Raw genomic sequence first — 72,089 nt, 5'->3', positions numbered from 1 at the left:
TGCTGGTTATTTGTTATCTCAAACGAAATATGCCTTTGATCTATTGGCCCGCGTAAGCTTCACTGACTCCACCGTAGCACCAACACCACTCGATCCTAATGTTCACCTAACTCCATTTGATGGAGTTTTTCTTGAAGATGTCAGTCTCTATTGTCAACTGGTTGGTAGCCTTATTTATCTGACAGTAACTCGTCCAGACATTGTATGTATTGTTCATATTGCTAACTAGTTCATGGCTGCTCCACGAACCATTCATTTTACTGTTGTTCTCCGTATTCTTCGCTGTGTTAATGGCACTCTGGGGTATGGAATTTAGTTCCTTTCGCAATCATCCCTGGTGTTATCAGGCTACTCTAATGTTGATTGGGTTGCTAAGCTTACTGATAGGTGCTCTACCTTAGGTTACTATTTCTACCTGGGTGACTCTCTCATTTCTTGGCAGAGTAAGAAACAAAATGTTGTCTCTCATTTTAGTATTGAATTTGAATATCATGCTCTAGCAGATGCTATGTAAGAATTATTATGGCTCCGCTGGCTTCTTGCTAATATGGGAGTCCTTAGCAGTCTGCGACTATTCTTCATTATGATAATCATAGTGCCATCCAGATTGCTCACAATGATGTCTTTCAGGAAAATACCAAATATATTGAAAATGACTACCACTTTTTCCGTCATCATCTCCTTAGCAAAACTCTTCTTTTACGATCTATCTCCATTACTGAGCAACCAACTGATATTTTCACCAAAGTTTTGTCATCCAAATGCTTCCATTAGTTGCTTAACAAACTCAAGTTGTTTCCTACTCTGCCATCTTGAGTTTAAGGGAGGGTGTGAATGTATATTTTGGTCAACGTATTTTGTGGGCAATTAGTTAAGTTAGAGAGAGTTTTTAGGTGTTTTTAGGTCCTATTTATAGTTTGTACTTTGTATTTAAACCTCTTTACACTTCTTTACATAATACACTTCTCATTGAATACATCGTAACAGTAGGCATTAAAGATCTTCCCAAAGTCACTTTCTATAATTGAAAACGTAATTTTAACCGGAGCTTAAATAAAAGACATGTGTTCAATAAAAGGCTAAGACAAAATTAGTTCAATTCTGAGTAACCACCTACCTAAGATTTAGTATTCAACAAGTTTTCTTAACACTCAAATATTGTAGAATCATGTAAGTAATCCCATAAAATTAGTCGAAGTGTGTATTAACTTCCTCGAACACTTACGAATATCATGTACACATATATATACTCTAGATCCCACCATTTAATTTGAACAAAAAGATGCAAGAATCTCTCAAAACTTACTATTTTCAACCAAAATAAAGTATTGGACAAAATTAAACTTGAACTAAGGCACAAAATTGACTCTTGACAAATTAAACAAAAAGTTTCAAAAGATGGAGGAGAAAGGAAAAAAAACAAACAAACATATCAAATCTCACAAAGTTCTGGCTCATGGATTCCACAGAAAAATACTTATATGCATTTCGAGGAGTACTTATTTTTTACATCCCACCAAATTGTCCTATCATAATGTGACATGTGACAAATTATTCTTATTTATTTTTTGAAATATTATAATTATTTTTTATGTGAATGATAGAGGGGGAAATATATAGATGGGTACATCCCAATTACCCAATTTTGTATTGCAAATATATTTTATAATACTTTATTAATTTTTTTAGCATATGTAATATAATTCTTTAACAAACACAGAAACTTTTTTTTTCCAATGGTTTTTTTAAATAGAAGCTTATCAAATGTCGGATTATCAAATATAATAATGTAACATTTATTTAAATTTCAAAGTATATGATAAAATGTGAATCAATTTGTCAGATCATTTTCTTAATAAGGGCTTCAGGTTCAAATCCTCACCCTCTCTAATATTTGGACTATAATATACACACAATATGAAAATAAATAAAATTACGTTAAAAAAATACTTTTGGTCTCTATACTTTTACTTGGTAAAAAATGTAGTCCATTAACTTTTGTATTGTACTGATATTTAGTCATTAAATTTTTAAATTTGTAAAGACATTGTAGTCCTTGAACTTTAAGTACGTGACAACTTAATCATTATGTTTAATATTTCTAATTAAGTTTCTAGCATGTAAAATCTTGTTAAATTTTAATTGGCTTGCACATGAAATATCGATAAAGCATTGCAAAATGGATTAAATAGGCTAATTATGAACAATTTGGGATATAAAGAAAAGTCCAACTTTACTTTTACGAAGATATTCATCTTTTCTGTATAATAGAAAGTGAGAGGATTCGAACTACAAAACTCTTGGTCGCTAACACATTTATGTATGAGTTGAGTTACGTTACCGAAAATATTCATGATATGGACCAAGTTTCTATATGAACTAAATTGTTACATATCAAATTTCAGGCGCTTAGTAAAAATATATATATAGAGAGAGAGAAATTATATGGTTTATATTAAAAATCTAGATTACCAAGTATATGTGGAACAAAGTGTATTTTTAAACTTCAAGAAATCATGTCTTAATCCAACTTCCATACCTTATCTAGGTTCAAATATTATGTTTGCTTTAAACTCTCAAATATTTGATTTTATTAAATTTAGCTTTAAAAACTATTTTTAACCTTATTATGTTGAAGCAAGTTGTTGAACAATCTATAAAAGAATATACCATATATCACAAGAGAGAGTTATAGTAGGTTGGACCATGTGATCTACATCCACTATCAAATAGGCAAGAAAAAGAGTTGGGTTGAGTTTGGTTTAACTATACAAAATAGTTTAAGTAAAAATGATTGTTCTTTAAAAAAAATAAAATAAAATAAAATATTACAATCAATCTAAAGAAACCCTTAATCTTTATTGTGATCTTCATGAAAAGTGAGATTATTAGAGAGAGCTAAAGCACTTTAACTAATAGTATATAGTCACTTCAACCTTTACCTCAAACATTTCAAAAATACTCCCCTTCAACCAAACAACTACTTTAATTGACTCTACTTAGTAATATATTCATCATTTGTAGAAGATAATTTAACGTCAATATCGAAAACTAAAAATGAACATTAAGAAAAATTGAGAGATAAAAGTGTAAAACCTAAGACTTTATGAACTAAATAAAAATTAAACCCAAACTGAATGATAAAAAGTAACCATTTGAATAGTATTGAGTCGAACCTAAACTCAAAGTTTAAGAGTAAAAATGTGACATTTTGAAATTTAAAAATCAAATGAAAATTATACTAAATAATAATTTTGTTCCTTATATATTTAAAACAAAATTTTTGAAAGGACGTAATTGACCAAAAGAAAACATATAAAATGAGTAGGAAAGAATGATCTTTTTATTAAAAGAAAAAATCAAATGATTTGGCTAAGAATTTAAAATTTGAGGGAATGTGAATTTGAAAAGAATGTAAATAGGCCATGGTCTTGTAAATTTGTCTCTACTTGTAGAATAATTGATGGGGCCAATTGGCCAAAGATTTAATGTTATAAAAAACTTTGAAAAGAAACCACTTATTTTTATCATTCTTTTGGATCTTCCAACTTGCAAACCCACTCAACTTAACCCCTTGGTCCCCTATTACACAATTTATTGTCTCCTACTTTCCCAAGTACAAGCTTTCTCACTTTCTTCAAGAATCACTATTTGAATAACAGAAGAGGCAACAACATTTCATGGGCCACTCTTAACTTATTGACATATTATTCTTTTTTTAGTTTTATTGGTTGAGGTTATCCAAGGTAAGGTCCAAATTTAAAAGATATCGAGAAAATAGTATAAAGAAAAGTGTGCATCCTAAAAGGAAAATGTCAATGCTTCGGGATTTGGACCAACCAGCTGAGACGATAAATATATATCGATTAGGAAACTAATGAGTCGAGTAAACTAGCACCTTACAACCTTGAACACCTGAAATGTCCCTAATACCTCATGTCGTTACATGCAACCATGGGCATGTGTCAAAAGACAGGCTTTTATAGCTCATCTGTCACCCAAAGGGAAAGGTAAGTGATCTCAAAAGAAGAGGCCCAACCTTACTTCTTTTAGTACTTAGATGAATTATTCACTCCCTGTACTAACTTAGACATTAGAATGCAGTAGGTGTTCGGTAGTATGTCCTAAAACTCGCAATTTGTAATATTAAATATATTTTATTTGCAATATAGAGTTTAATGAGGTTTGTTGAATATATAAATTGTATTTGTAAAGCCTAAATCCAATAAACTAAGATCTAAGGCTATTACATGAATACTTGGACTTTATGTGGAGACATAGGAATGGATCAAGTTCGAATATATAGCTAGAAAGGTCTATAGTATACAAATAAGGTTGGATACCTTATTCTGATAACACTATTGGACGCGGTCCACTTTGTATTTAGTACAAATGATGTGATCCTGAATCATTTATGTGGTGACATGTGAGTGGGGCATCCTATTCAAAGAGTTTGTATAATACCAAACCAAGAAACAAGTCACTCTTACTTTATAACGTTGTTTACTGTTTAAGACTGATTATTTCAGAGCGATGACCTAGGTAACTCGACCTTAATCCTGAGCTAACTATGAACTCCTGTCTATTCGGGATTATCCTTAGATTTGCATAGGTGAGGATTGGCTCAACGGCGCTGGCTCAAAATACCTTCCATTTTAGGGGTAAGACTGGGTAGATAGCTGGGGACATAGGGTGAAGACAGAATTCACACCTACCCGCTTTTAGGGTTAGTAGAGAGGTTGTTCTCTTAAGTATTGAGTTCAAGTCTTGAACAAGAGGCCCTACCCTCTCATTAGTCCGAGAGGGACTCAGTTTGATGATTGGATCACAAACCAATTGTTCATCATAGGATCAGTGGAACTTAAGGAGCAAGATGTAATCTCGAGGGTAAAACAGTATTTGACCCAGCCATTATTACGAACAACCTGTGAAGGGCCAACTTACCGATTCAGGTTAAATTAAGTGGACAGAAATATATCTACAGTGAGGGGAATGCAACTACTGGCTTTAATGGAGTAACCTTATAGTTAACAAATGTTGATAAATTTGGTTTAGAGAGTGTAGCCAATTAATCTCAAATCGTTGGAGCTCATCATCTGTAGGTCCATTAGGTCCCCCTACTAGCTCATAAATGGATTAAACCTTAGAATAGAGTGATAAGTAAATTTGAAACGTTCAAATTGGAATTAAGAGAATTAGTAATTATATACAATATAATTACATGTTTTATTTTTGAGTTAAACGAAATTGGAGAATTGAATAATATTTGAATACGATTTAAATATTGATCTTGTGAATAGAGATTCATGATTATGGAATTGATGTTTAATTAATTTAATATTTCATATTAAATTAATTTTATTAATTAAATAGTTTAATTAATTTTTTAGAACTAATTTTATTAAAATTAATTTTGGTTAAAATTAATGTTACAAATTTTTTTTTTTCAAAATTGATTTGATTTCATATTATGTTATTATTAAAAAATTAATTTAAAATGAAATTAGAAAATTCAATTTTTAAGTATTTATTTTTAATTAAATAAAAATGGAAAATGGTGAAAATGGGTTTATCCCACATTTGACTTGCAAACTCAAAATTCCACTTAGTTTCTCAAGGAGGTGGTGTCACTCTTGGATGGATTGGGAATGAATGCTTGAGCTGAATAAAATCCAATTCTAATTGCTGAAATGAGTCTCATGCAATTCTGATAGTTGGCTAGTTTTGAAGAAGAAAGGTTCTTCAATAAATCCAGAAAATTCTGACCTCTTCTCTCCAATAATTCCTCGATTCAAACCCATTTTGGATCCCACAATCCAATCTAAGGTCCTAAAGAATAGTAAGGAAGACCAAATTGTGGTCTACAAGAGATTGCTGAGAAGATTCAAGCTAATTTCGTGGATTGAACAAGTTCTTCAAAGTTAGTTTCTAAAACCCTATATTTTTGTTATGAACATGTTTAATTAGATGCTAAAATTGATGAATTAAAGTGATTAATGATCCTGATTTCTTCCGCTAATTACATCTAACTCTAACTATTGGTATCAGAGCATGATTTAAGTACTCAATTCGTGGTAATTGTAGCTTGGTGGGTGTTTTTCGTAGGTAGTATGAAAATGGTTGCTGATATGGGTAATTTCAGTTTTCGCATTAAAAAACTCTTCAATTAAGTGTTACTTGTTGTAATTGGCTCTTTGTTTATGGGCTTTAATGTGTGATTAAGAGTTTGTAAATTTGTCAGAGTCAATTGAGTTGCAATTAAGTTGTAATTGAAGAAAGAAGCAAGAGAGGTCAGTTGCAAAAAACTGAGTTTTAAGCTATTGCAAGATAGTGTAGCATTGCAACGCTGCTCATCAATCAGCTCAAAAAATGAAGAACAACCTGAAACATTGCAACGCTATGCTTGATCCTTTCCAGAGACGCAAGTAACTCAGTCGGTTCGAGGGTGAACCGTTTTGACTGGTTTAGTTCATGAAGGACCAATTCAACCCGTTTTGATGTTTTAAAGGTCCGATTTGGGCAATTCGGGTCTAGTTCGGATTGGTTCGAGCAGTTCATAAGTTTTTTTTAGCCGGTTTATTATTATTGTAATAATTTAGGCTGTTTACTTGCTTAAAATGCCAAAAGTGGTCCATATCAATGCGTGTTTGATTATTTATGCATTATGAATGTATGTTATAATTAAATAAATCTTGTATGTGCATATAGTATGTCATGTAGATTTAAAATCCCACAATCGGAAGCATGTTGCATGCATTGAAAGTATGTTATAAAGAGTTATAATATATAATATGCATGTTTAGAGTTTCAAGTATTTAATATAAAGTGTTATATTAAATCCTGAAATACTTGATGAATGTTATGGATGATCAGCATGTCTATTATTTTATAATTGTTATAAAAACCATATTAGACATTTAAAGTCCATAGCAAAGATAAGATGCATGCTCACCTAGGGTTAACAAAGAACAACTTGTCTTAATAGTTAAAATAGGTCGTTATCTTGTAAAATTTGGTTACAAACTCAACTGGTCTATGATCTTGTCTAAGGCTAGAGGTATTTAAGTTGACGATTTATGAAACCCCTCCTACCTGGGATTATAACCAAATAATTGAGTGTTGTTAACTTGATTTTATGGACATGCGTGAGTGATGTAAGATTTTAAAACTAGTTTATCAACTAGGCATCGTAGGTCAAAATCCAAATATAAAATTTATATTTAAAAGATCACCTAGACTTAGGTTGTTTATCAGCCGGAATAAACCTGAGTAAATATTTACCCAAAACTTATAGAACACTTCAGTGGGAGATTAATAATATATACGATATATCATTCCTAACTCTGACGTCCCTAAGAGTTGACACCGTAAAATTCATGCTCGGTTTCGTGTTACCTTGGAAGTGACCTCCATTCGGAAAGTGTTTTCATGGATCAATAGCAATGTGAATAGGGGAATAGTTCATAGTAAGTGGGTGAAAGATGTGTGTCAACATGTCCTGCAGTCTCTTCCATTAGTTTGGACCGTGAGATTCCTATGTTGTGCCTACTTGTCGACTTTGTGTGACATACGCTAGTCATTTTACGACGGCTATCCCCTCGGAAGGTTGTAACATGGGATTCGGAACAACTCAAACTCCAGATATGGATAGGATTTCTTAGGTTAATTTTCAACCTTGACTCTATAATTTGATAGCATCGTTGGAGCCACCTCTGAGGTCAGAAAATGGAAGGTTACACTTACCAAGTGTTAGTAAGTTCTTGACCGAAAACAGTAACTAAATGACTATAGGAATAAGAGTTATTATGGAGATAGTATTTAGTCAAGATTGTCTTGCTTCAGTGAAAGAGTATTTGACTACCACTTGGTAGCATCTATTCTGACTCACTAAAGTATGGTTGCAAATAAATAATGAAATTTGGGTATATTATTAATTTTATTAAAATTAAAATTGGATTTAAAAGTAATTTACTAATTAGACTTTGTTTATATTTTCAGCATGTGAATTCTTCAATATTACAAGCTTCCAATATGGTCTTAATTATTTAACATGAAAATCAAACATAGACGTAATACTAGCAAATAATGATCTAAATTTTGTTTTAACAGAGGAATGTCCTCAATCTCCCAATTCATCAGTAAACAAAAAAATTTGGAATCGGTATGACAGATGGATTAAGGCCAATGAAAATACCCGAATCCTTATCGTAGCAAATATACCTGATATACTGGCTAAGAAATTCGAGAACATGGCTTATGTTAAAGAAATCATAGATTCGTTACAGATATTGTTTGGACAATCTATCAAGAATGATATTCTCGAAGGAGTTTATAACTATGACATGAAGGATAGAACCTCTGTTAATGAACTAGTTCTTGATGTGTTAGAAGTAATAAACACGAATGTCATAGATGAAGAAACACAGAAAGCACAACAAAGTAAATATGATTTACTTGTCATTGAAATATGTTTAGTGGAAAATGATGAATTAACCTGGATATTAGATTCAGGTGCCGCTAATCATATTTGTGCTTTCGCTCAGGAAACTAGTTCCTAGAGATAGCTTACAGAAGGCGAAATAACCTTTAAGGTAGGGACAAGGGAGGTTGTTTCAGCTAAAGCAATGGGAGATATAAAGTTATTTATTGAAGATAGATTCATTTTACTTGAAAATGTTTATTACATTCCTTCCATGAGAAGAAATTTAATATCTATCTCATGTTTGCTAGAATAGAAATATAAAGTCACTTTTGAATATAATGAAGTGTTTGTTATTTCAAAAGGTATTAAAATATGTTCTGCAAAACTGGAAAATAACTTATATGTGTTAAAACCGACTGAGGTAAAAGTTGTTTTGAATATAGAGATGTTTAAAATAATTAAAACTCAAAATAAGAAATGAAAATTTTCTCCTAATGCCTATCTTTAGTACTTAAGACTGGGTCACATTAATCTCAACCAGATTGGGAGGTTAGTTTAGAGTGGACTCCTAAATCAATTAGAAGATAACTCTTTACCATCATGTGAGTCTTATCTTAAAGGTAAAATGACTAAAAGATCTTTTACAGGAAAAGATCTTAGAGCCAAAGAACCCTTAGAGCTAGTACATTCAGACCTTTGTGGTCCAATGAATGTTAAAGCCCGAAGAGAGTATGAATATTTCATCAGCTTTATCGGTGATTATTCAAGATATGGCTATATTTAACTAATGCATCATAGTCCGAAACACTTGAAAATTTCAAGGAATATAAGGCAGAGGTTGAGAACCAATTAGGTAAAATGATTAAAGCACTTCGATCAAATCGAGGTGGTGAGTATATGGACTTAAAATTCTAGGACTATATGATGGAACACGGAATTCAGTCTCAACTCACAGCACCTGGTACACCTCAACAGAATGATGTAGCAGAAAGGAGAAATAGAACCATGTTGGATATGGTTCATTAGATGATGAGTTATGCTCAATTACCTAGTTCTTTTTGGGGACATGCAGTACAGACTGTTGTGTATATTTTGAACATAGTTTCCTTGAAAAGTGTTTCAGAAATACCTTACGAGTTAGGGAGAGGATGTAAAGGTAGTTTACATCACTTCATAATTTAGGAATGTCTAGCACATGTACTGGTGCAAAATACAAAGAAATTGGAACGTCGTTCTAAAACATGTATATTTATAGGCTATCATAAAAAGACAAAACAAGACAAAAGGTGGTTATTTTATGATCCTCAGGAAGATAAAATATTTTTATCGACAAATGCAACATTTCTCGAGGATGACCACATAAAGAATCATCAACCTCACAGTAAGCTAACATCAAGTAAGATGTCTAGAGAAACTACAGATAGATCAACAAGAGTTGTTGATCAGGCTGGTTCTTCAACAAGATTTGTTGATGAAACTGGTACTTCACATTCTTCTCAAGAGTTGAGAATGCCTCGACGTAGTAGGAGGGTCTTTCAACAGCCTGACCGTTACATGGGTTTAATGAAAACTCAGGTCGTCAAACCTGATGATGGCTTAGAGGATCTATTGACTTTTAAACAAGAAGTAGAAGATGTGGAAAAAGACCAATGGATAAAAGTCATGGACCTCGAGATAGAGTCGATGTACTTCAATTCAGTCTAAGAACTTATAGATCAACCAAAAGGGGTAAAACATATTGGTTGCAAATGGATCTACTAGAGAAAACGAGACCAAGCTGGTAAGGTACAGATCTACAAAGCTAGACTCGTGGCAAAAGGGTTTATTCAAAGAGAGAGAGTGGACTACAAAGAAACCTTCTCTCCAGTTGCCATGATCAACTCTATTGAATACTCTTATCCATCGCTCCCGTTTATGACTATGAAATCTGACAGATGGACGTCAAGGTAGCCTTTCTGGATGGCTATCTTGAAGAGAGTATCTATATGTCTCAACCAGAGGGGTTTATAGAACAGGGTCAAGAGCAAAAAGTTTGCAAGCTTAAAAGATTCATTTATGGGTTGAAACAAGCGTCTTAATCATGGAACATGAGAAGTGACACTGTGATCAAATTTTATGGATTTGAACAGAATGTTGACAAACCTTGTGTTTGCAAGAAAATTGTCAACAAAGCTGTAGCTTTTTGGGTTTTATATGCTAATGATATTTTACTCATTGGAAATGAAGTAGAATTCTTAGCTGACGTTAAGAAATGACTGGCATCGCAATTCCAAATGAAGGATTTGGGAGATGCACGGTATGTTCTTGGGATCCAAATAATTTGAAATCGCAAGAAAAGAACGCTAAAATTATCTCAGGCATCTTATATAGACAAGATGTTGTCAAGATATAAAATGAAAAATTTCAAGAAAGGAATGTTACCTTTCGGGCATGGAATTTATTTGTCTAAGGAATAATGTCCTTGGACACCTCAAGAGATTGAGGTTATGAAACGAATTCCCTATGCATCAGCAGTTGGAAGTTTGATATATGTCAAGTTGTGTACACGCCCCAACATATGCTATACAATTAGAATTATCAACAAGTATCAGTCCAAACCTGGATATGATTATTGGACTACCATTACAAACATCCTCAAGTATCTTCGGAGAACGAGGGACTATATGCTTGTGTATGGTGCTAAGGATCTGATCCTTACTAGATACATTGATTCTAACTTCCAAACCGATGTGGATTCAAGGAAATCAACTTCAGAGTCAATATTCACTCTGAATGAAGGAGCTATAGTATGGAGAAGTATAAAGCAAAATTGTATTGCTGACTCCACCATGGAAGTTGAGTATGTAGCTGCAAGTGAAGTAGCCAAGGAAGTAGTATGGCTTTGAAAGTTCTTGACCGATTTAGAAGTGGTTCCAATATGCACCTGCCAATCACCCTTTATTGTGATAACAGTGGAACAGTTGCAAATTCCAAAGAATCAAGAAGCCATAAGCGCAGAAAATACATCGAGTGCAAGTAGCATCTCATCAGGGAGATAGTACACCGAGAAGACATGATCGTCAAGCAGATAGCCTCAAAAGACAACTTAGCTGATTCATTTACAAAGGCTCTCCTGGCTAAAATGTTCAAGGGTCACCTAGTAGGACTAGGACTACGAGATAGTTAAATCTAGGGAAAGTGGGAGAATTATTGAGTATTTGATGCCCTAGTTTATTGTATTTATTCTCTCATACTCAACATCGTATATTTGTATATATGTAAATCCACTGGAGTTCTAGTCCAAGTGGGAGTTCGTTGGATAGTATGTCCTAAAACTCGCAGTTTGTAATATTAAAAATATTATATTTGCAATAAAGATGTTATTGAGGTTTATTGAATATGTAAATTACACTTGTAAAGCCTAAATCCAATAAACTAAGATCCATGGATATTACATGAGTACTTGGATTTTATGTGGAGACATAGGAATGGATCAAGTTCGAGTACACGAATAAGTTAGATACCTTATTCTGGTAAAACTGTTGGATGCGGTCCACTTTGTATTTAGTATAAACGATGTGATCCTGAATCGTTTATGTGGAGACATGCGAGTGGGGCGTCCTATGCAAAGAGCTTGTATAAGACCGGACCAAGAAACAAGTCACTCTTACTTTATAACGTTGTTTACTGTTTAGGACTGACTATTTCAAAGCGATAACCTAGGTAACTTGACCTTAACCCTAAGCTAACTATGAGCTCCTTTCTATTCGGGATTGTCCTTAGATTTGCATAAGTGAGGGTTGGTTCAACAGCGCCGGCTCAAAATACCTCCCATTTCAGGGGTAAAACTGGGTAGATAGCTAGAGACATAGGGTGCTTCACGGAATTCACTTCTACCCGCTTTTAGGGTTAGTAGAGAGGTTGCTCTCTTAAGTACTAATTTCATGTCTTGAACAAGGGATCCCACCCTCTCATTGGCCTGTGAGGGACTCGGTTTAGTGCTTGGATCACAAATCAATTGTTCATTAGATGATCAGTGGAACTTAAGGAGCAAGATGTAATCTCGAAGGTAAAATAGTATTTGACCCAGCCGTTATTACAAACAATCTGCGAAGGGTCAACTTACCGATTATGGTTAAATTGAATGGACAGAAATATATCCACAGTGAGGGGAGTGCAACTACTGGCTTTAATGGAGTAACCTGGTAGTTAACGAATGTTGATTAATTCGGTTTAAAGAGTGCAGCCAATTAATCTTGGATCGTTGGAGCCCCTGTAGGTTCATTAGGTCCCCTACTAGCTCTTAAATTGGTTAAACCTTCTAATAAAGTGATAAGTAAATTTGAATTAAGGGAATTAGTAATTATATATGATATAATTACACGTTTATTTTTTAGTAAACGAAATTGGAGAATTGAATAATATTTGAATACGATTTAAATATTGATTTCATGAATAGAGATTCATTATTATGGGATTGGTGTTTAATTAATTTAATATTTCATATTAAATTAATTTTATAATTAAATAGTTTAATTAATTTTTTAGAATTTTATTAAAATTAATTACTAGAATTAATTTTGGTTAAAATTAATTTTGAAATTCTTTTTTCCAAAATTGAAATTTGATTTCATATTATTTTATTATTTAAAAATTAATTTAAATTGAAATTAAAAAATTCATTTTTTAAAATTCATTTTTAATTAAATAAAAATAGAAAATGATGAAAATGGGTTTATCCCACATTTGACTTGCAAACTCAAAATTCCACTTAGTTTCTCAAGGAGGTGGTGTCACTCTGGGATGGATTAAGAATGCATGCTTGAGCTGAACAAAATCTAACTCCAATTGCTGAGATGAGTCTCATGCAATTCTGATAGTTGGCTAGTTTTGAAGAAGAAAAGTTCTTCAACAAATCCAAAAAATTCTAACCTCTTCTCTCTAATCATTCCCTCAATTCAAACCCATTTTGGATCCCACAATCCAATCTAAGATTCTAGAGAATAGTAGGGAAGAACAAGTGGTGGTCTACAAGAGATTGTTGAGAAGATTCAAGTTAATTTCATGGATTGGAGAAGTTCTTCAAAGTTAATTTCTAAAACCCTATATTTTTGTTATGAATATGTTTAATTAGATGCTAAAATTGATGAATTAGAGTGTTTAATGATCCTGATTTCTTCTGCTAATTGCATGCTAACTCTAACAGTAGGCTCGACACCACAACTATGCGAGGATCTCTTACGCAAGTTAGCTCGGATAACTTCAAAACCAAACCAGAGGGAAGTGGTCCGAAGGTCGTCCAAGCCATTGGGAACCTGTGGAGGAACTCAAAGCGGATGAGATCCGAGTGCTAACATCTTTATTACTGGATAAGCATTGAACCATCGGTTTTTTAGATAGTTATATGTGACTTATCTGCTAAGTTATATTTAGAGTGACTAATTAAATATTTATTTCAATTTTGATTTTTTCTTTTATAATATAATAACGAAAAATTGTTAAATATATATATATACATATAACCACCAGTGGATTTAGTATAGGCCTAAGGGGGCTTAAGCCCCCCTTAATTTTATGCTCTTTATATAATATATATATAAACTAACATAGTACCAATACTAGTAGCTACAGTGCTAAATATGGCTTCCAACCCTCTTTAAACTTAGGTTCAAGCTCCATTCCTTACATTTATTTTTCCAAATTTTCCTTCCTTAACAACTCTTCGATTATAAAGCCACATATCAATAAAATTTCTGGATATAGTCAACATGAAAGGGCTCTTTGAAATTAAAGGATTCTTTTAAAGGTGTCATTAAAGAACGAGGGTAATGTCTCTTTTGCCTTTAAAAATCATATCGAAATTTTAGGTTTTAACTCTAAGCATGAGAATTAACAAAGCAATAATCTTCTTAATGATACTCGAACACAATCACTATTTTAAAATTAGACATTGCACATAAGTATGCAATTTTCAACCGGATAAAAAAAGCATGAACCATTTTTACCTTCAAAAAGTATGAATGTTGCACCTATCTTTGTACATATCCATTCAAATCCTCAATCACAAATTTTTACATGACAAAGAAATTTTTAAAAAAATATATATTATTATTATTATTATTATTATTATTATTATTATTATTATTATTATTATTATTATTGTGAGTGAAGGAGCTGCACCCAAATATTAATCTTTATTAAATAGAAAATTTTGTCTTATAAAAGAATTCTCAATCATAACCCAAAATCTAATATACTTTCTTTTGTCTCCCATATTATATAACTCCCAAAAATGGAAGAAACAACCTTTTCTGGTTAATGCTTGAGACAAATAAGCAACAATACACCACAAAGCTTCCGTACTGTCCAAGAATTAATTAATCAAATAGTTATATTATGATTATAATTAATAATATTATTACTTAGTGTATATTAAAATACTCTTTTTTTTATTATTATTAGAATAAAATAATGTTGATATGTTGAAGAATGGGAAACATTTTTTAAGTTTTAATTCCGTAATATGAGGAAATATTTGTCATTAGATTTACACAGTGAGAAGAAATTATATTTTTTTTTTAAAAGCCTTTGGAAGTCAAGAGAATTCATTAACTGTCTTTATTAAATTGCATTTTAGTCCCTACATTTTAATCATAATTTTGATTTAGTCTCTATAATCAAGGTTGAATTAAGTTTATATTAACTTATACTAAAGTAAATTAATAAACATTAATGAAAAATTAAGATTTTTTTATTATTTAGACATATTTAGAATTTTAAATTTTTTAACATTTGAAATGTAAAATCTTACTACTCATCTCATCCCAAACATATTTATTAGAAAAAACAAAACAAAACAAAAAAGGCAAAAGAAAGATATATATCAATTAGTGGATGCTGATGTTGGCCAAATATATCAAATTAGTGCCCTTACAACTTTACTCAAATGCATATGTTTAAATATTTTTAAAAAAATTACCAATTAAATGTTAATCATGTAGGAGCTTAAGTTTCATGAATAGTGTATTTTTAAAAAGAAATTGACAAACATAGAATATAGAGTTGTACAACAAATCCTTTTGGATAAATGGTAAAAATCACCGTTAAATTATGGTAGTAGTTACAATCATACTTTTAAACTTTCAGTTTTAAAAAGTAAGCCCTCTAATAATAAAATTGGATTAAATTGGACCCTTAAACGTACATAATTGTATTAAACTGTAATATTTGTATAAGTTTGAGAAATCAATTTTTATCATTTCTGGGTCCAATTTCTACAATTATTGTAAATTTGAGAGTCCAAATTTAACACTAGTAGAAGTTTAGGGTCCAATTTTTACAATCAAATGTATACTTCAGATTTGGCTTTTGTAACTTATCTAATTAATTTTAATAATGTAAAAGAAAATTTTGTCATTTGGGATATAAAGAAGAAAATTATTGACAAATCATTTAGGATAGGAAACTCGTGTCCCATATACATGAGTTTACACCTCTTCCACATTGATGATATGTGGCTAACTTCATTGAACTCATATACCATGTACATAAGTTCTTCTTCTTTTTTATTATTGCATTAATTACTTAACTTTTTTTTCTAATTAATTTTGTTTTTGGAATAATAGAACATTATTAACAAAGTCCATTGAAAAAAAAACATTTGTATTAATACTTAAATTATATCAAATAATATGAAAAATACTTAAAAAGTAGTATTTAACTAAAATTACATACAACATCATTTTTATGAATAAGTTACATAGAAAGTTGAAAATATGGTAATATATATATATAATAATTAAAAGTGTAGAAACTTTTCAAAAAAAACTATCCCATCTCAAAGTTCATCAATATGTATATTTAACAATTGATTTCTAAAAAGAGATATTTGAATTGGTTATCATGATTATAATATTTATAAAATGTAATCTCTTTCATTTAAGAATAAAGTCTAGCAAAGCAATACTTAGGCTAGGAATTTAATCACGAAAAAGAATGTAAATAAAGCATATATATGGTCGTGGAAATTTGTCTGAATTTGTAGAATAATTGATGGGGCCAAATGTTTAATGTTATAAAATTCAAAAAGAAAGCACTTCTTTTTATCATTCTCTTGGATCTTCCAATTTGCAAAGCCCTACTCAACTTTACCATATACTTTACTTCATCCCTATTACATACTTTCTTGTTTCTCTCCTATTTTTCAAGCACAAACTTTTTTCACATTTTCCCACCATCACTATTTCAATAATTAAAAGGGAAGATACATAGGTGATGTCTAAGTTGTACCTATTTTGTGCGGTCTAGGCAGCTATCCAATAAAAAATTGTCATGTGGTAATTTTAAAAAAATGATTTTTTTTTTTTTTTTTTTTTTGCTTTTTTGTGTAAAAGGAAGGGGAAAAAGAGATTAGACTGCACCTAATTATTGCTCTTAAAAAGGCTATGAAATTTTGGAAAGTGGTTACTCGCACTCAATACACTTGTCTCACACAATATCCTAATAATTTCAGAAACAACAGTAAAATAACTGAGAGTAAACAAAAAATAAACACATCGAGATTGGTAACCCAGTTCGTTGATAAATCATCTACGTTTGGGGGCAATGTGCCCGAAAAATATATTCCACTAATATATATATATATATAAGTCAAGCGATTACAAAATTGTACTTATTTGTAAATAACAATTACATTGATACTCGTACAGTCTGAATTAGTTGATCACCTAAGCTCCCCTTAGATGTGAGACTCTCTCTCTTTTGAACTTAGGCTCTCTAAGTATGTGAATATTAGTGTTGAAACACTTTGGCTCCCCCTAAGTCTTGAGAACTCCATTTTCAATGAATAACACCTTAGGCTCCCCCTAAGACTTGAGAAATCCTTCTCAATCAACAAAGTCTTAGGCTTCCCCTATGATCGAGCAACCTTCGTTGTTGTGTTATACTTACTGTAAAAGTAAATGAAGAATACACCGCCACAAACACAATACAAAACTTATTAAAATCAAAGCAATGCAATATGTGTTCGATAGAATTTTCACAATGATCTTTTCAAATAATATGTGTGGCAACCCTAGCATGAGAACGTCTTGAACTTAAATAGCATGGCAGAATGATGGAAAATATCCCACATAAAATTGTCAACTTCACCAACAAGGAAAATATCTCAAATAAAATATTATGCAGAATAAGTTAAATAAGGAAAGAAATATCCTGCAAATTTGACATCTAGAAGAACATTCTCTAAGACAAGATCTACCAGAGACAAAAATAGAGACAAATCCTACAAGCTCAAGGAGAACGCCAGAAATCTTAAACAAATATATTTAGCCAATATCGCATTTCTAACATATTACAACATTTAGTTGTATACTATTGGTTAAATTATGGGTTTAGTCTTCAACTTTTAAGTTTGTATTAAAAGTGTTGAATAAATCTCCAAGACTTTCGATTTTGGATCTATAAGATCTTCAAATTTTTAATTTTGTGTCGAATATGTCCTTTGACATTTTATAAGATTGATGAAACTATTGAACACAAAATTTGAAAGCTTAATATTATATTCCATAGAACGTATAAATTTAGTTTTATATGTATGTAATAGAATTGTTTATTTTATAAAAAAAAATAATGTTGAAAATGTTAGGAATCAATTAATCACAAATTTGAAAGTTGGCAGGACTTTTTTGACACTTTTGAATTAAGATACAAAGTTTAAAGTTTAGAGATGAATTAGATACCTTTAAGAGTTCAAAAACTTATCAGACACAAGTATGGAAGTTCAAGGACTAAATCTATAAGAGGCGTTTAGCACGCAAATTTGGAATCTTAAGCGTGGAAATGTTAAGCCCTGGGATTAGGCTGGGAGATTTAGGTAGCCTGAGTTTAAGAAAACTGTGTTTTAAGCTCAGGTTTTGGAATTCTGGGTTTAAGAAGTATGTGTTTGGAATGCAAGCTTAAATAATCTGGAAATGAAGTGCAGATTTATAAATTTTTTTGTAAAATATTTTCTTGTATTTAATCACTGGTTAGATCTTAGATTAGTTTTAAATTTTTCATCTTAATTATTTTAATATAGTTAAGATTAAAATAAACTAAAAAATTTAGAATAATATTTTTAAAAAAAAGATTGAAATAGAAATTTTGACTAAGATTATAATTTTAGTTAATCTATTGTTTTAATAATTTTATATTTTAATTTTACTAGATTTTGAAATAAAATTTCATAGAGTTTTGTCACTTTAACTAATTTGAAAATTATCAAATTTTTTTACCATAATACGCTAACTGAAAATTGAAATAAACTAGTATTTTAATATTAAATTTAATTATTGAAAAACTATATTTTTTTATCAAATTACATTTGAGGAATAAAAAATCATAAATTTTGAGTTTTAATTTTTATTTGGTTGTTAAGTTGTTTTAAACCTTTTAAATCTTTATGTTTTATATTATAATTTTACTAGATTTTGAAATAAAATTTCATAGAGTTTTGTCACTTTAACTAATTTGAAAATTATCAAATTTTTTTACCATAATACGCTAGCTAACTGAAAATTGAAACAAACTAGTATTTTAATATTAAATCCAATTATTGAAAAACTATATTTTTTTTATCAAATTACATTTGAGGAATAAAAAATCATAAATTTTAAGTTTTAGTTTTATTTGGTTGTTAAGTTGTTTTAAACCTTTTAAATTGACCAACGAAAAAAATGAAAACGATACTAAATTAAATTAGGGCTTTCTACACATATAGTCTAAATAAATATACCTAAACAATTGCAATCTAATGATGTGTTTGGAATGACTTAGAAAAAAAATATCCTTCAAAAATTCATTTATATTTAAACACTTTTGATAAAAACTCCTTAAAATAAAAAACAAGCATGTATTGCAATTCTTTCTTAAAAGTATTTTTATATACAAATTTGTCTAGTTTGCTATATAATAAGAGTGTTTTTAATGTTTTTCAAGGTTGCCTGGTGGTGGTCGCCGTAGGTGGTAGCCTGAGGTTGGCCGACAGAGTTGGTGGCCGGAATTTCGCCAGTGTGAGAGGAAAGGAGGTTGCCAAAGGTTGGTTGATGGTGGTCGGAGTTGGCCGGTGGCGACCAGAGGTTGACCAACAACGGTCACCGAAGTGGCGGCCAAAGGTTAGGTGGCGGCCGGAATTGGTCGGCAGCAATCGCCCGAGGTGGCAATCGAAGTTGGCCGACGATGGTCGCCAAAGGTGGTATTCAGAGGATGGCCGACGTACTTCCTAAATTAAATTAGGGAAAAAAAAAGGAGGAGAGGTAATCCATGGGTTTGAATAGTGTTTACTATCAAACCCATAGAAAAAGATGTAGGAAGCTAAGGCTTCCTAGGTACATGCCCAAACAAGTGTTGGGCTTAGAATGTCCAACTCATCCAATCTCAACCCTTGAAACAAACACCTAGTTACCTTACTAATTAGTTGAGATACTTTGTTTTAGGGTGTGTTTGGAATACATTTTCAAGTGTTTAATTAAAAATAAGTTATTTTGGAAGAAATTTGAGTGTTTGTCAATCATTCAAAATAGTTTTTCAAGTGTATTTTAATCAGGTTTTATCAAAAGTGTTTAAATAAAAATGAGTTAGAAATGAGTTTTTTGAAAAATAACTTTTTTTCAAATCAATTCAAACGGGTCATTAGTTTTTTTTTATATTCTTTTTATAATTTAACTATATGTGGGCATGAGGAGATTCGAACATCTAATCTAACTTATATATTGTACTTTTTACTCGTACGACTATACTATTCTTTCTAAAACATATCTAGGGGTTATTCTCTCTTAAGGAGCGTCAAGAATATTTTTATCTCTAAAGCATCTGCCTTTTTAAAATTTTAGCTAATGAACCCTCATGATTTCTAATGATCCTCCAACATTGCTTAACTAGCCTAACTTGGTTAAGAAATCTTAGCTCTTTCAAGCCCAGGTCCTCTTACTCCTTACTTGTAATCAGCTTCTTCTAACTAGCCAGTGGAGTTGGAGTTGGGAACAATGAGGTAGAAGAGATATGGAATAGATGAAGGAGAGAGAAATTCATTTTATAAAGTTTTTTTATCACATTACCTATCGATAAAAGCAATGCTAAATCTTAAAAAGTATTCTTGAACTTTCTACCTTCTTTGGATATTATATAACTTTCAAAAGTTGCAATAATATCATATCTTTTTTAGAAAGAATTCAAAAATACTTTTAATATATGGATGAAAATTGATGTGAATCAAGAGACCTCTATTGTTATGCTTCAAGGTTTAATCTCAAATAAAAGGTTAAGAAACGTAACCAAACTTTGATTCTTCATGTTTAATCATTGGAGAACTTCAAACGATTTGAAGGAAGATCTTGGTATTGTTCCCAACAAGTGTATGTAAGTAAAGCTTCAAGAAAGAGTTATGTTATATGTACTCGAACTTCATGTACGAAATTGCGATGAACTCATCTTAAAGTTAAGTTGTATTGAAGGAACTCAACTGCATCACAAGTTTCATTTAATGCAAGTCATACATCAATCAATAAAACTATACTTCAAACTACTTTAAGTGGAGCTTCATTGATACTAAAAAGTTTCGTTCTTTTTAGTTGTTCTAATGTTTCTTAGGTTAATTTGTGAATGGGTCATAAAGCATTAAAATGTGGGATGTTAGCACTTACACTTTAGTGGATAAATTTAGATTATGGTTTTTGAAGGCTATATAAAGTCAATTTGATTATATCACAAAAGTCTATCTTGTTTTTTTTAATTAAAGTCGCATATTTGTATTCAAAGTTGTGCGAGCAAGTTTTCTTCATAATTTTTGTGTTTAGATTTGCATGTTAGAATCATTCAAATAGTCTTGATCAAACTATCTTGTCAAGTACTTCAAATCATGAGTCTAGAAACAAGTTATCTTCAGTATCAAGGTAAATCCATTCTATTTTTTCTTTGGGCTAATACAATCTAAATTTGAGATTTTAGTGTGTAGTATTTATAAGAGTTCAATTTATAAGTTCTTATGGTTACTCGTACTAAGGTTTCATATCATTTGGTATCAAAAATTTCAATAGTTGAAGAAATTGTTTATAAATTCTTAAGAAATTTAAGAAATTGTTTATAAATTTCAATAGTTGAACTATTGAAATTTATAAACAATTTCTATAATACTCTTGAAATTTCAATAGTTGCTTTGAATATATCTCTAACATTTAGTTTCTTAAAATTCAATAATTACTCAATTTTACCCATATTTGAAGTTTGAATCATTTAGTTTTTAAACTTTCATAATTACAAATTTAGTTTCCTGAAATTCAAATTTTTAAAAGAAAAGTAATCTCATAAATACAAAATTAAAAGTTAAGGATTCTATTGTACATGAAATTTAAATTTACATCTAATGTTCAATTTGACATAAAACTTGCACTACCGACCTCGAGACTACATATTCAATTTTTCCATCCCATTTATTGTCAAAAGAAAAAATAACCAATTAATTTTTAAATTTTATGAATGAGTGAAAACTACATGGAGAAACTAGGATACACACGACCAACGGGGTTAACAAAAAGGCTCTCCGAATGGCAAAAAAAGAAAGGAAAAAAAAAACATCCTCCCTTCTCATGTATTTGTTCTCTTTGTGTTACTATTTTGAATTGTATTACTATATTTTCAAGTGGTATGAGAAAATACCTTCATTGCTGGCTGCATGATGGTAGGCCTTTAAGTACATCCCTCAAAGCATAGTAGTGGCTATCACATGTATGATCCGAAATGAGGATGCTTGAGAGCACTATTTGCTGGAAATGTTCATCGGGATACCGCTTCCACAGAGTGAAGTATTCTGGAGTACTATCCGTATGCCTCTTCAGATAATATACTGTCCCTGGCACAAATAGTTCGTCCGGAATTTTACATCTTGCAGCTTCGTTTTGAGTAGCGGTAGCACTCTGCAGCGCAGCGGTAGGGTGTGGAGGAGATCCAGAGGCCACATCTGACTTTTTTCTATTGCTATCATCTGTTGTTAAAAAGGGAAGAAAGTAACTGGTTAAATGTATAGTAAACGTTTACGTTTACGTTTGCAAGCAATGTACAGTCTTGTTTGAAACAATTTGGTGCAGATTCAATCAAGAAAGAAAAGATATTATGCATACAAAGTTTCATCACATGACTGCTCGGTTAATCTTGCCCAATCTAAGACCAAAACTAACAGAAACCCATTAAAAAGACAATATTGAACTAATTTATGCCTGGGAAAACATTAAAGTTAGACTTGAGAAAGTTGGGATTGGCAAAATTATCACAGAACAATATTTGGAGATGAAACAAAAGATTAACTTACCAGAGGATCTTTTCTTGCTTGGGAACTTTGCAAAATCCGCAAGTTTTCGAGCAACATCTTGTACTGATGTAACTACCTGCTTTGCATTTGTGACCAAACCAATGACACTTTTCCAGTCTTCTTTATCTATCAAACTCATCCTGAATCAGATGGAACATGAAATTTGAGATTACCTTCCCCTCGAGCTCGTTCAATAACAATAAATCACCTTATGTTCATTTCCTCTTTTTAATTAGATTCCTAAATCTTTTGTTTTTCATCCCTCAAAATAGCTCTGCAAATTTGATTGACGCCTATTTATGGTACAGGTGTAACATATTCAAAATCTCGTCATCCTCGAAGCAAATTGAGTATAAGTTTCAAAAAGCAGCACTGACCGTATCTCTAAATAGTAAATAGAAGTTCTGCAATTGAATTGCAAACTTTGACATCACAAACATAGAATGAGAATAACCGAACCTGGAATTTGGGATTGAGGAGAGGGCTTTTCTATAGAGAATTACATAGCTGGGTTGCTCTGGTGGAAATTGAGCTCAGTGCAGATGGGAGAGGCAGCTGGCCGAATTTTGTAATCTCTTGAAGGTTCCGGATTTTACATATGTGAGTCTGCCTTCTTGAGCCTTGCTGCTAAGGCTACTGAGGTGGATTAACTGTAACTAGATCGATTTCAAGTTGTAGAATGTGCTTAAAAGTTTGTTTGGTCATTGGCCTATAAAAGTTTGAATACTGGTTGGTGGTGGTCTTCCTCACCTTCAAGTTGTAGAATGTGCTTAAAAGAGGCGGAAGACTCGGATCACCTTTGGTCACTGGCCTATGATTTCACTTACAGATCGTGGAACTTCTTAGATGAAAGCTTGGGCCTTTTTGTCTCCCTAAACAGATTGATGACTGGTTGATGTTAGGCCTTTTTGTGTGGAATTTTACAAATAAATCTAAGGGGTGGATAGCTGCTCCTTTGCGCCACATCTAGAAGGAAAGGAACACTAGGTCCTTTGAAGATAGTCCGCTAATTCCTCTAGTTTTTTACTTTTTGTAATCTTGTACAAAATAGAACATCTTGGAGGGTATCTTTACACAAGAAATTCTTTGAATCCAAGTAAATTCTACCTTGTCCACTATCCAATTAATACAAAATTCCATAAAGATACATACGCACAAGAAATTGAAATCTCTTTTCACAAACAAACTCATAACTAGATTTAACAGCTGTAATATTTTGTATAAACTAATTAGTAATATGCTTTAGATAATAGATATTATGACAAAACGGTGTTTTATTTGTTTGCTTGTTTTCCTCAAAAGAAAATATTCAGCTGCAGTATTTATGATAAAAATGTTCTCATACTTAGTAATATGCTTTAGATAATAGATATTCATATTATGATAGAAATGATTACGTGATCCCTTAATTTGGAGCCTCAGACTCCAAAGATTTCCAGGGACAGTTTTTAATCCCAGTTAATCACTAGAAATGTGCTTTGAATATGTCTCCTCACACCTTCTCACCATCTATATTTATGTTCAGCACATCCATAGAAGAAAATTAGCTTTACCCTTTCAAACAGAGCATAATAACTTACCAATCAGTTTGTAGAATTTCAATCCTTAGCCTTGTTAGAGAAGCTACACTTAATCTAGGGATAACATCACCCTGCCCAAAGTAAAGTTGGAGACTTTAAGTAAAGCAACAGAACGAAATAAGAACAATCAAAATAAAACTCTAGGAAATTTTTACTTAGAAGAAGCTTTTGCTAGAATACGTATGAGGACTGTGTGGCAAACCTGCATCACAACAGTGGTAACATAATCGGCACAACTCTCAGCAAGTTTCCTTGAAACACAAGGAGGCGTTGCATATCCAATGGCAGAAACAATATCAGGGCTAAATCCAAGTTCCTTATTTGACATTTTACGAAGCATTACAGCTAGTAACGAAGCTATAGCTCCACCAAGAGAATGACCCACCAGCTTTAACCTAAAACCCTGTTAATGAATTAGATACAGCCACAACAATGTGATGGAAGAACGTAAAGAATAAGCTTAAAAAAACTTTAGTAAACATAAATACCACCTGATATTTCTCCAAGCATCTTCTTATCATTCCAATCTCATGCTGAAGAAACCAGCGAGCAGATTCAGACGTGCCAAAGTGCATAGAATATCCTTCAAAAGTCACATCTCCATCGCTTGTTGTAATAATATCAGTGATGAGATCATATACTGTGTAAGTTCCTCGAATTCCAAAGATTACAAGTTTCTTTCTTGTATCAACCCCTATATAATAACCAGGCCTCATAACACTCGAATTTTTAACAAATTTTAATATGTTGCACTCTCGAAGCATGGTGGTTTTGGCAAGCATAGCTGCAGAATTCTTATAAGAACCTTTAGCTAGTTCAACGAAGTAGATGAGATCTTCGACCTGGTTCACAAAATCACTACCAATAAGATTCAATTCAGATTTACGTTTATAAGGGTTTGAAAATTCTTAAATAGAAGACAAAAGGGACACACAAGAACATAATTTCAATGGGTATATATTGTATAACAGATTACCATCGCATCTGAAGAAATCTGGACACCCTTAAGGTCCTCCAATGGATTTGTTGAAGCCTGGCGGAGATATATAAGGCATAATCCAATTGTAAGATCACTCAAGCTCCAATCCTGGATTCCTGTCTTACTCCGCTGGATACTTGCAATGATTTCTGAAACAGAACGAGTTCTAGGTGGAATTCCGTCCCCTATAAGTCACAAAAATTTAATTAAACCTCCACAATTATAACTTAAATGCATCCTGGAACTTCAAAAAGATCATGAGAAAAGTAAAAAATAAATTGCAGATAGTATAGGCTACCATCTGCCTTGAACAAACAGAAGTACATCAACAGAAAATTACAAAACAGTAAATTGTCTGTTGAGCAAGTAATAAATTTAAAGAAATAAAGATTGAATCTGTACATTTTTTTCTTGGAAGCAAGTAATAATCAAATTAAAGAAATAAAGATTGTCTACAAAGAGAGATGAGAAATCCTACAAATATAAACAGACCTGATGACAGTGCCCACCTATACAATTGCAAAGCTGGTTCAATTGCTTTTGTCCACCATGCAAGCTCTAACATCCGGTTACTATCAGTTGTATCTTCAGCTTCAGAAACGGACTTGGTACGTTTAGAACCTTTTTTGCTATTCTTCCCCATTTCTGACCTTCCAGAAACTTCTTGTAAAACTTCACCTTCTTTATGCACACCTTTTTCCACCTTATCTACTTTTGTCCTCTGAAAATGCATAAGAACATTATTCACAGTTACAGATCTTGCCTGCCACTGCTGTTTCCTGAGAAAATTTCTAGCATAATCTGCAAGGTTGACGAGGGGAAAAAATCACGTAAATACCATACCACCTATGAATTACGAAACACATCTAAATTGTGGCCATGAAACCTTAAATTGATACCCGAGAAACTCACTGAAAATTTATGATCAAAGATAGAAGTGTGACCAGAATCATTCATCGACTCAATGTAAATCACAAGAACTAAGACCCTTGATTTTCCATACTAGCTCATAATTGGGAAAGGGAAAAGTTCATTTACATCCTCCTCATTAGCTAGTTGAATAATATAGATATAAAATCAGAAATTCATAATAGCATTCTTTACAAGTTAGACATACTGACTTTTCCGAGTTAATTTATAGTTATGCATGGAACAAACCAACGCAAGACACAAATATAGCAGAAGGTTAATTCACATTCAAATCCATTAATTGGAGTAATTAAAAAATCCACAGTAATCATCACATTTTCATAGAGTATCAAGATTCTCCAAGAATCATACAAAGAAACCGCCAAAGACGCAATATAACAAACAAAATCAAACAGGTATTAAACTCGCACTAATTCACAATCAAGAAACAAATGCAAGATTTCAAATATTGATGAGGTAGTACCAATTCGGCAAAGAACTAAAGAGGAAATTTCACTTACGGAAGTTGTGAAGAAGGCGTCTTGCAGTTCCATTAGCCATAACGGCGGTGGAGGGACTGGTAGGAAAATTTCGTCGGCAAAATTTTCGTCGGCGGCGGAGGGATTGCGGCAAATCGTTGGCGGTTTTGGTTCAGAACGGAGGAGAGTGGAGGCGGAATTGTTTACTGTTTAGAGCTGATTATTTATAACCCGAAAATGCGCCAACTATTTGGGTTTCAAATATTTTTTTAGCTTCATTAAATTGGAGTTTTTTTCTTTTTTTCTTAAAAAAAAAGTAATAAATTGGAGGTGAAAATGGGAAATTTCAAATCTTTTTAATATTATTACTTTTAACTTTTTTATATAAAAAAAAGGTTTTTTTCACCATTTCTATATTCCACTAAAACGACGTCGTGATATGCATGTACAAGCTATTCCAAGTCAACACAAATCTTCTCTACCCAATTCAAGTCTAAGTACTTCCCAATTTCCATCTCATTCATTCAAAGGGGTCAAAATTTGTTTTCTTCAAAAAGGGGGGAAAATCATTAAAAATTATTAAAAAAAAAAAAAAAAAAAAATCTACGACTGCAATTAGGCCTTATTTGGTAACCATTTGATTTTTTTATTTTTATTTTTGAAATTTAAATCTATTTCATTTACATTTCTTACCATGATTTGTTAAAAATATTCTAGAACTCGCAGTTCATGTTAAACATTCTATTTTATCAATAACAATGACTTGTTGATTTTGCATCTTATTATGAAAATCCAATAAACGCATCATTGGCTATAGTCTGAATACTGTTTTATGTAATGACATAAACAGGATCAAGTTGACAGTATATAGCCTAAATGTTTTAATAAGTATATGGATGAAATTGGGTATCTCATCCTGATAACATTATTGGATGTGGCCCACTCTATAGTTGTTTCAAGAAGTTGTAAGGTGCTACAAACGATGTGATCCACAAATCGTTCATGTTGAGACATGAGAGTGGGGGCATCCTATGCAATGAGTTTACATATAGATTGGACCGCGAAAATAGTCACTTTTCTTTATAACGACCGTTTACTGTTAAAACTGACTATTTCATTTATTATATAACCTAGGTTAACTCGATCTTAATCCTGAGCTAGCTATGAACTCCTGTTTGTTTGGGATTATCCTTTGATCTGCAAACGGTGAGAGTAGTCCAATAGCACTGCTCAATAAGCTTACCATTTTGGGGATAAGACCGGATGAATAGCTGGGGACATAGCCTTGCAAAATGGAATTCACTCCTACCCTATTTAGGGTTAACATATAGGTTGTTCTCTTAAGTACTAACTCCAGGTCTTGAACAATCGGGGTTCTGCCTTCTCGTGATAGAGAAAGGATTTGATCCATAAAGATTATGAATCAAAATTGTTCATTAGAGGATCAGTAGGAACTTAAGGAACGAGATGTAGTCACAAGGGTAAAATGGTATTTTTTATTTAGCTATGATTACGAACAACTTGTGAAGGATCGACTTACTGATTATGGTTATTAAGTGGACATAATATATCTACAGTGAGGGGAGTTCAACTATGGGCTATAATGGAGTGTCTCATTAGTTAACGAATGGGGGTTAGATCGAACTAATGAGTTCGGCTGATTAATCTCGAATCGTTGGAGCCCATGATCTGTAGGTTCACGAGGTCCCTCTACTAGCTCGTAAATGGATAAGCTTTAGAGTAGCTTGAGAAATTAATTTGAAACGTTCAAATTAAACGGAACAAGAGAATATATATTTAAATATTATTTATATGAAGATGATTATTGTGCAAAAAATAATTTAATATTTGATATTAAATTAATTATTATTTTTAATTAATTTATGAAATTAATTATAGAAAATCATTTTTCAAATCAAAATAGTTTTGAAATCATTTTGTGATTTAAAAAAAATGAAAATTGATTTTTGCATGTTGCACAAAATGGAGAATGAATTTTTTCCATTACCTTCATCTTCATGCTCACACAAAGGCCATTATCTTCTCTTCATTAATTCTCCAAGCATGAGCTGCAAGTCATGCACTTCACCTCTTTGCATGTTCATCTGAAATATATAGAGAAGTTTGGAGTCATTTGAGAAGAATTAATGCATAATTTTTTTAGAGAAAAATTACTTTGAGAAGAAATTGTTCTTCTTGTCCGGCTGCTGTGAGTTCTTCATTGTTCTTCACCTTTTCAAGCTATTCTTGAGTCCCACAACTCTGCCAAAAGCTCCAAGAGAATAATAGGGAAAGCTTTGAGGTGGTTCACGGTGATTTCTAGTGAAGACTGCTGTTGTACACTCGGTTACTTGGAGAGTTCTTCAAAGGTAAGATCTTAAAACCTTCTTTTTAAAAAAGCATCTTTTAGTTTCTGTCAAAATTAGTGAATTTGAATGTTTATGGATCCTTGACACTTCCGTTGCATGTTATTTAACTCTTCAATTGGTATCAGAGTATCTTTTAAGCATTCAATTCAGTCTAATTTTGGTGTGGTGGGTGTTTTTCATGAGATATATGAAACTGATGCACTACTATGGTTTTCTAAGTTTTGACATCTTAATTCTCTTTAATTTCTCAATTAAATTTGTAATTGGCTCTTGTTTAATGAGCATTTATGTGTTAGCAAGAGTCTATAATTTATTTAGAGTCATTAAAGTTGAAATTAAGATGTAATTGAAGAAAGAAGCGAAGGAGGTTGAGCTGTTGTTCCAGTTTTTTCAGCTTCTGCTCAAATTTGTTGCTGAGGTCCAGTTGCTAAGCGATCGTTTAGCTCTAGATATTACACGATGAGAAGAAAAGCTAGACGATCGTTTAGCAATAGGCGCTGGTCGTTGTGATGTTTAACGCTAAGCGATCGTGTACCTGCGGGAGCTAAGCGATGCGTGGATCTGCTATACGATAGCACTATGCGATCGTTTAGCTTTGTCGTGGGAACTAAACGATACGTTGAATTTACTAAACAATGGCGCTATAGAATCGTTTAGCTACGATGCACGCTAAGCGATGCGATGAAGTGCTACGCGATAGCACTGAGCGATCGTTTAGTCGCGGAGCTAAGCGATCGTGTAGATAAATGCTAAGTGACGCGATGATGTTCTATACGATGGAGCTAAGCGATCATTTAGCTACGGCGGATACTAAACGATGACATGAATGCATTAGGCGATGGTGTTAAGCGATCGTTTAGTACTATGCGATGGAGTTAAGCGATTGCACGGCAATGGAACTAAGCGATCTTCTAGTCCTATGCGATAGAGCTAAACGATCGTTTAGCTTTCAGAAAACACTAAGCGATCATGTACTTCCTCTTAACATAAGGCGATGACACTAGATGATTACCTTCAGCGTTACACAATCGACCTTAGCAATACTGTGAGGTTGGACCGAGAACAACCGGTTCGACCGGTTTTCTCAAGGTTCAATCCGGTTCAGCCTCAAATGGTTTTGGTTGGTCCGGTTCAGGCTTTGTTGGTCCTGTTCAGACTCATCCAGCCCAGTTCAAGTTATGGTTCGATTTGGAGCGGTTCAAAGACGGTTATAAAGTTGTTTGTAATTAGCCATCTGTTTGCTTGTTTATGCCAAAACGAAAACCATAACAGTTAGTATTTAATTATTTATGCATGAGATATATGTGATAATTAAATAATTCATGTATATGCATACAGTATGCCATGTAGGTTTAAAACCCCATCGTAGGAAGCATGTTACATGCATTGAAAGTATGTTATAATTGTTATAATATATAGTATGCATGTTAGGGTTGTGTTTAATATAATAGTTATATTAGATACCTTTGTTGAATGTTGTGGATGTTAAGCATGTCTAAATTTTGTAAGTTGTTATAAAATTGATTAGACGTTTAAAATCCATAACAAAGAACAACTGCATGCTCACTTAGGTTAACAACTAATTTTAAATGTTAAAATAGATTGTTACCTTATAAAATACGGTTACAAACTCATATCGATTCATAAACCTGTCTAAGGCTGGGGGTACTTAAGTTGACGGTTTACGGAATACCTCCTACCTGGGGATTATGACCGAACTATTGAGAATTATGAACTGACTTTATGAGCTTGCGTGAGCGATGTGAGGTAATAAAATGGTTTATCACCTAGACATTGTAGGTTAAATCCAATTATAAGAGTTATATTTGGATAAACCACTTAGACTTAGGTTGTATGAAATTAGCCATCAAGCCTAAGTAAATTACCCAAACATTTAGAATACTTCAGTGAGAGATTAACAATATATTTGATATATAGTTATTAACCCTCACATCCTCAAGAGTTCACACCGTGAGATCCATGCTTGACTTCTTGTCGATTTTACCTCGACTGCTCCATACGGAAAGTGTTTGCATGGGTCAATAACAAGGTGAATGAGGGAAGTGGTTCATAGTAAGTGGGTGAAGGAAATGTGTCAACATTGTCCTACGGTCTCCTCCATTAGTTTGAATCGTGAGATTTCTATGTTGCGTCTGCTGTCGTTTTTATTCGGCACTAGCTAGTCGTTAACCGCGGCGATCCCTACGGAGGGTTGTAACATAGGATTCGGAACAACCCAAGCTTCAATAAAATGGATAGGGTCTTATAGTTTCGTCTTGGATATTGTCTTCTATCTCGAAGGCATATTCATACCGTTCTATAAGATCTGAAAATGGCGGGTCACACTTACAAGAATTACTAAGTGTTAGTAAAAATCTTGACCGAAAACGATAACCAAAAGAACTATTGGAATTTGAGTTATTCTAGATAATAGTATTTGATCAAGAATTGTCTTGTTTTTGTGAAGGAATTCTTGATTGCCCCATGGTAGGACTTGTTCTAAATCACTTAAGTATCGTTGCAAAAAAATAATAATTTATTGGGTACTTTATTAGTTTTGCTAAAATGGATTTAGATGTATAAAATAGAGTTTGGTATTGTTGAACTCGAACATACAATTGCTTGCTTCTGACAAATTTAATGGAGAGGGTTACTCGAATTGGAAATCAAATATAATACAATATTAGTAGTAGATGATTTGAGGTTTGTGTTGATGGAGGAGCATCCTCCAGTTCCCAGTTCAACAGCTACCCGAAATGTTCGGGATGTCTATGATAGGTGGGTGAGGGCGAACGAAAAAGCTCGGGCCTATATCTTGCCGAGTATATCTGATGTACTCAACAAGAAACATGAGGTTATGCCCACAACTCGTGAGATCATGGCATCATTACAGGAGATGTTCGAGCAACCGTCATCGTCTATTAGACATGAAGCCATCAAATATGTGTATGTGACACATATGAAGGATGGGACCAATGTAAGAGAACATGTTCTCGACATGATGGTCCATTTTAACATTGTAGAGGCTCACAGGGCTATGATAGATGAGACAAGTCAAGTGAGCATGATACTGGAATCTCTTCCTGAGAGCTATTTGCCATTCAGGACAAATGTTGTCATGAACAAAATCACTTATAACTTAACGACATTATTGAATGAATTGCAAACTTATCAATCGATGATGAAACTCAAGGAAAAAGAAATAAATGTTATTTCCAAACCGAAAAAGTTTTACAAATGGTCCACGTCTGGTACGAAACCTATTGATGATAAGAAATTTGGTCTTTCTTCTTATAAGGATAAAGTCGTTCAAATGAAGAAGAAAGGAAAAAGAAAAAAGAAAACCACTGCAAAGAAAAACAAAAACAAAACTCCCAAGGGAAAATGTTTCCATTGTAGAGAGGTTGGGCATTGGAAGCGTAATTGTCCAAAATATCTGGTTGAAAAGAAAGCAGAAAAGACTAAACAAGGTAAATATGATTTATTAGTTGTTGAAACATGTATAATGGAAAATTCTCACCTTACCTAGAAATTAGATTCAGGCGCCGCTAATCATGTTTGTATTTTTTTACAGGAAACTAGTTCTTGGAGAAGACTTTCTGAATATGAGATGACTTTCAAGGTGGGCACAGGTGAAGTCATTTCAGCTGAAGCAGTGGGAGATGTGAAGTTGTTTTTTTGGACATTCTTTTATCTTGCTCAAGAATGTGTTCTTTGTACCTAAGATGAAAAGAAATTTGATCTCCATTTTCTGTCTTTTAGAGAATATGTACAGTGTATCTTTTAAATGTAATGAAGTGTTTGTTTATTTAAGAGGTATATTTGTTCTACTAGACTTGCAAATAACTTATACATAATACAACCAACGGAAGCAAAAGTCATCTTAAATATAGAGATATTTAAAACGGCTTAAACTCATAATAAAAAGCAGAAAATTTCTCCTAACGCCTATCTTGGCACTTAAGGCTTGGTCACATTAATCTCAACAGGATTGAGAGATTGGTAAAAAACGATCATCTAAATCAGGTTTCCTACCCCAAGTGAATCATGTCTTGAGGGAAAAATGACGAAAAGATCTTTTTCTAACAAAGGTCTTCGTGCCAAAGAACCTCTTGAACTTATACATTCAGACCTTTGTGATCCGATGAATGTTAAAGCACGAGGAGGATATCAGTACTTCGTCAATTTTATTGACGATTACTCTCGATATGGCTATATTTACTTAATCAGTCACAAGTCTGAAACTCTTAAAAAGTTCAAAGAATTTAAGGCTGAGACTGAAAATTAGTTAAGTAAAAGAATTAAAACACTTCGATCTGATCGAGGTGGTGAGTATATGGATTTGTAATTCCAGAACTATTTAGTAGATCATAGAATTTAATCCCAACTCACAGCACCTGGAACACCACAACAAAACGGTGTTTTATAAAGGAGAAATCGAACCTTATTGGACATGGTTCGGTTTATTATGAGTTATGCTCAATTACCTCAATCCTTTTGGGGATATGCAGTACAGACTGCAGTTTATATTCTGAACGTTATTCCATCCAAAAGTATTTCAGAAACACCATATCAATTGTGGAAGGACGCAAAGCGAGTTCATTTTCGTATCTGGGGTTGTCCAGCACATGTGTGGGTACATAATCCTAAAAAATTGGAAACACGTTCGAAATTATGCCTATTTGTAGGATATCCCATGGAAACAAAAAGAGGATACTTTTATGATCCCCAAGAAGATAAAGTGTTTGTATCGAAAAATGCAACATTCTTAGAAGATGATCATATTAAAAATCATCTACCTCGCAGTAAACTAATATTGCAAGAACTGTATAAAGATACTACAGAAAGATCAACAAGATTTATTGATCAAGCTGGTCCATCAACAACGATTGTTGTCCCGCCACGTCCATCCCAAGAGTTGGGAATGCCTCGTCGTATTGGGAGGGTTATTCAACAACCTGAACGCTACATGGGTTTAACAGAAACTCAAAACATCATACAAGATGATGGTTTAGAGGATCCATTAACCCTTAAGAAAGCAATGGAAGATGTTGACAGGGAACAATGGATAAAAGCCATGGACGATGAAATGGAGTCTATGCACTTCAACTCAGTCTGGGAACTGGTAGATCAACCACAAGGTGTTACACCTATAGGTTGTAAGTGGATCTACAAGAGAAAACGAGACCAAACTAGCAAGGTACAGACCTCTAAAGTCAGGCTCGTGGCAAAGGATTTTACCCAAAGAGAAGGATTTGATTATGAAAAAACTTTTTCTCTTGTTTCTATGATCAAATCAATAAGAATACTTCTTGCCATTGCAACATATTATAACTATGAAATATGGAAAATGGATATCAAGACAGCTTTTCAGTTCCAAATGAAAGATTTGAGTGATGCTCAATATGTTCTAGGAATACAGATCTTTCGAGACCGAAAGAATAGAACATTGGCACTGTCTCAAGCATCTTATATTGACAATATGTTTTCAAGGTATAATATGCAAAATTCCAAGAAAGGTTTATTACCTTTCAAGCATGGAATTCATTTGTCCAATGAATAATGTCCTAAGACACCTCAAGAGGTTGAGAAGATGAACAGAATTCCATATGCTTCTGCAGTTGGGAGTTTGATGTACGTTATATTGTGTACACGCCTCGACATATATTTTGCAGTTGGAATTGTCAGCATGTTCCAATCCAATCCTGGACACGGTCATTGGACTGCTGTCAAAATATCCTCAAGTATCTTAGGAGAACAATGGACTATATGCTAGTGTATGGACCTAAGGATTTGATCTTTACAGAATACATTGATTCTGATTTTCAGACTGACATAGATTCCAGGAAATCTACCTCAGGATCAGTTTTCACTCTTAACGGAAGAGCTATAGTTTGGAGAAGCATCAAGCAAAGTTGTATTGCTGACTCTACCATGGAAGCGGAATATGTGACTGCATGCGAAGCTGCTAAGGAAGCAGTATGGCTACGCAAATTCTTAGCTGATTTGGAAGTCGTTCCAAATATGCACCTACTTATCACATTGTATTGTGACAACAGTGGTGCAGTTGCTAACTCAAAGGAACCCAGGAGTCACAAGCGTGGAAAACACATTGAAAGAAAGTACCATCTAATCTGGGAGATCGTATACAGAGGAGATGTACTCGTCACAAAAATAGCCTCTGAAGACAACCTTGCTAATCCATTCACCAAGGCCCTCTCGGCTAAAGTTTTTGAGGGCCACCTAGTTGGACTAGGACACCAAGTAGTGTAATCTAGGGCAAGTGGAAGAATATCTATGGTATTATAGATGCCCTAGTTTATTTTATTTTTTCCATTATGTATCTTAACATTATATTATATATATTTGTTCTCACTAGAGTTGTAGTCCAAGTGGGAGATTGTTGGGAATGTCCTAGAACTTGCAATTCGTGTTAAACATCCTATTTTATCAATAACAATGACTTGTTGATTTTGCATCTTATTATGAAAATCCAATCAACGCATCCTTGGCTATAGTCTGAATACTGCAACTTTATGTAATGACATAAACAAGATCAAGTTGACAGTATATAGCCTAAATGGTCTAATAAATATATGAATGAAATTGGGTATCTCATCCTGATAACACTATTGGATACGACCCACTCTGTAGTTGTTTCAAGAAGTTGTAAGGTGCTACAAACGATGTGATTCACAAATCGTTCATGTTGAGACATGAGAGTGGGGGCATCCTATGCAATGAGTTTGCATATAGATTGGACCACGAAAATAGTCACTTTTCTTTATAACGACCGTTTACTGTTAAAACTGACTATTTCATTTATTATATAACCTAGGTTAACTCGATCTTAATCCTGAGCTAGCTATGAACTCCTGTTTGTTTGGGATTATCCTTTGATCTATAAACGGTGAGAGTAGTCCAATAACACTGCTCAATAAGCTTACTATTTTGGGGATAAGACCGGATGAATAGCTGGGGACATAACCTTGCAAAATGGAATTCACTCCTACCCTATTTAGGGTTAACAGATAGGTTGTTCTCTTAAGTACTGACTCCAGGTCTTGAACAATCGGGGCCTCGCCTTCTCATGATAGAGAAAGGATTTTATCCATAGAGATTATGAATCAAAATTGTTCATTAGAGGATCAATAGGAACTTAAGGAACAAGATGTAATCACAGGGGTAAAACTGTATTTTTTACCTAACTGTGATTACGAACAACCTGTGAAGGATCGACTTACTGATTATGGTTACTAAGTGGACATAATATATCTACAGTGAAGGGAGTTCAACTATGGGCTATAGTGGAGTATCCTATTAGTTAACGAACAGGAGTTAAATCAGACTAATAAGTTTAGCCGATTAGTCTCGAATCGTTGAAGCTCATGATCTGTAGGTCCGCAAGGTCTCTCTACTAGCTCGTAAATGGATAAGCTTTAAAGTAACTTGAGAAATTAATTTGAAATGTTCAAATTAAATGGAACAAGAGAATATATATTTAAATATTATTTAAATATATGAAGATGATTATTGTGCAAAAATTAATTTATGAAATTAATTATAGAAAATCATTTTTCAAATCAAAATAGTTTTGAAATCATTTTGTGATTTTAAAAAGAAAAATGAAAAATGAAAAATGGTTTTTGCATGTTGCACAAAATGGAGAATGAATTTTTTCCATTATCTTCATCTTCATGCTCACACAAAGACTATTATCTTCTCTTCATTAATTCTCCAAGCATGAGCTGCAAGCCATGCACTTCACCTCTTTGCATGTTCATCTGCAATATATAAAGAAGATGAGTCATTTGAGATGAATTAAAGCAGAATTTTTTAGAGAAAAATTACTGTGAGAAGAAACTGTTCTTCTTGTTTGGCTGCTGTGAGTTCTTCATTGTTCTTCACCTTTTCAAGCTGTTCTTGAGTCCCACAACTCTGCCTAAAGTTCCAAGAGGATAATAGGGAAGGCTTTGAGGTGGTTCACGATGATTTCTAGTGAAGACTGTTGTTGTACACTCGGTTTCTTGGAGAGTTCTTCAAAAGTAAGATCTTAAAACCCTCTTTTTAGAAAAACATGCTTTAGTTTCTGCCAAAATTAGTGAATTTGAATGCTTATGGATCATTGATACTTTCACTGCATGTTATTTAACTCTTTCATGATTTGTATCTTTTTAAGTACAATGGTTGAATTCTTAGCCAAATTCTAAAAACAAAAGTAACTTTTTGAAAGCTAGTTTTTTTTTTCCTCAAATTTTGGCTTGGTTAAAAAGTAGGTAACAAAGAAATAAATTTGAAAGTAGAAGTAGTATCCATAGGCTTAATTTTCAAAAACAAAAACAAAAAATAAAATGGTTATCAAACATGATCTTAGTTTTTTGTTTTAGTTTTTGAAAATTAAGCCTACAAATCTCTCTCTCATCCATTGATTTTCAAGTTTTATTTGTTACATTTTAGGAGTATTTGTAAAACCAAACCAGGTTTTTGAAACCAAAATAAGGCCTCAGTTTGATGATCATTTCATTTTTTATTTTTTGTTTTTTACTTTTGAAAATTAAGCTTATAGATACTACGTCTAACTCCAAATTTCTCCTTTATTATCTATTTTTTACCAATGATTTAAAAAACCAAGTTCAAATTTTGAAAACTAAAAATATAGCTTTTAAAACCTTATTTTTGCTTTTTGAATTTGGCTAAGAATTCAACAATTATACTAAGAAAAATGCAAATTATTGTAAGAAATGGGGAGAAAATAAGTTTAATTTTCAAAATCAAAAAACAAAAAACAAAATGGTTACCAAAGAGGGGAGTTTTTTTTTTTTTAAATAATGTTTTTTAATAAATAATGACAAAAATAGGGTTGGAGGGAAACATTTTCTAAGAATAGGTGTTTTGGGAAACTATTGACAAAATTAGGGTAGTGGAATCGAGTATCGTTTAATCCAGTCAGCACCACGTCGACTGACTGATTAACCGTTCAAGCAAACTCGTGGACCCGGTCCACGATTTGCTTATAATTTTTTTCTTTTTTTCTTTTTAAGTTTGTTGGCTATTTTTTTTTTCTAATTGTAAATGTACAACAATATTAAAACTTTAGGAATTGGTCTACAAATTCCTTTATTATTAAACTTAATTATATATTTAATCTACAATGAAAACATCTTGCACTCATATTAAACAAAAATACCATGATATTAAAGAATATTTACAATTAATTCTTTAATTTACAATTTGAAAATGATACAATGTGGGAATACTTTCCCTCCAATTCTATTTTTGTCATTATTTATTAAAAAAACATTATTTTAAAAAAAATTCGAAGAGGGCCTTCATTTTTAAAAAAATGTTTTTGTTTTTGGAATTTGGCTAAGAACACAACTCTTTTACTAAAGAAATATGTAAATCATTGTACGAAACTCAGAGAAAAATAGGCTTAATTTTTCAAAAACAAAAAATAAAAAACGAAATGGTTACCAAACGGAGTCTACATTTTTTTCATATCGAGATCTGGGTCTAATTTCTATTTAGTTTATAAGTTTTAAAATGTTATATTTTTTACCATTAAATTTTGAGTTTAATTGTTATTGAGTACTCATATCTTCAAAATATAAATTCATATATTTAAGTTTTGAGTTCTGTTCTCATTTGATAAGTAGTTAGGTGTTAATTGCCACATACAATTACTATTTACTTATCCACTAAAGTTTCAAAGTTCTCTGATGAATGTGTGCAAAAAATATTTAATTGGACTCCAATTTTTTTTTTAATAAGTCGATGAATTTTACAAACATATATAATATGTTCCTAACATTATACTTTTGTGTTTGATATAACTGGGACATATTTCATATTACTTGCATGAGTATAGTTTTACTAATTAAGATGTTATATCATTCACTATAAAATCAAATGCTCAAATCTCACATTCATATATTATTGAATTAAAGAAAAACTTTAATATTAACATTTTGAAAAGAAAATCAAATATTTGATTCCCACTCCACAACAATACACAAAAGAATCCATAAAATTTTAATATTTTCTTACATCTATAACCAAATTCTATAACCAAAATTTAAGAAATTTATTAGACATATTTTTTTTTTTTTTTTTTTTTTTTTTTTTTTTTTACCTATTTGAACTTTTGAAAAGCAAACTACTTAATTAAATCTCCAACTTCCTAAATATGATTGAAATTGAAATATTTTAAAAATTATCCTGCCACTTTTAAAAGTTTCAATAATGTTCTTAAACTTTAAAAAAATATATTTTTAAACCCCCTCCCTCCCCCCCCCAAAAAAAAAAAACTCTTATCGTTGATGTTAGTATATGGACAAAAACCATTAGCCACTCGAATTTAAAATAGTTATGAACTTTTTAGAGTCATATTAGTATCCTTAAACCTTTAAAAAAAAAAAAAAAACTTTAATAATGTTCTTATCATTAATATAGTCATTTTTTCCATATAGATACCCTCGTTTTTTCTCCTTCATTTGTCCAATCCATTTTTCCTACGTAGGGTTGGCAAAATCCCCTGTGGGGTCAGGTCCTCGCAGGACCCCACTTTGATCGGGACTGAGAATCCTCGATTTGACCGGAGATGGGGTCAAATCGAGGATGGGGTGGGGAAGAGAGGATATTCCCGCCCCAATTAGATTTTTAAATGTATTTTTTACATATATATTAGGTATGTAACTTTTTACATTTAGCATAATTTTTAATTTAGCCCAATCTTAGCTCAATTAAACTGTCCAAACCCAAACCATAGAGAATTTTAGAATTTTTTTTTAAAAAAACAAGTTCTAGTGGGAAAACAAAAGGGGATGGGTAAATTCTCCCATCGAGGACAAGGATGGGGAACCCCTCCCCAACCTTATTGCCAACCCTATTACCAACTCTATCCCTATGGGATTGGAGGCTATGTTGGAACTCGCCTCTAGTGGGTCAACAGATAAGGGATGCAGTGGAGGGAAAAAAATTCCCACAAACTAAACGGGAACGAGAATGAGGAACGCATTTCTCGTCCTTGTTTCTCATTCTGTACCTCGTGTGTGCATGCGTGCGTATATTATTTTAAACTCTTATATATGGATAATTATATTATATGAATAATTATTATGTATGGATAATTAAATAACTTATATGAAATTTAATTTAACCTAATTTAAGAGATTTATGAATCTTTCATTAGAAATTAACCATTTAACTGAGGATTCATAGTGGAAAATAGCTATTTAATTGAATTTTTTCTTATAAAAATCATTTCATTATTTTTTTTCTAAAATGGGTAATTTATGCATCGATCTTTGCAAAATTTTGCATGAATGGAGATCGTAGTAGAGGCAAGTCATCCTATCTTTAACTCCTCCACTAATTTCCTCAACTACCAAACATAACCCAAAATTTTAAGTTAAAGCATAAATAATCACAAAATCTAACAAATTGTCAAAATCAAAATTTCTCCTTAAAATTCAACCAAAAAAAAAAAAAAATCACCAAAATAGAAAAAGTCAAGAAAAGGATATCATATTTGGTCACAGGGAACCTTCTTACATGGTCATGCGAAAAGATGAATTTGTACTACAATAAGGATTAATAAACTTTTTATCTATGCAAATTTAATAACGCACATATATTTTTTTCTCTTACTGGTTGTCTTTAAAATTATGATCTAAATTATCAACGTGCCTCTCTTTATATGTATTAAACTCAAATGGCATAGTAACTCATACTTAACTACTAACGTACAACAACTGTTGAAACATTTAAGTCTTAAGGTTTAGAGATAATAAGGGAGTGTTAGGTCATATCTTGAAGAAGAGGACAAATAGGAAATGGACCAGGGAGGTGAATATAGATAAATGATTTCCATCCTTATATTAGGTGTAAAATCTTTATTCAGCATATTTTAAAAGGTTAATGATATTAAATGCATTTTTTTTTTGAAGATTTAGACCTAATTTTTAAACGAGGTACAAAGGATTTCTACCTATATAATAATGGTAAAGTGTATTTTTTTAAACATATTTTTGATATTATTGAAACTTTGGAAAGTTGTAGAGATATTTTATAAACAAAATAAGACGTTGAGTTGAATTCATATGTCTGGAGTTTATATGTTTGTGAAGTTCATACGTTTGCGTTCGGGGTGTTTGGCGTGCTAAGTTAAGTTCATATGTTACGAGTATCTAGTGCAGTTTTCTAAAATAAATCATATGTGTTTTATAGTGATTGTTTTTGTTTGGATTTTTTTTATTTAATAATTCTACATTTTTATTTTTGTTTTATTATTTTTTTAAGTACACGTGTATGGTTGAGAGTTTGGGGTAAATTTGGATTTATATTGTAAATGAAATACCCAAAATATAATTGTATTATAATGACCCCTATTAATGGTCATGTTATATGGTTGACACAAAAAATATGTAACAAAGGTCTCAATATCCGCCCAATTATATGAGACAAAAAAAATTATATATGATATGGGCTAACAAATGACCAAGTTCACTTGGAAAAAAAAAAAAGAAAAAAAAAAGAAATTACATAAACTTCTGACTCCAGACTTCAGTTCATACTTATCTTTTTGTCCTGGTACGAGCTTTTTCTGAATTAATTCGATATAAAAAAAGTGTTTTTCAAAAAGTTATTTTCATTTAAACACTTTTAATAAAAATTATACTCATGTGTTTGACAACTATTTCTTAAAAATATTTTTAAGATAACATTTATTGATGTTTTATAATCATCAAAATATATTTTTAAATCAATAATTATGCTTAAGCTCTAAATTAAGATTTTATTGAGGATTTTATATCAAAACATCAACAAATTTTTAAATTAATAGTCATGCTTAAGCTCTAAATTAAGATTTTATTGAGGATTCAATATCAAAACGTAAAAAAAAAAAATTAAATTAATAGTTATGAAGCTCTAAATTAAAATTTTATTGAGGATTCTATATCAAAACATCAAAAAAAAATTTAAATTAATAGTTATACTTAAGCTCTAAATTAAGATTTTATTGAGGATTTTATATCAAAATGTCAATAAATTTTTAAATTAATAGTTATGCTTAAGCTCTAAATTAAGATTTTATTGAGGATTCTATATCAAAACGTCAAAAAAAAAAAAATTAAATTAATAGTTATGCTTAAGCTCTAAATTAAGATTTTATTGAGGATTCTATATCAAAACGTCAAAAAATAAAATAAAATAAATTAATAGTTATGTTTAAGCTCTAAATTAAGATTTTATTGAGGATTCTATATCAAAACGTCAAAAAAAAAATTTAAATAATAGTTATGCTTAAGCTCTAAATTAAGATTTTATTGAGGATTCTATATCAAAACGTCAACAAAATTTTAAATTAATAATTATGCTTAAGCTCTAAATTAAGATTTTATTGAGAATTCTATATCAAAATATCAACAAATTTTTAAATTAATAATTACAGTTAAGCTCTAAATTAAGATTTTATTGAGAATTCTATATCAAAATATCAACAAATTTTTAAATTAATAATTATGGTTAAGCTCTAAATTAAGATTTTATTGAGATTCTATATCAAAACGTCAAATTGTATTTTCTATAATTTAGTTATTATTATTATTATTTTGTTTCGGATTTTTCCTTAAAAAAAAAGTGTTGCGCATTAATAATTTATTTTTGTTGACAATATTTGGGGTTAACCATCTGAAATCTTCTTCAATCTATCGTTCTTAAAAAAGAAAAAAAGAGAAACTTTTAATTACGTTCTCGTTAATCGACGACAACATTTCTGGAACAATCGACTGTTTTGTTCCACTGTTTGCTTTCTCAGTTCCTCTGACAGATCCCCAGAAACCCTAGCTCCGGCTTTGAGTTCTTCAGCGTTTTCAAGCTCTACGTCATCTGCAAACCACCTCATCTCCATCCAAAATCTCTATCCATTTGAAGTTTCACAGGTAAAACCGCAAGAAGTTCGCGCGTGATTTATAGTTCTCTTCTATCTGTTTCTATTGATGACAATGTTAAAACTGTTCTAGTTTTAAATCCCTACATTTTGTTTCGTTATCTGATTTTCTTGTATTATGTTCTGTTTTGGGTGCATTTCCTTTTGATTCCCTGAATTCTGTGTAATTGTGTTCACTGTGCATGCTTTCTTCTCCTTGCATCTTGTTTCTGTGTGATTTTGTTAAACAGGTTTAAATCAACAGTTTTTTTAATTCATTATCGTAATGGGGTTACAAAAGAATGAAAACTTCACATCAACTATGAAAACCAGCAAACCACAAATCTCTGTTGGATACCCATATAACGAGTCGAATTTATTTGGGTAGGTCCTCAAGCTTTGAACTCATAAGGCCCTCTGAGGTTTACTTTACGAGTTTATCTGGTTAGGTCTTGGTTTTCTCCGATCTGTTGTTTGTTTTAAGTGTCTCTTTTAAGTCGGTTAGTGTTTTTAACGGAGTCTGCTACTAGAAGGAAGGTAGGGAGTGAAATCTAATTTTTACTAGCATAGTCATTAGATATAAATTAGTGCCTTGTAATTCCAAATCATCCAATGGGTCTTTTTTTTTCCATCAAGGCCATCATTCATGTGCTCAGGTTCTAAAAGGAACGTAGGTAATTAATATTATCGTGTCGGTGGAACTAATTTGAATGGATGACGTCTAGTTGGTGTACCCTGAACCTTGCTTTTAACTTTTATCTCTGGATTTCAATTACCAAAAAGTTTTCGCATCCTTTTAGATTGGAGCCTTTCTTTTTTGTATAGTTAGCAAAGTATTGTTTCTCATTTGGAGGAAGAAAAGAAAACTCACTCCACTTATTTATTATCTTTTGGGCTATTGCAGATGACGCTTTTAGAAAAGTGAAAATGGTACAGATCTGCACTATTAAACAAACTGTAGCGGGTAGGGACTTTAACCATGATTTCATGTTAATTTTCCTGTTGTCCTAATCTCACCTCAGTCACCCTCTCCTTAATCAGGAATTATGGACGAAGATTGTACAACAAATTCATTGAACCAAGGAGTTGAAAATTTATTGGCTTCCCCAGGTTTTATTTCTCGACGATCCTTCAGGCTGAGGAGGGTGGAGCAAAATGCAAATGATGATTCAATTAAAACAAAGAAAACTGGAAAAGGGACTTTGTCCGGGACAAGTGATGGTGAAATGATGGCGGCAGCTTGTAGACAGAGACCATGGATACTATTTGACCAAAACAAGGAGGATTCTTTGGAGTTTGAACCTATGGAGCATGATGTGGTGAATATGTTTGCTTTGCTTTCAATTATTTTGTTCTTTTCATTGTATTCTCCTTTTAGAGTAAAACGTTTCACTTAATATTAGATGTTTGGTACCTTTTCTCCAAAATTTTAAAAAATATAACGTTTCAATGATCTTAAAAAACATGTAGGATAGTAATTATTTTAAACCTACCAGTGATTACTAATTTTGAACATTATAATGAAAAGTAGCTGCTATATATCAATAACTCAGTATAGACTCTTCCATTTTGTGTAATTGATCCAGAACATCCCTCCACAATCTGACCTTCCAAAAGGGGTAGCTCATGGATGTCCAGAATGCAGTAACTGTCAGAAGGTTGACCTCAATCCACTGGTTGAAACTTGAATGAAATCTGTTTTGAAAATTTTTATGAACTTTACAGCACCAAACCACTATATGCTAAAGTCCGTGTTAACATTCTGGAATAGGTCACTGCAAGGTGGCGTCCAGATGATGCAAGATCAGATATTCTTGAAGAGGCTGCTGTTTTTTATCCAACAGAGGAGGTGTTGAGCTGTAATGAATGAAATTTACCTATTTCACTGTTTATTCTTAGTTCATGTGCTTACTATGTGCCAAAAGGAGTCTTTACATACTGAAAGTTGTTCCTGCAGGAATTTGCAGATACACTTCATTATATAGAAAGAATACGTTCAAGAGCAGAGTCATGTGGAATCTGCCGCATAGTTCCTCCTCCATCATGGTTGCCTCCATGTCTTTTGAAGGAAAAGGAAATTTGGGAAAATTCTCCTTTCTTAGCCCACTATCAGCGGATTGATGGGTTTCAAAAGACTTGTGCACGTGATCAATTTTCTAACCATAGTGGAGACGTGAAGAATAAGAGGAGAAGGTTAGAGTATGAGTATGGTAATAGATGTTTGATGGATCCCGATGAAAGTTGTGGTAGTGATAAGAAAGGCCCAAACTCAGAACTTGGTCGAGAGTTTACTCTAAAAGCTTTTAAAAGTTATGCAGATGACTTTAAATCCCAGTATTTCAGCAGTGGAAATAAGGTCACAAATACAGAAACAAAGTCATCCATGCTTCAAGAGCAGTGGGAACCTTTGGTGGATCAAGTAGAGGGTGAATATAGACGCATTCTTGAGAATCCAACCGAACAAATTGAGGTAATAGAGATTACAGATTTTGATTCCGAATTTCTTCAGTCAGATAAGCTTTTGCTGATCCTTCTGTATGATTGTTTTTAGGTGCTATGCGGTGATAGTTTGGGTACCCTTTCACTGGGCAGCGGATTTCCATCTTCATCCAGTCTTTGGACTGAAACTGGTCATGTTGATCATATGGACTCTGGATGGAACTTAAATAATTTACCTAGACTACCTGGTTCACTTCTTTCTTTGGATAGCTTCAGGACATGTTCTATTTTGTTGCCCCAAGTGTGCGTGGGAATGTGTTTTTCTACAGCTTGTTGGGTAAGATTACCAAAATTTCTGTTTAAGTAAAGGTTACCTTCTTTAATTATTTGTTGGACTAACATAACTCTTGATGTTTTAGTTTTATTCGAAGAGCAGGGATTTCATACCCTTTTTTTTCCTTGAAGAGAGTTCCTAGTCCTTTAATTGTTGCTCATACTCTTTTATTCAATTAGTACTTGGTTTTGTTTGCTGTTGGGTGAAGAAAAATAGAAATGACTTCTTATGGGACATATTGAGCAATCATGCCAACTGGAAGTACTTTTTTATTAATGTCTGTACTTATTGATATAGTTGTACATCTCGAGGAATAATGTATGTTGTTGCACTTTTTTCCCCTATTTTAAAAACAGCGAGTTGAAGAACACCACTTACCTTTGTTATGTTACTTGCACTTGGGAGCTCCTAAAATATGGTATGGCATTCCAGGAAGATACATTGATAAATTTGACGTAGCCATGAAGAGCCTTCCAGAATTTTTTGTGGAACAGAAAAGGTCTCATAGAGGAATGGTATGCCATTTTCATGTCCATCATTCAAGAAGACTTTGTATTGGATTTTTGTTAAGTTCTATCTATTTATACCATTTTGTTATATAAGACCGCATTCGTGAATACTTTTTCTCATAATTTGGCATATTTCATGGTATTTCGTGCTACAGTATTATTATACAAGTTCATTTTCAAACCTTTTTAATTTACTATTCCAGATAACAAGACGGTGTAATTTAAAGTATGATTTATTCATACCAGTACTTGATAAAATGGGTAGAGCATGCACCTACTCGAAGATTCACGTTTCAATTTCTTGATAACACAGGTCAGTCAACCATCAATTGCCACATTGAAGAGAGAAGGCATACCAATTTACCGTTGCATTCAAAATCCAGGAGAGTTTGTTCTCGTCTTTCCAGGAGCATGTCATTCGGGGTTTAACTGTGGGTTTAGTGTTACCGAGGAAGCAAATTTTGCTCCTCTTGACTGGTTGCCTCACGGTTATATTTCTACGGAGCGGTACTCTGTAGAGAGAAGGAAGACGTTGATATCCTTCGATAGGCTGTTGCTTGGAGCAGCCATTGAAGCTGTGAAGGCACAATGGGAACTCTCATTATGTAGGAAGGAGGAAACTAAAGATAATTTACGATGGAAAAATGCCTGTGGAAAGCATGGGATATTAGCCCAGACAATCAAGGTATGCTCGCTATCTCCACCTCACCAAATTTTACTTGCTTAAAGTTCTTCGTGGGTATCAATTTGTTTGGAAAAGTTTCCTTTTCAAGTCATACATACCTTTCAAAAAAAAATCTAAAGACTCGTATCCGAAGGCTCTCTGGAACTTCCTCTTGGTGGAATTATACTCGCAGGAAATTCTTTTATAACTACAACTTTTCCACGATTCTTAACTACTGGAAAGCTTTCTTGTAGTTCTTTTGTGGTGATAGACATATAATATGCTTCTAGGGTATGCATTTCTATTTTATAACAAACGAGCTTGGATTAAAGAAAAGAGAGAGAAAACAGCCTTAGGGGCCAAGGTAGAGATAAGTGGCTGAAATTTTCCTTATAAAAACTGTTCAACCCTGATCTTCCTTTTGTACAGTCTCGCATCAGAAGTGAAAGTCTCAGGAGGGAGTATCTGACAACCGCTTCACAGACGCGAGAAGTAACTGAAAGTTCTGATGCCGTCAGGAAGTACAAATGCAGCATTTGCCTATGTGATTTACACTTGTCTGCAGCTGGTTGTTCATGTTCTGCTGATAGGTACTCTTGTTTGATTCACGCTAAGCAACTCTGTTCTTGTGCTTGGAGCAACAAATTCTTTGTCGTGCGGTACAAAATGGACAACTTAAATCTTCTTCTTGAGGCTTTGGAAGGAAAATTAAGTGCAGTCTACAAATGGGCCAAAGAGAATCTTGGACTGGCTGTGCATTCTTACAAGAATAGTTCATTGCAATCTCAGCCTGCTGATACACCCCAATCTTCAGAAGGGCATCAATCTGAGGATGCAGGATCTTCGAATGCCGTTAATAACTCGATCAATAGAATTAAGGCAGAGATAAAGGCGCGTCTTCTCCAAGCGAAAACCTTGAAGAATATGAAAGGAAGTGGAGGGGTAACAGAATCCGTGGATGCAGTTAAAGACAATGGTATTGTTACGAATACGGATTCGAGAATTTCAGCAGAAAAAACTGCATCGAAGCTACAGCCAGTGTGTTCGAATGAGCTCAAAGGAAAAGAGCGTACGTCAACCCAAGCAGTAGTTTTAAATGGAAGAGGAGATGATTTAATCTTTTCACTCAATTTGGAGTCTTCTGAAATTTTACCTGAGAGCTCGGTCTCAAGCTCCTTGGAATCCGACAATGACTGGTCAGATTCTAGTTTTTAAATGAATGAAAAAGGACAATGTTCCACGGTAGATAGTTGAGCTAGATTGTAGAACGGCAATGATTTTCGGTTGGGGCGACATTGAAGGTGCAGAATAGGGCATAAATTTTTCATTTTTAAATGCATAAAAAATTAAGCGATTCTTGTGTACTCGGGGAGAGAATTTATCAACACATGCTGTCTGGTTTAACAATTAATTTCGTTTGCAATTCTATAAAGAAATAGGTTTTTTTAGTTTCTAAATTTTGATTTGGATTTTGAGAATATTACTAGAAAGTGAACATCAAATTTCAAGGTTAGAATTAATGGATTGAAATAGTATCTATAAGCTTAGCTTAACTTTTTTGAAAAAAGTTGATGAAATTCCATTTGCTAGTTTGGCCTCTGAGTTAATTTTTTGTTTCTCAACTGTCTTAGCTGATTGTATTATGGGAGTGCTTTTGAATTAAAGCACCCAGTAAAACCGATTCAATCATATACAATTTTACTCGAATTATTTTGGTTGTATGGTTTAATACTTCGAAAATTGCTTTGGACTGATAAAATTAATTGTAGTCATTGGAATTGAAAACTGAACTCTTTTGAACTCCCTATTCATTTTCAATTGCATGAGATAGGTATTTTCATTAATCACATTGCATTTTTACGGCTTTTCCTTCTTATTATAGTACTAAATCTCCAGGCAGGCTAATGAAAAGTTAAGTGGATCAGTAATCATATTATTGCTTTTTTTCAGAAAGACACAAGTAAACCTGAATATAGGTAAAAATCTTATGGATGTTTTATCAACTATTGATTAGAAACAAATTGGAACTCAATATCCCCAAATCCATTGAAAAATTTGGAGTTCATCTGCAATGGAAAAATTGACTACATACACAGTCCAAAACCAGATCTCCTTCAGGCCTTGTGATTTTTCGCCATCTCATCAACATCCAGTTCGATTTCCAGTATTGGCGAATCCCTTTTCATGCTAAAATTACTGGTGAAAACAAACATGGCTCAGTCAGTCCCAAGAAAACTTTTTTTTTTTGTAATATAGAGTAGACTACTCAGTGAATAGTGGCTAACCTGTTCTGCACCGGGCCATGATCAACTGCTGTGCGTAGGCAATATATGGCTCTGCCTACAATGTCTGACATCGAAACTGGACCAAATGTTCGACTGTCGTACGCTTCCTGTCAAGGGTAATAAGAGGAAAAAACAAAGTTTAGTTTTGTGATGAAGATTACAAGACTTAATTTGATCATACACAATACAAGCAAACCGTAGATGCCTGTCAATTTGAATCAAATTTTGACGAACTTTCCTTTAACAAATAAGCCGTTTGCTTGGAAAATAACGAACAAAAGGACGAGCAATACTATATATTTGTCTTCCTAAACCTCTTCAGATTTTCTAAAAACAAACTGTCCCCAGAAAGTTACCTACTTAGAAACTGCAGTTCCAAACTATCTTTTGTACGTTTTTCTTTTTTCAAGAAAGAAGAGTTTTTTCCATAGAACACTGACTAGAGTGCATAAAGTTCATAAACTGAAATGGAATGTCTGGCAGTTTAAGAAATATCAAAGAACACAAAAAAGAGCGCTCAAATATTTTTTGGCAAATAGCGTGAAAGGGCAAAAAGGGACTAAAATCACAAAAGACCGAAAATGTGATTGAAAATTAACAAAAGGAGGAAAGGTTTATAAGTATTTATAGGATGATGTTGTGGCGTTAGCTGCTCCTAAAATTCCATAAATTAAAAATAATGATAATAAAAAATAAAACTAAACCAAAAAGGTATAATCTAGAGCAAAAAGGTACAACCATCATAGAGAAACCAATACCAATTGCTGAGGAAAAAACTATGTACAGTATAAGATGATGACTTCAACTATCTACAGCAGAATTATGGTGATTGTCATTGTCATACCTTCGGCTTCAATTTCTCATTATCTGCCAACAACCAGCACTGTTCCTTCTCAAGTACGAAAGGCTCATCATTTTCATCTGTAGACAGCATTTCATGCCCTTCAACTGCAGCCAATCTTCTCACGAGATAGTTTTCTGGTTTCTCTGGCTCCTTCACTACCACGACATCTCCAACAAAAACACTCCTGTGAAAAGAAAAACATATATCAGCTGTTAAAGTAAGAGAGTTGGTAACAATTATAAGCTAAAATATCTAGCATTAAACAAATATCTCTAAATTACAGGCTATAAGAAACATATGCATTATAAACCATAAACAGTTCTCATTCATTATTCTACTGTTTGACAGCGCCTCATAACATGTACACCAATAGGAAAGTTCTTGGTTATAAGAGGTTTGTGAAGTTTAAAGAGGAAAGTGTTCAGCCAGTTCTCTTCGGGGAAGATGCTTGGGCAGGGGAAACACCTTTGTCTTCCCTCTTTCTTGAGTTTTATGCCTCGTCCTCTAAAAAAGAGGCATTTCACTACCGATTGTTAGATTGATGATCCAGACATGGGATCTGGCTAAAAACTAACTTGTTATGCCCGTAGCATTTTGGCACATCCAAACTGAAAAATTCTGCTTGCAACCTTAATGAAGTTGTGATTTTGAGAAACTTGTCCACTTATGATGAGAACCTTTTGAACTTCATTTAAAATCAATCTACAAGAACTTCACAAAGAAAATATGATGCGGACTCAGAAAAGGTAAGCTTAGATGAAATCTAAATATGGTGACAAGAATCTCCTTTTTCCACCAAATAATGTCGGCTAGGAAAATGGAGAACTTGAACTCTAAATTTCTCTCTACTTGAGGGAATTCCATGGTCTCTAATGGAGAAAATGGGAGAAGCTACAGAGTGGTTCTTTCTAATTTGTCTTGAATCCTATTTCCACCAAGGATGGAGGTTGCCTTGGGAGACCTTTAGCTAAAGAGGAAATCAAATAAGCAGTGGATAGTTTTGGTGATAAGAAAGCTTCTAGATCATATAGAATATAGATATAATGGATAATTTGGGTGATGAGATTAACAAAGCCAGCCCAAATATGTAACCAATTCCTTACTAGTGACTAATATGCCCTTAATACCCTAAAACTATTTTTAACAACTACAAAAGTATTCCTACCATCATCCTCAGGTGCACTCAAGAATTGATGGTTAAAGGCTATACTCCTTGGAGATTTAAAAGTTGTAAGGTGAAATGGTCAAATACGTATATGTTTTGCTCTCAACTATTTGGTTAGACTGTAGAAACGTGATCTTTCAAGAGGAAGAAGATATTGAATATATGAACTGCCACTTTTATGCCATTAGATGTACAAAGAATAAATTAGAAACTATTTCTGGACCATCGATCAAACATGGAATAATTTCTATCAAGAAGAGAAGACCATCGATCAAACATGGAACATAGATTTACTTTATTCTTCCCTGCATGTATAGAAATTAAATAATTTCTCTTTCCATCTTGTAGAACAATTGGACCCAATCTGTCTTTGAATTATATTCTTGTTTCTTAATGAAGTTTGTTTCTTGCCAAATAATAACAATAATCACTGAAGTACAAAAAAGTAGAGTAGAGGACTGGCTTCACTTTATTCAGATGATCAAATTTAGTTGAGGTGATAAATTAGAACTAAATCAGAAGGACCAAACTAGTAAGAATTTTAAAGCTGTTACAGAAATAGGAAACTGGTGTTGCAAAAAAACAAATAGATTTTTCATCCTAAGAGGAAGAGTAAGACGATGTTTACGTTGGATCTGCAGTAGGTAATTTGCGTACGAGAAGTGTCCCCCCCGCCTCACCTACAGTTGGGGCCATCTCCACTCCCTTAACCCAGTGCAGGTATGTGAGCTTTCCCTGAAGTAAATTCTTCCAAACGGCATCACCTACTTCTTTGTCAGTAATTTGACCTCCTTTATAGTTCTGCATCAGAGTAGAGATTCTTCTTGTCATTGTTTATATAAAATAGTTGAAAGGTTTAAATGGTCAAGACATCTCTACTTTGTCATCTCTACTTTTTTTCTCGCACACTCAAAGCCAGAAAAGATAACAAAAAACCTCCCTGTCTTCAACTTACATTAAAATAATAATAATAATAGAAATGGAGAGTAATTGAAAAAACATAAATAACTGAGTACTACAACAGAAGGCCAAGAAGTGAAGAAACTAAGTATGTGCAGAAAACTGGGAAGAATTACTCTTTCAATTTGAAAGACTCGTATAATTTCTTAAGGAGTAATTTTATTTGAAAGAAAGAAATAAATCATATTTTCTTTGAAAGAAAGAACTAGCAGCAATGTAGGGATGATGTCCCTTGAGAAAAGTTCAAAATCTACCCCAAAACACAATTAAAATTTCCTCACAAACCTGCCTCATCAAAGGGCAGTAAATTTATATATTTATATATATATATACTGCAAATTTCCCCACTCAGCCTATGAATGAAAACCAACATGGCTAGACGCAGACATGAATAAGTTGAAACTAACAAAATTAAACGTTCTCTGCATATCATATGAAAGAATTTAACTCTACGCGAAATCTTTTCTTGTACAATGCACTTACTAATTTACCCTTCCTTGACAGGCAAATGGTAAATGACAATCGACATGAGTTATTCATAAATCAAACTAACAAAGCAAGAATTAACATTAAAGAAGTAGCCATTCAAGAAAAAACAAATCAAACACCATCCTACTGATTCTTCAGTAAAGAATATGGGACTGCAATAACGTACCAATAACCTTCAAAAAATTCAGTAAGGATACACATAAATTGCCAAGAACTTACAAACGATGAACAAAACCAGAAAACGCATTACTGATCGAAAACCAAAACCAACAAAGTCGAGAAATACGAAATGAAATTCCAAGAACGCATATCTAAAACTTCATAAAACGAAAATCCCAAAGTCCAATGACAAAAACAGTGCAAGAAATTATGTGATTAATCTAAAGATATTACGATAATGTTCGAATGATCACAACAAGGAACAACAAATGAGGCAAAAACAGAGCGATTGAACAAAAACCCATGTAGGAAATTGAAGAATAGGGTTAAAGAGAGAAAGTGAAAGACCTTCCAACTGAGAGAGACGGAGTATTCAAGCTTGTGGGCTATGTAGCGGAACCAGGTTGAGAGAGAAGCCATTTCAAGAAGCAAAATTCAAATCGAATGAATGCTATGAAGAAATTTGATGCATAAACTGTGTTCCTAAAACCCAAGAAATGAAAATCTGCCACTCTACTGCGTTTCAAGTTTTTCCTTAACGTGAAAAATGAAAGAAACAAGATAGTTAAATCATATAAACCCCTCTATGCTGAGACTTTTTTCGCTTTTTTTCATCCTTTATTTTAATATTAATAATTAAAAAACAGTTAATTAAAAATTTAGTCCTTTTAATTTTTATGGATTTGATTATTTGGTTTTTAAATATTTAATTTTATGTTTAGAATGTAATTTTCAATTTTATATGTAATAGATCTTTGATGTATTCGAGTTTTTTTTTTTAAATTAATAAATAATTAATCTATTAAATATAAGATTAAATGGTGAAAATCCTTGCTTGATTCTAGATTTTGGGTTTAGTTTCCTTACAAGAAAAAATATATCAAAATTTTAGGTTAAATTGAAAATTTAATCCCTACGATCTGGACAAAGTTAGAATCTGGTCCTTACGATTAATGATTGGAATTTATACAAGTGTCATTGGTAGACCCTACAATAGGGAGATAACCATTCGAAAAGGTACTTTTGACATCCATTTAAATAGTTTTAATTTAGTAGACACAACATTTCAAGTTAGTCTGATAGTTTTAAGCCTGATATTTGGTTCCTAAGTTTTAAAACGTTATACATTTTCAATTTGAGTCTTTAGGTTTCAAAATGTAAATTTTTATTTTTATTTAGTTCGTAAGTTTCAAAATGTTATAATTTTACCTTTAAAATTTGACTTATGTTTCAATTTAATCCCTAAATTTCAAGATTTACAATTTTAATCCCGATTTTTCATCAAATGCTCATTTTTTGTCCTCAATGTTAGTCTATTAATTAATTTAAAAGAATTAAAAAAATTTATAAAATTGAGATTATTAAACACTTTTTAAAGTTTATGGGTCTATTTGATACGTAATAAAAGTTCAAAAATTTATTAAACGTTTTAAAAGTTCACGACCAAATAGATTTGAATGGTAGAAGTGAATAAAAGGGCAAATGTTTTGAATCTTCTCCTTCCCTTATGATCATTTCCTTGCATAATTGAAACTTTCAACAATTTAAGAGCTAAACAAATTTATAACCTAAGTTTATAGACTATAGAGTAAATTTGTAAATGTGACATGTTTATTAGACAAATCTTCCCTTTGGCCTAATTTTGTATAGTAAATACCTTACTTCCTAACCAACCACTATAATGGTTGAACTAGCACCTAAAACCTATTTTTCTAACAAGGGAAGGAATTTACAACAATCTCCCTACATCAAAGATATGAAATTAATAATAAACCCTATTACTCTATTTTAGTATATACTTCATAAAAAATTTAATTACCACTCTGATATAAATAATTTAATTATCACTTTAGAGATTTAAATCTCCATATTTCTATCTGTTATACTGTTTGGGACGTTGAGTTAAGATGGGATGTCTAGAGTTCATATGTCTGTGGAGTTCATATGTCTGTGTTTGGGGTGCAGAATGAAGGAACTCCTTTTACAGAGAACCTTTGAGTGGAAGCGGATCGTCCAAATCCCATTGTGAATGAACTCATACATTTACAGTCATATAGAACATATTATGCATAAAACTTAAATTACAACATGCTTTCGAAATAAAAACAAAAATTAATATATTATACCTTTGAAAAATCGTTCTTCAAGTTAATCCCTCGATCGTTCACGAACGTATCAAACAACACGATCTCCCTCGAACAAGCAACAAGCAGCAACTCGATCCTTGAACCAACCGAACACTACCACTTGTTGACCTTGGTATTCTCGGTATGAGAATCCAAGAGTGGCAGACTCTGGCTAATTTTGGTTAGAGGGGAAGATTGGAGTTTAGGAGGAAGACGATCATGTAGTAAACAACACTATCATGTAGACGAATTAGTCTATCGCATAGATTTCCTACTCGATCGTTTAGTCTCTCAAGTGATCGTATAGTAAGACTTTCTTACTCTATTAGTAATTCCTTGTTTTTCGTTCACTTAACCTTGGAATAATTAAAACAATTTCATTTATCTCAATTTGCCATAAAACCGTATATCTACCAACTAAGGGTGGTTGTTGAGAAAGAAAAGATAATTATTATATAATTAATAAATTATAAATAAATATGATAAATAACTTATCATATTGTATTTATAACTTATAGTTTTAATATTGCATCATATACAATATACAAACAATAGTTCTTTTTCTCTATTTTATGGCATTTAATATAAATCATATTTATACTAAATTTAATAACTATGAATCTTATTCATATAAAATATATTTGAATCATATTCAAATATTAGTTCCTCCAATTAAACAATAATGTATCAAATACATTATATCAATTATATCATATATACTTGAATTAATTTAATTATATCATATATAATGAAATTTCCTCTTATTAATTTGAACATTTCAAATTAACCCAAAAACTGATTCTCAACTTAAATCCATTGAGCTACCAGGGGGATCTTATGGACTTATAACCAATCAACAGTACGATGATCCTTCACAAATCGCTCCAACGGTATGTGAATAACTAATTAAACTCTTTAATCACATTATCCACCATTCGTTAACTGCCGGGCACTCCACTAAAAACCGATAGTTGCACTTTTCGTACTACATATATTTTTGTATCTATGGGATATAACCAATCAACAGTACGATGATCCTTCACAAATCGCTCGTAAGCATAGTTGGGTCAAATTACCGTTTTGCCCCTATAGTTACATCTAACTCCTTAAGTACCACTGATCCCTCTAATGAACAATATATCATAGTCCCACTATGACTAAACTCCTCTCAGGCCAAGAGAGGGTTGGCGCCAAATTATTCAATAAATTAGCCCTTAAGGGAGCAATTTATCTACTTACCCTTGCTTTGAGAAAGGAGTGAATTCCATCTTATGTAGCTGAGTTCCCAGCTCCCCAATCAAACGAATCCCCAAAATGGTAGGCTTGTTGAGTCGGCAATCTGGCCACTCTCACCCATGCAAATCAAAGGACCGCCCTCATAGGCAGGAGTTCACAACTCACTCAGGATTAAGGTCATGTTACTTATGATCATCCTAGTGAAATGAAAATCTCAATTATGAACGACGTTATATAACGAGACTTAACAATTTGTGGTCCGGTTTTATACAAACTCCTTTGTATAGAGTATCCCCGCTCGCATATCTAATACATGAATGATCAAGATCAGATCCTTTGTAGCACTTTACAACATTTGTAACACCTACAAAGCGGGTCATACTTGTAGTGTCACTAGGATAAGGTACCCAGCCTTATCCATACACTACAAACCATTTAGTTTATCACTTAAACACGATGGACTTGTATGTCTTCACATACATGTTTGAGTTACAACGATAACCATGGATCTTAGTTTATTGATTTGTGGTTAATGCAACTAAAATATCATATATTTCGTAGACAATGTGAATAAAATATCATATATTATAAATCACAAAATGTTTGTCATACAAGTGTTTACAAACTACAAAACTCTACGAGATTTAGGGCATTAACCCTAACACAGAGTTGAGATGTCTGGGAATCTTATGCAGTTTTTTGAATTCTAAATAATATACTTTTATGATTACTATTTTTATTTTGAAACTTTTTTATTCAATAATTCTACCCATCTTTGTTTGAATAAAATATGGATTGCAATTTTTTTCTTTTAGTTTTTAAAACTTTTCTTTATCTATTTATTTATTTCTTTATTGGGTAATGAACAAAAATTAACTCATTATATTTCTTGTAGAAATATGGTTAACTAAAATAAGAAACTAAAGTGAAATTAAAACTTTTGATTATAGCTAATTTTTCTCCATGAATTTTATTATCATCTTCTTTTTTTTTCTTCTTCCTATTGTTGCTCTATATTTTTACTATGTCATGAATTTTTTTAATTAAATCTTCCTAATCATCGTAACAGCTAATGAAATGTCACAACATTTCTTCAACAATTTAATTTTCATTTCCTCTAAATTTGGAGAATCATCAAAAAAACAAATCTCTATTTTTCACTAATTATTGTTGGAAAATGTTCCAAGGATTTTTTTTTTCATTTTATATATTTTTTTGTTATATGTTATATACTTTTCAACTACATACATACTTTTCATCTAAATATTCTTAAAACTTATTTGATATGTGAATTCATTACGTGTAAATATTTCACTTAATGTAGAAAAAATAATATATATTTTTTATATATATAATCAACAATTCTACAACATAATTTATCAGTCATTAGTCTTATAGTAGTCAGAAGTTGTTGTCAAAGTTGATTTTTGCTGGAGTTTGTAGTCGAAGGTGGTTGTCGGAGCCTGAAGTTGATCACATGAAGGTGTATTGGAGTTGATTGTCAAAGTTTGTCATCGAAGGTGGTTTTCAAGTCCCGAAGTTGGTCGAGCGAAAATGGTTGTCAAAGTTGATTGTTGAAGATGATTTTCACTGGGGATTGTAATCGGAAGTGACTATTGGAGCCTGAAGTTAGTCGCATGAAGGTGGTATTAGAGTTAGTTGTCAGAGTTTATCGTCGAAGGTGGTTGTTGAAGCCTCGAGTTGGTCGTTGAAGTTGCTTGCTTAAAGATGATCATTGAAGGTGATTTTCATTTAAGTTTGTAGTTGGAGGTGGTTGTCGAAGCCTACGAAGGTGGTTGTCAGAGTTGGTCATCGAAGTTTGTGGTCGGAGCCAATTGGTCATCGGAGTTGGTAACGTGAAGGTGGTCGTCAGAGTTGGGTCATTGGAGTTGGTCGCGTGAAGGTTATCGAAGCTCAGAGTTGGTCGTCGGAGCTGTAATCAGAGGTTGTTGTCAGAGTCTGGATTTGGTCGCCAGACTTGTCATTAGAGGTGGTTGTTGGAGCCCAGAGTTGGTGGAATTGTCATTAAAGGTGGTTGTCGGAACCCGAAGTTAGTCCTCGAAGTGTGACAGTGGCCGATGAATGGAGTCATTGAAAACATGGGAAGAAGGGAGAGTTCGGGTGAGTTGGTAAAATATACCAATTCAATTTCACTAAAGTTGGTAGGCCAAACAATGAGTTGGTATATTATACCAACTCAACTCAACTCATGTTGGTAAGCCAAACATCCCCTTAGAGACTTGTTTATTTGTAATTTAAATTTTCTTTACTCATTTTTATACTTTTGCGAGGTTTTATGCTAAGCCCTTCTCCACAAAATTTATGGATCCACTATGGGCTCAAGTGATATTAAATGTATATCGTTGGTCAAAAGATTTGACTATTCCCCTATCTATTTAATTTTTTAGAAAAACAAAATGGATTTTCTATGCATATAACTTAAATAAATAGATCAAATACACAATTATCTAAAAATTTCTAATTTTTACTTGAATTAATGTGCTATTATTTTACACAAAAATTTGGTCCAATTTATTCTTTCAACCCTTTTTACCATTCATTTTTTATACATACATACATACATACATACATACATACATACATACATATATATATATATAGGAGTCTTTTTTAAAATATTTACACTTTATATCAAAAAGTTCCAAAAATACAAAACACTTTTAGAACTTTTGCTATAAAGTGTAAACATTTTTTAGATTTCTCTATTGATAAGAATATCCCATATATACATATATATATATTAATACCAAAAGTCAGATGTAAGCGAAGTTTCTAAAAAAATCCAAAAGTTATTCCTCCCAAATTGAAAGTAAGAATTGACGAGAAATTTGGATGGAAAAGATGAGGTAATATATTCTTTATACCACACAATTTATTCAATATATATTTGAATTTTTTAGACATATACTTGAGATCTCAATGAAAAGATGATCAATTTTAATATGGAAAAAATTAAATGAAATCTTCTAAAATGAAGTTAGCATTAATTTGAAATATCATGTATTAAATAAATATCAATCGAAAATAATAAATAACAAAAACAAAGTTAAAAAAGAAAATTAGAAAATGATGATAATAAGACAATAATTAAATATTTCAATAGTTTTGAAATAACAGTGAAAATATCACCAATTTAATATTTTCACTATTATTTCAAAACTATTGAGTTATAAGTGAAAAGCTTGTTATATATATATATATATGGAAATTGGTACAAATATTCAAAAATTCATGTTGGTTTCACCATTTTCAACACTTTATCTAGAAATAAGCAATTTTTTAATATCTTCTTTTCCCATAGACATGAGTTTTATTTTTCTTCCGAAACTTTGATTTTTTTTTAATTTTTCCCCATTCTTTTGTTTTTCATTATATATATATTTTTATTTCCAATATAGTTAATAATTAATTAATATCAATTTGACAAAATTAATATAAATATTGTTTTGATAAATAAATAATAATATATAAAAATATTTACTTAATTTAATTTTACAACAAATTTATTAAATGAATGCTATTACTTATTTACATAAATTATTAACTAATTAGTTAACAATATCTTCAATATATTTAATTATTAACCTAGGATTATCTAAATCTAATTAATACACAAATTCATTTCTCGATAATAATAATTGATTACTTATATATTTTTCTAATAACCGAAAGATTCTTTGTTGAGATTAATTTTAATTTGATCCCTCATTATGAATATATGATCATTATTGATTATTGATAATTGGTTAATTATTTAGTGTGATTCATTTTTATTACTTCATTCATTATTAACATATCATATTTTATTTAAAAAAAGTAGTATTTGTTATTACCATATGATATTTTATCTCATCACTTTTTTATATATAATATATTATTTATTAAAATATATTTTACTATTGGAGGAGACACTAACCTCCGATGAATCTTGAAGAAAACATAAATCTTTGAATCTTGGAGGAGATCATTAACCTCGAGTGAAATCCCAAAGGAGATCACAACCTCTGGTGAAATCCGAAGGAGTTCACAAACCTCTAGTGGGTACATGACTATAGGAGGTGGGCAACTATCACATAAATATCATGCATCATAGAACAGAGTCCCACACATCAACATAACTTAAAGCTTATACATCCTCATACATGTCAAATAAGATCTACCTCATACATTCTTATAAAATATCTTATAAAACAAGATCATGCTTATACTTATAACATACTTCAAACAGGACAATCATATGTTCATATATCCTCTATAATCAGGCATCATGACTCATACAGTTTAGAACCATCAAAATTTTAAACCCCTAACTTTGTTTTACTAGTCAATTATGTTTAAGTCCTCTTAATTATGTATTTAAATTCTTGTAGTATTAGTTGAAGTGTATGAAAAGCTTAATGTGTATGTATGTAAGGTTGAGTGAGGGAAAAATATTCTGAGTGTTGGGAAGCAATGCTCTCGGGTACTTAGAGGGCAAGAAAAAAATTCTAAGTTTGTCTCCGTCCAGATCCGAACGGAGACGAGGGCTGCTGCTTCAATCAACGGTATGGTAGACGACATCGAGCAGTTGTGCAACGAATGACATGCGAACGAGCTTTGATCAACGAGCGATGGGCGGCGCTTAGTCATTGATGGAGTCGATGGAGGCTAGGGCTTGAATCACAATCAAAAGAAAATGTAATAGCTCCCTTTTTTCTTTTTTTTTTTTGCATTGCATTGCATGAAGAGGAAAGAGAGAAAGATTCCTTATTTTTCTTTTCTTTTTTTTTTTTTAACTCTTATAACTTTAACCCTAAATCAATGTGTATATATATAATAATTCAAAACCTCTTTCCTTTTCCATCTCCAATTCCGAATTCCATTTTTTTAATATAAAAAAACTCTCAATCATTTTGGGAAAATAAATTTAAATCAATTATCCTATAAAAATAGATTTAAATTAATCATCTTCTCCAAATTATCAACAATTTCTAAATCTTTCAATTTTAATTCGATTTTTCAATTTGAAATAAATATTGAGTTAAATCCAAACTCTCCTTAAATTAAATTTAAATATAAATTCACAAATCCTTCATCAAAGCAAAATTTAAAATTAAATTACCATTGCACAATAATTCAACTTAACCTCAACAATTCAAATAATCCTTAAATATTACAAGATAACTGAATTTAAATTATCTAAAAATTTGGGATGCCACATTCTTCTCTCTTCAAGAAACTTTCGTCTTCGACAGTTTAATCTTGAAAAAGCTCTAGGTACTGGGCTCTCGTCTCATCCTCTCGTTCCCATGTTGCCTACTCGAACTGGTGATTTTGCCATAAAACTTTCACTAGTGCTATCTCCCTGTTGCGTAAAGTCTTCACCTACCCCGTGAGAATTTGAACAAGCTTCTCCTCCTAACTTAAGTTCTCATTCAACTGTAAGGGCTCGAAATCTACCACATAGGATGGATCTTGAAGGAAATTTGAATACCTTGCAGTGGAAGTAGTTGGATGTTTGTTTTACAGTACAACCAAACATACAGAGCAATGAAAACACATGATAAACATATTCTAAAAACATGTTGTCTACTGTGATTAATACAAAGAGAATAAGAGTTAGAGTATCACATACTCTTGAAGATAAACCGTCTTCTCGCTTCATTTTCATAACATATTAGCTTCTTTCGATCTCATGAAATTAGAACCCACGAACACCACGTACAGGAGAGGACACCATCATGGTTTCGCCGTTATTCTCAGAGACGAGAACCGTGCAGAGTTGTGGGCTTGCACTCAATTATGGCAACAGGGAAGAAGTATAAGAGATCGAGAGATCTAGGAAAATTTTTCTTCATCCAGCGAGAATCCAGAGGAAGGAGATGAAGTTGAGAGAACCCATTTCTCTCTCTATTTTTTCACGTACGTGAGATGAAGAGTTAAAATATTGACTCCCCCTCCTTTTAATTCAGTGTTCAAATTCAAATAATTTGAATTTGAACAATACACACACACAACTAACTTAATATATATATAAATATAAAACTAAAGTTTAACATATAGGGGACATTTGGGGCAAGGAGTTGGTTATTATAGTTGAGTTATAACAGTTTGTATTTGGGGTGTACATTATTTTAACTTGAGTTATAATAGTATATGTTTGAGGTGTAAACTATTTTAGCTTGAGAAAGAAATAGTAAACGTTGTGGCAAAGAATAAAAAAAATATGAATGTAAAATACTGTAACAAATAGTAAATAATGTAGCAAATGGAGTTTTGAAATAATGTTGACTGTAGCTAATTGGGAGTTTGAAAATAGTATTTACTATAGCAAGAGGTGGTTATTATAGTCTTGGATAGTCCTTGCCCCAAGCTTCCCATAGTATCTATATGAATCATATGCATATAATTAATATTTGAATCATATTCAAATATTTATTTCTCTTATAGATTTAATATGAATCATATTCATATTAATTATAACATATAGTTTTCATATGAATCTCATTCATATAGTAAATACTTGAATCATATTCAATTACTTATGTCTCTCATAATATTATATAATGTATCAACATACATTATACTTTATAGTGTATCAATATACATGATTTAATTGTATCTTAAACAATTAATTCCCTTTAATTAATTTGAACAATTCAAATTAAACCAAAATTAATTTGATTCTCTTTAGTCCTCATTAAACTAACGAGGGGGCCGTATGGACCTATACTCCAATGATGCTTGATTAATTAATTAAGCTCTTTAATTAAATTAATCAACCTTTATTAACTGTCAGTCACTCCATAAAGACTAACAGCTGCACTCTTCGCACTATAGATATATTTTTGTGTCCATTGGATATAACAATCAACCATGCATTGACCCTTCACTAGTTGCTCGTAAGTATAATCAGGTCAAATTTGTAGTTACATCTAACTCTTTAAGTACCATCGATCCCTCTAATGAACAACTAGTCATAGTCCAACTATGACTGAACCCCTCTTGAGCAAGGAGATGGTGAAACGGCTCATTGTTCAAGCTCCAGAATCAGCCCTTAAGAGAGTAATTTATCTTCTTATCCTAACTATAGGGAAGGAGTGAATCCTTCTTGCATAGCTGTATTCCCAGCTCCCCAATCAGATAAATCCTCAAAATGGTAGGTTTATTGAGTCGACGAATCTGGCCACTCTCACCCATATAAACATCATGAATCGTGGAAAGAGACGATTGCAATGCTAACCAGTAAGCTATAGAGTCGATCCGCTCTAGGATCTCAAATGGCCCAATGAAACGGGGACTCAACTTCCTTTTTCTCCTAAATCTTAAAACACCTTTCATAGGTGCCACTTTCAGGAATATCTTATCACCAACCTTACATTCTAGGTCCTTATACCTAACATCGACATAAATTTTTCGTTCATTTTGAGCTGTCTGCATACGTGCTCTGATCTTCTAAATTGCCTCATTCGTGGTCTGCACTAACTTAGATCCTAGCAACTTCCATTCACTAAACTCATCCCAACATATAGAAGACAACCTACAACTCTTTCCATATAAGTGAAGGAACTCTAAATATAGAGGACCTTTGAGCGGAAGCGGATCATTCCAAATTCCATTGAGAAAGAACTCAAACATTTACAATCATACAGAAACGATTATGCATTAAAGATAAATTACAGCATGCTTCTTATCAAATAACAAAGGATAAGAGAGACAATGCCTTTGAAGAACTCTTTCTTCACGTATTTCCCTCGATCAATCACCAACGCGTCGAACAGCACGAACACAAATGAGCAACTAAAACTTCCTTGATCACCAGCGAGTAAAACTCGATCCTCAAACAGAACTAGACACCACCACAAGATTACCTTGGTATTCTCGGTGTGAGAATCCAGGAGTTGTGGGCTCTGGCTAATTTTGGATAGAAGGATGGATTAGATTAGACGATCGAGTATGCGATCACACAATGGTATAGTAGATAAAGTCTATCGTATAGACTCAATGCTCGATCATTTAGAAACGAGTACTATCTTATAGTAAAACTCGATCCTATTGTTTAGTCTCTCGATTAGTAATCTAATGACTTGTTGTGATTATTGATTAAAAAAGAACTATTTTTTATTTTAACCCACAAAGCCACAAAACCGTGTATAACCACCCACTAAGGTTGGTTATTGAGAAAAAGAAATATCAATTATCATATAATTACTAAATTATAAATAAATATAATAATTAACTTATCATACTATATTTATAACCTATAGTTTTAATATTGTATCATATGCAACATATAAACCATAATTTTTTTTCTATTTTATGGCATTTAATATAAATCATATTTATATTAATTCATCCAATCAAATAATGTATCAAATACATTATATCAATTATATCATATATAATTAAATTAAATTAAATTCCCTCTTGTTAATTTGAACATTTCAAACTAACCCAAAAACTTATTCTCAACTTGAATCCATTGAGCTGTCAAGGGGACCTTATGGGTCTGTAGCTTGAAGCTCTAACGATACGTGATTAATTGACTAAAATCTTTAATCACAAAATCCACCATCCTTTAACTGTCGGGCACTCCACTAAAGACCGACAGCTGCATTCTTTACACTATAGTTATATTTCTGTTGGATATAACCAATCAAAAGTACGATGACCCTTCACAAATCGCTTGTAAGTACAGCTGGGCCATTTTACCATTTTGCCCCTGTAGTTACATCTAACTCCTTAAGTACCACTGATTCCTCTAGTAAACAATAGATCATAGCCCCACTATGACTAAACTCTTCTCGAGCCAAGAGAAGGTGTGGCACCACATTATTCAAGCCCTAGAATTAGTCCTTAAGGGAGTAATTTATCTACATACCCCTACATCAGTGAAGAAGTGAATTCTATCTTGTGTAGTGGAGTTCCCAGCTCCCTAATCAGATGAATCCTCGAAATGATAGGCTTGTTGAGTCGGCAATCTGACCACTTTCACCCATGCAAATCAAAGAACCGCCCTCATATGCAGGAGTTCACAACTCACTCAGGATTAAGGTCATGTTACCTATGGTCATCCTAGTGAAATGAAAGTCTCAATTATGAACGACGTTATATAACAAGACTAAACATTTCGTGGTTTGGTCTTATACAAACTACTTTTTATAGAATATCCCAGCTCGCATGTCTATACATGAATGATCAGGATCAAATCATTTGTAGCACTTTACAACATTTGTAATATCTAAAAAGTGGGCCACACTCATAGTGTCACTAGGATAAGGTACCCAACCTTATCCATACACTACAGACTATTTAGGTTATCACTTAAAACACGATCCACTTGTATATCTCCACATACATGTTTAAGTTACAACGATAACCATGGACCTTAGTTTATTGGTTTGTGGTTAATGCAACTAAAATATCGTATATTTCATAGACTGAAGTGAATAAAATATCGTATATTGTAAATCACAAAATGTTTATTCATACAAGTATTTACAAACTACAGGACTCTACGAGATTTAGAGCATCAACCCCAACAGTCTCCCACTTGTGCTAAAGCTAGTGGGGTGTGCAAGATAATCAAATTACCAGTATACAAAACAATAAACTAGGACACAAATGCCCAGTACAAGATCTCCTACTTGTCCTAGTCCAGCCATAGTCTGTCTCATAGACTCATACTCTGCAGGTGATAAGTCAAATGTTGTAGTCATGAGGGCCTTCGTAAACGGATCAACAACGTTGTGCTCCGAAGCTATCTCTGTGACAATCACGCCCCCTCGATGCACAATCTCTCGGATGAGATGGTATTTCCACTATATATGTTTGTCGTGCTTATGACTCCAAGGCTCACGGGAATTCACTACATCACCATTATTATCACAATAAAAGGTGATGGGCCTAGACATGTCTGGGACAACTTCCAGATCAATCAGGAACTTCCTGAGCCAAACAGCCTCCTTAGCAGCTTCACAAGCCGCTACATACTTGGCCTCCATGGTGGAGTCAGCGATGTAACCCTGCTTGGTGCTTCGCCATACAACAACCCCTTCATTAAGAGTGAACACTGATCCTAAAGTGGATTTCCTAGAATCCTTATCAGCCTGAAAATCAGAGTCAATGTATCCAGTAAGGATCAAATCCTTAGAACCATGCACAAGCATGTAGTCCCTCGTTCTCCGAAGATACTTGAGAATATTCTTGACAGCTGTCCAGTGACCGGGTCCTGGATTAGACTGATATCTACTGATGATCCCCACAGAGTAGCAGATGTCAGGTCTGGTACATAACATCACATACATCAAATTGCCAACCGCAGATGTATATGGGACTCGTGTCATTTCCTTAACCTCCTGAGGTTTATTAGAACACTGTTCCTTAAACAATGAAACTCTGTGCTGAAAAGGCAATAGGCCCCTCTTGGAGTTTTGCATCAAGTACTTGACTAACATCTTGTCAATGTACAATACTTGAGACGGTGCTAGCATTTTGTTCTTTCGATCCTGAAAGATCTGAATCCCAAGACCAAACTGAGCCTCTCCCAAATCTTTTATTTGGAATTGGGTCGCTAGCCAGTTCTTAACTGAAGTCAGTAAACCTACATCATTCCCAATGAGTAGGATATCATTTACATATAACACTAGGAAAAATACTGAATTATTGATGATCTTCTTGTAGACTTGCTCATCTTTGATCAAAGCCATAAGATTTGATCGTAGTATCAAACCCTATGTAACACCCTAAAAGTTTATGGTAGTGTAATTTCAATAATTTTTATTATTCAAGGGCGTTTCTGGAATTTTGGGCATTTAAGTGTAATTGTTGAAGTTTAATTATTATGGAAATTGGGCTTTTCCTGTTGCATAGTTCAATTTGGAAATTAATAGCAGGAATTAATTTCATTTTGGGAAGCAAAGGAATTTAATAGAATAAGTGGAATAGGAAAAGAATAAAATGAAATAAATATATGTTATTTTATTTATTGTATTTTATTTTCCTTTATTTTTCTTTCTTTTCCCCTTCCTTTCACCCTTGCGCCGACAACCCGCCCCCCCACAAAAATCTTTTCTTCCTTTTCTTCGATTGGGTCCGCCGCTGTCAGTCGTTCGCACCTCTAGTCAGACGTCGCTGCTCCACTCTCCATCACCCAGTTGTGTCGAGCCTGAGAAGCTAGCCACGCGACTTTAGCTGTCTACCAGATCTGATGCTCGCAGTTCAGATCTGAGATGCGTCCAGCCAGTCACTGATTGCTGACCCGTGCTCATTGAGAGCCATAGCTCTTCAGTCTGCACCGCCCAGATCATAAGTCGCGCGCCGCCCAGCCTTGTCCACTCTCGTAGCCATTCGTCGCCCAACCTCGACCCACACACTGCAGTTGCTGTCATCGCGGGCCTGTCGTGTGGGTTTTCTTTTGCCACTACTCTCATCGGATTCTTGAGATTTTTGGGTAAGCTAATGGTATTTTTATGGGCTTTTCTTAAAGTAGCTTGAATGCCTATCAAGTTTTGACATAAATTTATTGTTACCCACTAAGATTTTAGATTTTGGTCTGATTTGATTAACCCATAATGTTGGAATTTTAGATTGAAGATTTGGGAGGATTTTGAAGTGACCCATTAAGTTTGAAGTTTAAGACCAATTTCGGCGGAATATTTGTTAGGGTTGGTGTCGCTTGAACGCTCTGCTTGGCAAGGAGAGGATAAACTTACTTGAACTAATTTGGATTTACTTTAAGGTAAGTAATCTTACCACTGGAACTGCCCACAGGCCAGGCTTTAGTTGTATGCTAGCATGGTGAGTGTAAGTTATGGTAAATGGTTAGCATGTTGATTGATAGTATGACCTGAATCAAAGTATGTTCTGGCACAAGTACTGAATTGTTTAAATACACACCTAAGCACTTGATCGTTAGTATGTGATGGTATGTGTTTTTATATGTCGACGTCTGATTTGCTAGTGTTAAGGCATACTTGTATGTTGTAGAATTATGATGTAAGGTCTACATGAATGTTGTATAATATGTTGTTGAGGATTATGTGTATGTGATGGAGCCATGGTACCAAGGATTTCATGTATGTTTTAGAATTGTACGGTGTAGATTCTTTGAACGTTGAGACTGTGTGAATATCCTCATTAATTAGTTAGATGCTCACCAGTTTTGTGTTTCCTTGGGGATTCACCAGTTTGTGTTTCCTTGGGGATTCACTAGTTTGTGTTTCCTTCGAGATTCACCAGTTTGTGTTTCCTTCGAGATTCACCAGTTTTGTGTTTCCTTCGGGATTCACCAGTTTTGTGTTTCCTTCGGGATTCACCAGTTTTGTGGGCATACTTAACTACAATAGGATAGGACTCAGTCTCTTATATGTTACATGTATTTATGTGCCATATGTGGGTATCTAGAGGACATAGATGCCTAGCCTGACCCCAGTGGTGGGGTTACTTACTGAGTATTTCATACTCATTCTTTCTTATGTTGATGTTTCAGGTAAGGGTAGAGATGCACCAGCGATGGCGCAGCGGAATTCATGATCGAGCCACTGAGACTAGTTTTTACGCTTCCGCATCATGAGATTTAGAGTTCTTTTCATGTTTCCCTTAATGTTTAGTTTTGATGTTTGAAACTTATTATTAAGAATTGTTTTTCATATGCACTTATTAACCTTTATGATTTATGGGTACCCTATTATTGTTTTTAACAATTGCATTTATTAAATGTCTTTTGAACTTCTCTTGTTTTAATTAGCATTTATTTCAAATAACTGAGCGTCGTTTTAAATTCTTTGCATGCATTTATTTTAGTAACGGCCTTACCTAGGTCCTACGGGGTCGGGTCGTTACACCTTATGAGTTAGTAATCCATGCAGAATCATCATTCTCTACTAAACAAGTCTTCAAAACCAGTAAATTGTATTTACCTTGTTTGGCCTTTTTCTTCTTAGCCAAATAACATGGGCAGTTTCGCTTCCATTACTTGTCCTAGTTGCAGTGGAAATATTTTTCCTTTTCAACCTGCACTGGTTGCCTACCCCACGGAGCGGCAGGTTGTGGGTTAGCCAGCGTCTTCCCTTTACGACCCTTACTACCCTTCTTCTTCTTCCACTTGTTGGTGCCGGAAGAGGAAAGTGCAGACTTAGTTCCTGAAGTCGAACCTCGGTGAAACTTTTTGGATGATGAAGCAACATTTTCCTCACCAGCCTTTTTCTCCTTACTTTTCAGCAAAGATTGGAATGTTTGCAACTCATTCAGTAGAGTTGTAAGGTTGTAATCAACCCTGTTCAGAACAACATTGTCTACGAAATGAAGGAAGCTTTCTGGTAATGACTCTAGAATAATGCTAACCTGGCTGGCCTCATCGATGCTCGATTCATTTATCTTCACCGCGTTGAAGTAGACCATCATGTACAGAATATGTTCACGAACAGATGTACCCTCCTTCATCTTGGAGTTGAAGATGAACTTAAGAGTGTCGTGCTTGAGTTGCGCGAATGGTTATCCGAACATTCCCCTTAGGGACTTCATGATCTCGTATGCAGTGATCATGGGCTCATGCTTCTTGGCCAAAACGTCGTTAAGGCTGGCCAAGATGAACGCTCGGGCCTTCTTGTTCGCCCGTGTCCAACGCTCGTACGCCTCTTGAACATTTCGAGCGGCATTGAGAGGTGAAATAAAAGGATATTCCTCCATAAGGACGAACCTCAGGTCATCGATGATAAGGATCGTGTTAATCGTGTTTTTCCAACTAGCGTAATTCTTGCCAGTCAATTTATCGGCGGTTAAAAGTGCAAGAGTAGTGGTAGCCATTTTGTAAAAGTTGCTGAAAAAAGAACAAACTTAATGAGTCTACTATAACACCAATTGAGTTTTAGCAAAATATTTCTATTATACCCTAAGTGACATCTATTTTGCAATGATGATCTAGTGAGGCAGGACAAAAGTCATCGTAAGGTGATCAAGTGCCCCTTCACTGGAATGAGACAATGTCAACCATTAAATAGAAACAACTCCTTGTAACTGAATCTAATAGTCAATATTGTTCGGTCTAGAATTTGTTAACATCCTTAACAATTCCGTGTAAGTGTAACCACTCATTTTAAGCCCTAGAGTCCCCCCAATGCGCCCACTGTAGAGAAAAAGCAGATTAGGACAAGAAACTAAAGTAACCCTATCCATTTCTGGAGATCAGATAAAGAGTTATGCAAATATAGTCATCCTTTAGGGGGACACTCCCTGGGTGCCTGATGCAATGCACTAAAACTTTATCCAACCTAATAAGAGAGACCGAGGGATATGTTGTCACATATCCCGCTCCCACTTACTATGAACATTTTCTCCATTCACCTTGGTATTGACCTACCTAAATGCCACCCTTTAGTGGGACACTTCTAAGGTGCCTCGAGGCCGATGATAGATTTCACGGTGTGAACTTTTTAGGGAGAAACATATAGAAGTAAAGTGAAGTATCATATACCCCAATTACATCCCACTGGATGTTCTACCTAGGGATTTATTAACTTAGAAAATCTGGCTACTACTTTTAACTAAATGGGTGTTTAAATTGCTAAAAAACAACACTTGCTTTTGATGACTAAACAAGTTTGATTCAAGTCTTATTAAACACTTTAACAGATTTTCATCAAAATTGCATGCATGCAACAAATCTATCTAATTCACCTTTCGAGGTAGGTTTCCAAGTAGGGGTGCGACGTTTCCATCGACTTAAGTACCCCTGATAACGGGTAGAAATACAAGTTATTATAGCTCAAATAAGTAAGACAATGAGAGAATGCGACGGTAAAATAAACAATATCATGTCCAAAAGCGCTAAACTAAAAGGAATTGTGATCGCAAGCGTCCATCGCATAAAAGCAGCTAATTTACTTATTTTGTACAGGAAAAATGTGATGGCACAAGTGAAATTGCAATCCAAAGGAGCAAGGTGTCAACGCACTTTAAGATTGCGAATGCAAGTCATGCGATCGTATGCGATCATGAGAAGTTTCTTAAAAAGGTGGTCGCATAAAGATTGTGCATCAAGGTGACAGCATAATAAATCATGATGGGACGGAAAGCTGATAACGGTCGAATTTGAATTTAGTTGACAAGCCGTTAAAGCCACATTGTAGCGAGTACACTCAACTTTCGGTGACCTTAATCGGCGCATCAGAGTAGGAGGATTAATATCGTTCATCATTGCAATCATTAAAAAAGAAGGCTGCTTCACCTTAAGCTCTATAAATACCAAAGGCCACCAGTGTAAACAAGTGAACAAGTTAGAGAGTTAGTAGTCTGTTCACGTACATACTCGTACTTATACTTGGAGGATAGAGAGAAGCAAGGAGACGAGGAAGCCAAGAGATCATTCTCGGACAGATCGAGAGACTGCCGAAAATCATTACAAAGAAGAGAGGGCTAACACTTACGAAAGCAAGAATATACTTCGAGAATAGAGTTGGAATGAAAAAGAACAATGTAAAAGGCCACGGAAGGCAAGACATTGCTTACCATGCTTCTTATCTCTCAATTCCATTTGTTATTTTGTATTCAATACTTTATTTATAGAAAATAGAAATCTCATTTCAATCTATGTTCAATGTCTCCATACTTCGCCTGAGTAGTTAAATTTCTTAATGGGTTGAGAAGTACTTAGCTAGCATGACTTAAGATTTACATTTTATGCGATCATCTTGTCTTATGTATGCGTCATTCACCCTTTAGAGATACCTGAGAGAGTAGTCTAAAGATAGAATCTAGACTTGAGAGAATCAGATTAGAATTGCATAAGCAAGAGATAGAAACTTAGACATAAGTTCTATTGCTATTAACACATCGCATGCACCCTAGAAATAGGAATGATTGTATGCGGTCACCTTGTTTTATGTGTGCATT

General features: G+C 33.1%; 3 protein-coding genes across 6 annotated transcripts; 1 reads left to right on the top strand and 2 right to left on the bottom strand.

The window, feature by feature from the left end:
• Positions 1-21,842: 21,842 nt before the first annotated feature.
• LOC120085373 (alpha/beta-Hydrolases superfamily protein) lies at positions 21,843-26,928 on the bottom strand. Its single transcript, XM_039041324.2, has 8 exons — positions 26,732-26,928; positions 25,794-26,102; positions 25,299-25,486; positions 24,814-25,164; positions 24,525-24,725; positions 24,323-24,393; positions 22,743-22,882; positions 21,843-22,418 (listed from the first exon to the last, which is right to left on the bottom strand). Exons 1-8 carry the CDS (start codon positions 26,769-26,771, stop codon positions 22,096-22,098), a joined length of 1,623 nt encoding a protein of 540 aa, XP_038897252.1. The 5' UTR covers positions 26,772-26,928; the 3' UTR covers positions 21,843-22,095.
• Positions 26,929-42,725: 15,797 nt separating this feature from the next.
• On the top strand, positions 42,726-48,391 carry LOC120085977 (putative lysine-specific demethylase JMJ16). 4 transcript variants are annotated; one of them, XM_039042339.2, is made up of 10 exons: positions 42,726-43,001; positions 43,893-43,952; positions 44,030-44,307; positions 44,575-44,646; positions 44,760-44,837; positions 44,946-45,458; positions 45,540-45,764; positions 46,118-46,276; positions 46,584-46,955; positions 47,364-48,391. In XM_039042339.2, the coding sequence occupies exons 2-10, from the start codon at positions 43,916-43,918 to the stop codon at positions 48,147-48,149; spliced, it is 2,520 nt and encodes an 839-aa protein (XP_038898267.1). In that variant the 5' UTR covers positions 42,726-43,001; positions 43,893-43,915; the 3' UTR covers positions 48,150-48,391. The 4 variants fall into 4 exon arrangements, with proteins under 4 accessions (XP_038898267.1, XP_038898270.1, XP_038898268.1 ...); XM_039042341.2 differs by having other exon boundaries at positions 42,765-43,001; positions 44,099-44,307; XM_039042342.2 differs by lacking the exon at positions 43,893-43,952 and having other exon boundaries at positions 42,745-43,001; positions 44,099-44,307.
• A 448-nt stretch (positions 48,392-48,839) lies between these two features.
• On the bottom strand, positions 48,840-53,437 carry LOC120085420 (mitochondrial ATP-independent inner membrane protease subunit 2-like). The gene is made up of 5 exons (XM_039041381.2): positions 53,185-53,437; positions 51,857-52,029; positions 50,064-50,247; positions 49,220-49,326; positions 48,840-49,130 (listed from the first exon to the last, which is right to left on the bottom strand). Exons 1-5 carry the CDS (start codon positions 53,254-53,256, stop codon positions 49,049-49,051), a joined length of 618 nt encoding a protein of 205 aa, XP_038897309.1. The 5' UTR covers positions 53,257-53,437; the 3' UTR covers positions 48,840-49,048.
• Between the last annotated feature and the right edge of the window lie 18,652 nt (positions 53,438-72,089).

Source organism: Benincasa hispida, chromosome 9 (assembly GCF_027475165.1).
Source record: "Benincasa hispida cultivar pf3 chromosome 9, pf3_genome.v1.1, whole genome shotgun sequence".
NCBI classification, from domain to species: domain Eukaryota; kingdom Viridiplantae; phylum Streptophyta; class Magnoliopsida; order Cucurbitales; family Cucurbitaceae; genus Benincasa; species Benincasa hispida.
This window is presented reverse-complemented; position numbering and strand designations above follow the sequence as displayed.

What these genes read in the sequence shown, in the direction of transcription:
- LOC120085977 (XM_039042339.2), top strand. Translation starts at nt 43,916, where the DNA reads ATGGTACAGATCTGCACTATTAAACAAACTGTAGCGG. An exon ending in AATGCAGTAACTGTCAGAAG is followed by an intron (nt 44,647 to 44,759) that starts GTTGACCTCAAT and finishes ATTCTGGAATAG; the next exon opens with GTCACTGCAAGGTGGCGTCC. An exon ending in AAAGGTCTCATAGAGGAATG is followed by an intron (nt 46,277 to 46,583) that starts GTATGCCATTTT and finishes TTGATAACACAG; the next exon opens with GTCAGTCAACCATCAATTGC.
- LOC120085373 (XM_039041324.2), bottom strand. Translation starts at nt 26,771, where the DNA reads ATGGCTAATGGAACTGCAAGACGCCTTCTTCACAACTTCC. An exon ending in TAGGTGGGCACTGTCATCAG is followed by an intron (nt 25,487 to 25,793) that starts GTCTGTTTATAT and finishes TGTGACTTATAG; the next exon opens with GGGACGGAATTCCACCTAGA. An exon ending in GAAATTCTACAAACTGATTG is followed by an intron (nt 22,883 to 24,322) that starts GTAAGTTATTAT and finishes CATCTGATTCAG; the next exon opens with GATGAGTTTGATAGATAAAG.
- LOC120085420 (XM_039041381.2), bottom strand. Translation starts at nt 53,256, where the DNA reads ATGGCTTCTCTCTCAACCTGGTTCCGCTACATAGCCCACAAGCTTGAA. An exon ending in TTACCTACTGCAGATCCAAC is followed by an intron (nt 50,248 to 51,856) that starts GTAAACATCGTC and finishes TTCTTTTCACAG; the next exon opens with GAGTGTTTTTGTTGGAGATG. An exon ending in ATGAGAAATTGAAGCCGAAG is followed by an intron (nt 49,327 to 50,063) that starts GTATGACAATGA and finishes TACCCTTGACAG; the next exon opens with GAAGCGTACGACAGTCGAAC.